We start from the raw sequence: 62,348 nt of genomic DNA on the forward strand, positions 1-62,348 counted from the left end.
TCTATAGGTAACAATATTTTATTATATAGAACTAGAGAGTAAAAGCCAAGCTATTTTTAGGTGTGTATGTGTGCGCGTTATATTTATAAAACCTATTTTTATATATGTGTTATTATATAGAACTAGAGAGTAAAAGCCAAGCTATTTATGTGTGCGCGTTATATTTATAAAACCTATTTATATATATATATATATATATTAATAAATATGTCTATATATAAATATATACAAGCGAGCTAATGATTTGAGCCAAACGAGCCGAGTCAAACTTATACAAGCTGAGCTCACAAGCATTATCTGAGTCGAGTTGAGTTTATACGAGTATGTCTCGTTTAATATTCAAGAATATTATTGTATTTATGAACGGCTCATTTATTATTCGACTCGAAACCAAATTGAGTTTAACTGAGCCAAGCTGAGTCGGGTTCATGGGCTCATCTAACACCCCTATATATGCATTGAGATCACTGATACTCAAGAATGTGACTTGTTGGATAATGATTTAATCCAGAAGATCGATCACGTACATTTCCATTTATCATTTCACCTAATATATTTTGCTTACCTGAAATTCTTCCGGAGTCTCAACTACAATTCTTGCACATATATATATGGTGCATGTCTTAGATATATGCCACTTTTTTGTTTTGTTTTGTTTTTGTTTTTGTTTTTTTTCAAGTTTTTGTCAAAAGCAAGAGCACTACTGGAAATGGAACCCTTTAATTGGTTGTTGCTGTCAATGATGAACATCCCGGCCAATTGATCAAGTGTACGTGCGTATCATGTGTCGACAGGTCATATTAGAGCATCATTGATCGATCTCATGAACATGGCGATTCCTTACCAGGGCTTGAAAGCTTGAAGGAGTATATATAAATGGAACCTCCCTGCCCCAAAATCACATATCTCCCACACACCACTTCCTTATGGAGAGAAGTATATCATCCCTACGCCCTCCAACTCATGGAAACTATATTACTATTCTTAGCATTGATGGAGGTGGAATAAGAGGGATTATTCCTGGAATCATACTTGGCTTTCTTGAGTCTGAGTTACAGGTTATATATAAACCCTCGCCAATGTCACATGCATGCTATATATATATATCGTAACCAATGGTTTTCAATCTGAATATTTTATTTGAAAGCGTAAAGTACGTAGTAATTAATCATTGACAGCATGCATTCTGATTTTTGCTTTAACCTAAAAATGACTTTGCTTTGAAATTTTCGTCCCAAAAAAAAAGGGTCACTGACGCCATGCAGGCCCGTAGATTAAACATAATTCCAATATATATATATATATGATATGATATTGATGATCGACTATCTTTGGCATATGCATGGTTCTTTGCAGAAACTTGATGGCGAGGAAGCTAGAATTGCAGACTATTTCGATGTGATCGCAGGGACGAGCACCGGGGGTCTCATAACTACCATGCTAACAGCACCAAATGAAAACAGTCGCCCTATCTATGCTGCAAAAGACATCAAGGAATTCTATTTTGAAAATGGCCCTAAAATATTTCCTCAAAAGCGGTAAAAAACCCTGAATATATTTATTACTTTTTAAACATTAATACGCATGCTTTTAGTACTATATATGTCTTATTCTATATTAATTAATTAACATAAATTAACCCAATCTGCTTAAGCAACAGTTGTCCATTTCCTGGTGCTGCAAAAATGTTCAAAACCATAGCAGGGCCAAAATACGATGGAAAGTATCTTCATAGCCTTCTCAAGGAAAAACTAGGGAGCACGAGATTACACCAGACACTTACCAAAGTTGTAATCCCAACTTTCGACATCAAGAACCTTCAGCCAACCGTTTTTTCCAGCTATGAGGTTTAATTTGAAATAAAATTAATCCAAGTTTTTCAATATACCTGAAATAAGTCCACAGTCTAATGAGAAGGATAATAACACTTTATATATTTGTATTCATGCTTTAATTAGGTAAAGAACCACCCGCACCTCAATGCCTTGCTTTCGGATATATGCATTGGAACTTCAGCTGCCCCAACATATTTCCCTGCTCATTATTTTCATACCAAAGACTCCGCTGGAAAAGTGAGAAAATTCAATCTTATTGATGGTGGTGTAGCTGCTAATAATCCGGTAAATGGGTTTGACATATATATATCAACATATATATATATAACCTTCAAAATCATATAAAGGTTTCTGATTAATTCTCGTATGATCATCCATGCTATAGACTTTAGTTGCAATTGGCGAAGTGTCAAAAGAGATCAACCGGGGAAGTTCTGATTTCCATAACATAAAGTCAGCAGATTATGGTCGATTTCTTGTTCTATCATTAGGAACAGGCTCGACAAAAGTTGAAGGGAAATACAGTGCCATGGAAGCCGCTCGGTGGGGTATATTCGGGTGGTTAACTAGTGACCATTCCACCCCACTTGTGGATGCGTTCACTCAAGCAAGTGCTGATATGGTAGACTTTCACATTTCTGTGATTTGTAAAGCTCTTAATTCTGAACAAAACTACCTCCGAATTCAGGTAATCTTCCATGTCCAATATGCAAAAGTTATATCCAGTTTAGAATTTCAGTACTGATCGAAGTTAAAATGATGTCTTAAATTAAAAGTCCAAAAATTAAGTGAGACAATTATATAACTTCATATATATTCAGGAGTACTGATCATGCATGTCAACACATTGGAATGAGAAATTGCAGGATGATACATTAAAAGGGGAAGTGTCTTCTGTTGATATTTCTACCAAGGAGAATTTGGAAAAGCTTACAAAAGTTGCAGAAGTCTTATTAAAGAAACCGGTTTCAAGGGTGAATTTAGACACGGGTAATTTTGAGCCTTCGAAACTTGAGAGTAATGAGCAGGCTCTCATAAGGTGTGAAATTATTCTAACCATTTTCGTTTTAAATTTCCCAGTGGGAATATATAAAGAAATATCTTTCAATAATATATAATGATAGCTTTCTCTAAATAATGCAGGTTTGCAAAGCTACTCTCGGAAGAGAAGCACCGTCGTCATGAAACCTCATCCTTGCAGAAATGAGCTCTTAAGTAGTACAGCACATATTAATCTGCTTTTTTCCTTTCCGTTTTCCGCCTAGCTTGTACTTGCTTAAAAAAAAAAAAATAACGGGCGAAGCACGAAATATTGGTTTGCCTGATTTTATTTAATTTGAGTCAATAGTATTATTGATAACTCAATAAATGGTTTTGCTAGCTAATTCAATAAATGGATTTTGCAGCAGATTAGGGTGTTAAGGTTTAGTCAGGTAGTCTATTTAAGTGTGATTTGTACTCTAATGGAAATAGATTAATGAATAAACACACTTCTTCCAAATTGTTTTGAGGTGACTCCTCTTTTCAGCTGTGAGATTTGACTACACCCCATTGTTAGCCAGTGAGACTTGGTTTAACTTGAGATTTCTTTACTGCTTCTTATTCTTTGTTCATTTTTTTATATCCAACCTACATCAAATTGGTATAAGAGCCAAACATGCACGATTGTTTCCATAACATTGTGCGATCAACGTCTCTGTTACACTAGTAGACACTACAATAAAAAAAAAAAAAAAAAGAAAAAGAAAGAAAGAAAGAGATTTGGCATCGTTTGTTAAATGACTCAAAATGTTCTAAAAACGACATGAATTTATTAGTGTCTTTTGATTGACGTCGTTTGAATGTGGTCGCGATACACTAGTAGAGAAATTAATTTCGCATCGTTTTTGTGCCAAGCGACGTCAACTGTTGTCTCTACGTGAGTAACAATGACATTAGTTTGATGTCGTTATTGTTCAAATGACGTTAATTTAAATAAATAAAAAAAATTATTTCTCTTGATATTTTCCTTCTTGGAGTGTCTCCACTACCAAACAGGAAATCCAAAAGATACACAAATTCTTTTAACCTCCCATGCTCTTCTTCATCCGCCGACTAACAAACGCACTAGATCGGCTTGACAACGTTAGATTGGCACCAGATCTGCATCAATCGATGCCCCTCTGTAGCAAATCTAAACCACTGAACATGAAGCATGAAAAAATATGGGGTTAAAAACCTTTTTGGTACCTGTGGTTTGAAAACTTTATTTTTTGGTACCTCAGTTTCAATTCGCATCACAGATGGTATCCGTGTTTTGAAAAAAGACGAATATGGTATTTACGTCAACTTTTCCGTCCAAAATTTAACGGATTGCCACATGTCTACTCTTAGGTGTTGACATGTGGCACAATGTAAAAGAAATTAAAAAAAGAAAATAGAAATCTTTAAAAATTAATAAAAATTAAAAATAATAAAAATTGAAGAAAAAGAAAAGAAAAGAAAAAGAAAAGGGTGGTTTGGCCACCCCCAATTTGGCCAAAGAAGAAAAGAAAAATTGAGAGGGTTTTGGCCATTGGGGGTGACTAAACCACCTCTAAGGGTCATAGGGGGTGGTTCGGCCACCTCTATGGCCAAAGAGAAAAAGAAGAAGCAGAAGGAAAAAAAATTAAAAAAAAAATTAGAGGATTTGGCCTTGGCCACCCCATGGCCAAACCCTCTAAAAAGTTAACAAAAAAATTAGATGATTGAGGGTAATTAATTGAAAGATTAGAACTCTACATTGTAAACTTTTAAAGTTTAGGGGGACATTAAAAAATACTTGGTAGTGTAGAGGAGTATTAAGTGAAGTTCCACCTCCCTCCCCCCTCCAAAAAAAAAGAAAAAAAAGAAAAAAATTTGAGCTGAACTTTAAGTTTTAATGTACTGTTATTATTATTAATTGGTTTTATTATCTGCATAATTAACTTGTTACTTCCATTGCTTCCGAGTCAGGATCTGCATGTAGCCATGGATGTAAATTTTATTGTCCTTGTTCTAGTTTATATTTTCATGCATAATAATGTCTAGCCACGCATATGGGTGCACTTACAAATTTACAATCAAGAAGAAGTTAATTATTCAGTTTGTGCAGTCGACTACTTTTCCTCAATATATAGGTTTACTGTATTGGCCGCCACTTCCGTTCATATGCATGCCTAACATGCATGAAGCAAACAAGCCTGAGTACTATAATTAGTATAATCATTTAATTACCACCGGCCATGAACTTTATTCCTTAATGTTGGTTTCCTCTAGCTTATTCAAATATATATCATCATCACACTTCTTCCTAATTAAAGATATAATTAAGGAAAAATATCATCTTTCATTCTTGATTGTTTCGATCCCTTCTCTCTGAACATAAATATATCTTCTTAATTCCTACCTTGCTGGTAAAGTGCCAAATATTGATTTATGAACTAAAAACTAAATTGGTAATATAAGTACGTATATACAAGCAAATTAAGACAGTTTGTTAATCACTATACCATAGAAATTTGTAAATAGGTGCTGCTAAATGTTCCTATCAAGAAAAGCCTCAACTGTTAAAACACAGAACACTCAACACTAACTACTGTTCATGATGCAGCTCTGTCGTTATTCTCTAGTACTTGGTTCCTTTTTCAATCAAAACTGTTAAGAATGACTAACCATGTTGCATTTGCAAATGTTAGATCCACTGCATCGATAGTTTAACATGATCTAAAGACCAAATCCATAAGACCAATAGAATGATTATTAGTTTTTTAAACGTTTTCTTGATGCAGCACATTCAAATTTCTATCATATATGTTGAAGCATATGCAGTGAAATTGAATGGTACACCTTTGTTGAATTCTTGATTTCTAACAAGTTATCCTTTGCGCATAGATTCTCCTTTTCAAGTTACCCTTCCCAATTGACTTTTTTCAATTGAATGGTGCCGCCTTTTTCGAATAAAAAAATAACGTGTTAAATGAAACTTTGATTCGAACTCTTGTTGTTCTTGAATGTGGCATCCATTGTATGTAGCCAGAGGAAAGAAAAACAGTTGAGGTTAGCCAATCCATGAGCAGCGCGCATGGGATAGGCCTAATGCCTAACTAGCCCCATTTTCGCCTCCGTGGTTTGATTTACTCGTTCTTACCTACAATTCTTCTGAAGTACCAGTCTCACCTACAATTCTTAGTCACTGTGGACTTAGCCTTTGCATGGCAGCATGGGGACCATTTTTGTGCCACGGCAAGAGGCTACTTTGGAACTTATCTGAACTTTTCAATTGTTAATTACCTTAAATGATAACCTCAAAGTAGTCCAACTTCAGCAAATAATCGAAGAAAGTACTAGTTTGGTCAAAATTGAAACACATTCATCCAATACTGAGTTTCTTCCCAGGTTTGATCCATTCAAACGACGCGCGCGGTTCATGAATTGCGTAGAAAGATCAGGACGGGGCCTATATATACCTATATACTTCTCTCAAAGAGGATATCAAGATCACAATTCACAAGTACTTCATTTTTTAGCCTCATAAGAAGTTCACATTTTCCCTCTAATTAAGGCACGTAAAACCTCTTCCCTCCCACTCAGTCATCTGCATCCCATTCCTTAATGGAAGCAACAAACATCCCCCTCCAGCCTCCAACTTATGGAAACTTCATTACCGTTCTCAGCATTGACGGCGGTGGAATAAGAGGGCTTATCCCAGGAACTATCCTAAGCTTCTTAGAATCTGAGCTTCAGGTATATCACGTTTCATATGCATGCACGTAAGCAAATTTTGTAAAAAGAAATTCAACATCGATCTTTCAAGTACTTAATTACTCGGGATTGTTTGTTTATGCATGCATGGTACAGAAGCTGGATGGTGAAGATGCAAGAATCGCAGATTATTTTGATGTTATTGCAGGAACAAGCACAGGAGGTCTTGTAACTGCCATGCTAACTGCCCCAAATGAGAAGAACCGACCCCTCTTTGCCGCTAAGGATATCAAGGACTTCTACCTAAACCACTGCCCTAGAATCTTCCCGCAAAACAGGTAAATTAAAAGTTCCGGCCACTACATCAGAACTTCATTAACATGACTGAAGCTTTCCTATTTGATCATTATTAGGTACTATAATATGTTTTTTTTACAGTTATTAAGATGTTAACATTTTTGCCAAATTGCAGTTGTCCATTATTTCCTCATGTTACAAAGATTGTCAAAGCTCTTTCCGGACCAAAGTATGATGGGAAGTATCTACATAACATTATTAGGGAAAAACTAGGAAGTCTAAAATTGCACCAGACGTTGACTAATGTTGTCATCCCAACATTTGACATCAAGCGACTCCAGCCAACCATCTTTTCTAGCTATGAGGTTGAATATTTGATTTTCTATCCCACTTTAATTATGAAGGGATTGCAAATGATGGAGTTGAATTATACTGAGAATCACTCTGATTTGCTTAATTTTCATGCACCAGGTAAAGAAAAATTCGAGCATAGATGCCTTACTCTCAGATGTATGCATCGCAACTTCAGCTGCTCCAACTTATCTTCCAACTTATTACTTTGAAACCAAAGATGCAGAAGGGAAAGTACTTAGAGAATTTAACCTTACAGATGGTGGGGTTGCTGCTAATAATCCGGTATATATCTTTCAAACTCCACAGCATACCTTATAATAATACAACATTATTGTTAGATAGAATATATATTTCCTATATATTTTTCATGTTAGCATGATTTACTTTCCTTTTAGGCTTATCATTGTGTTTTTCTTCCTTATTTAGTTAGGTTACCATATTCGCCTACCACATTTTCACTATAAATATAGGGGTGTGCAAAACCCGCAATCTCCGCCTCGCCCCGCAGCACCCGCCTCGCAGATGACCGGGTTTTCGAGTTTTTTTGCGGGTTAGAGTCTTAATTTGAGAAATATATGCGGGGCGGGTCGGGTTGCGGGTTTAGCCTTTCAAAAAATGCGGGTCTCTGCCCTGCCCCGCCCCGCACAGAGGAGAAGAAAGGGAAAAAAGAAAAAAAGAAATCATGTTTCTTAAAATTTTATCTTATAATTAATATGACTTTTAGTTTAGTTTACAAGGCTAATTCCATGAAAAATGTTCTTGTATGGAAATAGGAACGATTGAAAGATATGTGTCAACATGTTGAAGGACTAAATTTAAGGAGTTTTGAAATTATAATTTTTTTCTTTAATGAAACAGAGTGGATTCCCTAAAAATTTGACTTTGCATTTATAAGATTCTGTGCCAAATAATATGAATTTAATTTTTTTTTATTAAAAAAACCAGTATTTTTTCGAATTTTTATTTTTTACAAAATAAAATCAAAATTACGTAAATGCCACTCAAAATACCTGCCCCGCCCCGCGCGGGCTATCTTTATTAAGTGCAGTTTGCGGGTTGAAAATTTCCAACCCGCATAGGTGCGAGGCAGGGCCAATAAAGGCGGAAAACTGCCCTGCCCCGCCCTATGCACACCCCTATATAAATAGGGACATGCACCTTTGGTATTATGTAACATATATATATATATATATAGCCGGCCATAACAATTTCATGGTCTTTTCCTCTCTCTGTTTGCTTCCGCTCTCCTTTCTTTTTCTTGCAGGTATCCTATTATATATTTCTATAATTATCTTACTAAAATTGTGTGCACTATTCCAGGCCTTGGTTGCGATGGGTGAAGTGTCAAAGGAAATCATTAGAGGAAATTCTGACTTCTTTCCTATAAAACCAATGGACTATGGACGATTTTTGGTCATATCATTAGGAACTGGCTCACACAAAGCTGAAGAAAAATACAAGGCGACCGACGCAGCTAAGTGGGGCATACTGGATTGGTTAACTAAGGGTGGTTCCACCCCAATAATTAATGTATTTTCTGAAGCAAGTGCAGACATGGTTGATGTCCACCTCTCTGTAGTTTTTAAAGCCCTTCATTGTGAGAGAAGCTATCTGCGAATTCAGGTATTATTTCATACCCATATATACATCCATGACGAGTAGGAATTATACAAAGATCAAAAGTCAATGCTTTTGTTTATGAGTTTCTCCGTTCTTCCGTCGATTGATCGAGCCTTAACATAGACAACACGTTTGAATCAAAATAATGCAGGACGATACATTAAGCGGGGTAATATCTTCCGTGGATGTAGCCACGACAAAGAATTTGGATGATCTTGTGAAAGCTGGCGAAGCGCTGCTAAAGAAACCGGTCTCCAGGGTGAATCCGGAGACAGGCATCTTTGAGGCTGCAAACCATGAGACTAATGAAGAGGCTCTCAAAAGGTATCAAACTATTAAAATTCTACCATTCTTTTTCGCAAATTTTCATTTTGATTATCAAATTAATATAATGGAAATCATTACGCTCTTGCAGGTTTGCAAAACTACTTTCCCAAGAGAGGCAGCTTCGCCATGCTAAGTCCCCCGTTGGACATGCTGCCCATGCATCACAAACATATATAATTAATGACTTTAATAAGTGTTGTAATTAAGGTCAAGGTGGGCCGCGTAGAAAAATCCACCGGCCTCCTGATTCATTCATTATTCGTTTCATTATTCGTTTCAATTTGTTTGAATAAAATTCTGGTTGTGTAATTGAGAAATGTAATTAAGCGTTCGTTCAACTTAATTGGCAACTTGCAATAAAGTCACGTTAGCTTTGTCTTTTTTTCATGTTAATTCCTGCATGAAATATTGAAATTTGGTGGAGACGCTGTAACGAGAAGGTGAGGGGATCGAAGCTTCCAAATTTGTAAAATCAAGTCAAATTTCCGCATGCATGGCGTGACCAAGAAATTAACACAAATTAAGATCTAGTCATGTTGAGTACGTAGTACTCTAGCTAGTTCCCTGCCTCGATATCACTATCAGTGGCTGTCAGAACTATTCGCCAAAAACAAATCCGAGCAGAATTATTGATGTATTTGTTTAATAATCAACTATAAATTAAAGTCATTAACTTAACGTACGATCACTAGTACGTACATATATAGCTACGTTACAATTTCAATTTTGTATACTAACGGGGTAATTGTAAGTTTCATTTGAAAGAGTTTGCAGTTGATCGTGTTTTAATAGGTTTACGACTCTCTTCTCTATATAAGCCTTATAAGGACGGCTTAAGACGCAATTAATTATGTTGTATTTTCTTAACTTTTCAATAAGAAACTCCTTTAGGTTGAGTTTTCTTCTATTTTTCTTCAATTTGATCTATATATGATTCTTTTTTATTTGGGAAAAATTGTGAATCTTGCGTTTGTTTAATTTGCAATCCACTACACCCACTCTGCATCACTAGCCATGTTGAGTACGTAGTACTCTAGCTAGTTCCCTGCCTCGATATATATCACTATCAGTGGCTGTCAGAACTATTCGCGAAAAACAAATCCGAGCAGAATTATTGATCGCGCGATGTATTTGTTTAATAATCAACTATAAATTAAAGTCATTAACTTAACGATCACTAGTACATATATAGCTACGTTACAATTTCAATTTTGTATATATATATATATATATATATATATGTATATAGTGGAGTAAAGTATGGACCACAAAAACGACGGTTCAGCACATGCAAATTTAGAAATTGTAATACAAAATAATATATGATATGTAGTTATGTACTAGTTATCCAAGAATTTTATATATTAGAATATTTTATATTATATATTTTCTCTATATGTACGTACGTTAGGCTATTTTCGATTTCAAGCTAGCCTTGATGTAGTTTTCTTGTAGGGCTATCATAAATTTCTTACCTTAATTACCCCACCTCATAAACTTCTTTATAAATACTCATACATTGTAAAACAAGTTCATACAATTTTATACATATGCATGCAATAAAGATGTAGCCTTAAGGACACTTCACAGTGGTGTACGTAGGCCTCTAAGGTTAAACCACCTCAAAATTTCTTGTCTTTTTTCTCTTCCTCTGCTTAAGCTATTTCTCACTTATTTTAAATATTTTATTAAATATTTCTACACTATATATACCATTTATCTCCTTTTGAATGTATGTATGCATCTCATAGTACTCCTCAAGACTCTTTTATAGGCTTAGAATCATTATGAGGGGATAATCAAAACAACGTAATAATGTATGTCTAGCTGATGTATGTAGACCAAGCTGCACTTGATTTCATGAAGAAAACGATTGAGGGGGAGACATTCTCATTCGAACGAGGTCCAAGGCTCGTTCCCCTTCGACTAAGGTATTGCATCGCATCTCTCGTTCAAACGAGGTATTGCATCATATAAAAAACTGAGGTGTTCGGTCAATGTTAATGTTGAATCTCGTTTAACTAACAAGGTAATTGCAAGTTTCATTTGAACGAGATTGCAGTTGATCGTGTTTTAATAAGTTTACGACTCTTTTCTCTATATAAGCCTTACAAGGATGGCTTAAGACGTAATTTATGTTGTATTTTCTTAAGTTTTCAATAAGAAACTCCTTTAGGTTGAGTTTTCTTCTATTTTTCTTCAATTCAATCTATGATTCTTTTTTATTTGGGAAAAATTGTGAATCTTGCGTTTGTTTAATTGGCAATCCACTACACCCACTCTGCATCACTAGCCGTTGGTATGGGTGCACGTACTTACAATCTAGAAGTTAATTATTCAGTTTGTGCAGTGGAAATTTTGCTGTCGACTACTTTTCCTTAGTAGGTTTACTTAATTGGCCACCACTTCCGTTCATTTGCCTGATTATTACTATAATTAATCATTTAATTCTTCTTCTTAATTCTAGCTCCTTCTTAAAGTTATAATTAATTAAGGTCTCGCTATCAGGAAAAATATCATCTTTCGTGCTCTACTTTTTCCCTTCTCTGAACATAAATCTTCTCCCTACCTTGCTGGTAAAGTGCCAAAAATTGATTTATGAACTGTAGCAATACAGATCAGTGAATACTAGACTGAAAGCTAAAGTTGTAATAGCAATACAAAGGTCATCAAATAGATCAAAAGAAAAATATGAACTGTACGTAATATTCACATAAGGCAGTTTGCAAATCGATCACTAGCTACCATAAAAAATTGTAAACAGGTGACGCATGCTAATTAAATATAGGGATAATTGTACCGTTGGTCCCTGTGGTATACCATAATTATTTTTTACTCCCTATGGTTTAAAAAGTTTATGGGAGGTCCTCGTGATATGCAATAATTACAAATCGATCCCTGGCGTCAAATTCTGTTAAAATTTTTAACAGATTCCGTCAAATGCCACGTCAGCGACATGTGTCGCCAATAAGATGGCGACACGTGTTCACTGTAATAAAAAAATATAAATTTATTAAAAAATAAATAAAAATACTTATTCTTTTAAAAACAAAAAAAAAAAAAATTCAAAAAAAAAAAAGCTGAAGGGGCGGGTGGCCGGCCCCTTCAGCTTTTTTTTTTTTGTTTTTTTTTTTTGAATTTTTTTTTGAATTTTTTTTTATAAAAATAAGTATTTTTTATTTTTTTAATAAATTTATATTTTTTTTATTACAGTGGACACGTGTCGCCATCTTATTGGCGACACGTGTTGTTGACGTGACATTTGACGGAATCTGTTAAAAATTTTAACAGAATTTGACGCTAGGGATCGATTTGTAATTATTGCATATCACGAGGACCTCCCATGAACGTTTTAAACCATAAGGAGTGAAAAATAATTATGGTATATCACATGGACCAACGGTGCAATTATCCCTTAAATATATATGTTTCTAACAAGAAAAGCCTCAAGTAATGTTAAACACTCAACAGTACGAACTACGTACCGTTCATGCTGCAGCTCTGTCGTTATTCTCTACTTGGTTCCTATATAGATTCAATCAAAACTATTAAGCATGAGAACCATATTGCATTTGCAAATGTTGCAGATTCACTGTATCGAACATGATCTAAAGTCAAAATCCATACAACATATATGATTAATTTTTTCACATATTTTCTTGATGCAGCATATTGAAAAATATCTATCATATTTATGTGCAGGTGAAATTGAACGGTACACCTTTGTTGAATTCTTGATTTCTTACATGTAATTTGTACTTTGCGCATAGAATCCCCTTTGCAATATGCTTCCCTAATTGACTTTTCAATGTTATCATCATATCATCTTTTAGCCAAATGAGGTGCTGCCTTTTTCGAATCAAATACGTAACGACACATCTTCAATGACACAATATTGTCCGCTTTTGGCTCATTTGAACCAGACTTTTCATGAGGTCACCCATCCCGGTACGCTTAACTGCAGAGTTTTGATAGATTCTGGCCAACACGGCTTTAATACACGTTTTGTCAAGAATGATGCAAATATATATATAAGCACGTACACATTTCCATACCCAGGCGATGTGAGACATCACATTAAAGTTAACGTGTTAAATGGAAATTTGCTTCAATTATTATATTGTTCTTGAATGTGGCATCCAATATTGTATGGATCAGAGGGAAAAAAAAAAAGTTGAGAATAATATCATATGAAACATTAGCCAATTGAGATAGGGATAAGTTTAGGGTTAGGCCTAATTAATGCCTAGCTACATGGTTTGAGTTACTCGTTCTTACCTACAATTCTTCTGAATTCTCACCTACAATTCTCAGTTACCTTTAATTTGGGACCATTTTGTGCCAAGATATATAAGTGGCCCGGCATATGAACTTTTCAACAAATAATCCAAGAAATTAAAGTACAAGCTTGGTCAAAATTGAAACACATTCATCTAGTGCATGACATTTCTTCCGGGTCTGATCCAATCCAACGACGCGGTCCATGAATTGAATGTAGACATTGAGAAGAATGAGGAGCTTATATATATACCCCATACTTCTCTCAAAGGGAATATCAAGATATCACAAGTACTTCATTTTTGAGCTAGCCGGCCTCGATCTTAACAAATTCACAGTTTCTCTCTAATATATCTTCTGCCCTCCCACTCACTCATCTTCATCCCAATCCTTAATGGAAGCAACAAGCGTCCCCCTCCAGCCTCCAACTTATGGAAACTTCATCACCGTTCTCAGCATCGATGGTGGTGGAATAAGAGGGCTTATTCCAGGAACTATCCTTAGTTTCTTAGAATCTGAGCTTCAGGTATATATATCACGTTTCATTAATTACTTTGCTGCTGTACATTTTGTAAAAAGAAATTCAACATCTTTCATTCTTTCAAGTAGTTACTCTAGATTGTTTGTTTATGCATGGTACAGAAGCTGGATGGTGAAGATGCAAGAATCGCAGATTATTTTGATGTTATTGCAGGAACAAGCACTGGAGGTCTTGTAACTGCCATGCTAACTGCCCCAGATGAGAATAACCGACCCCTCTTTGCCGCCAAGGATATCAAGGACTTCTATTTAGACCACAGCCCTAAAATCTTCCCGCAAGACAGGTAAATTCAAAGTTCCACACTAGATCAGAATATCATCAAGCAAATTTTTTATTTTTTAATTTTTTCAGCTATTAACATGAAAACATTTTTGTCAAATTTGCAGTTCTGCATTGTTTCCTTTTGTTACAAAGATTTCCAAAGCTCTTTCCGGACCAAAGTATGATGGGGTGTATCTACATGACATTATTAGGGAAAAACTAGGAAGTTTAAAATTGCACCAGACGTTGACTAATGTTGTTATCCCAACATTCGACATCACGCGACTCCAGCCAACCATCTTTTCTAGCTATGAGGTTGAATATTTCGTCTCTTTAATTTTCTTTTCCCTCGTTAAGTACTGGGGTTAATTTATTGATCAACTTCGGGCTTTGAAGGGATTAATTGCAAGTGATACTATGAATCACTCTGATATTCTTTTGATGCACCAGGTAAAGAAAAACCCAAGCATAAATGCCTTACTCTCAGACATATGCATCGCCACCTCAGCTGCTCCAACTTATCTTCCAACTTATCACTTTGAAACCAAAGACGCCAAAGGAGAAGTAATTAGAGAATTTAACCTTACAGATGGTGGGGTTGCTGCTAATAATCCGGTATGTATCTTTCAAACTTCACATCATACCTAGCTAATTAGTAATAATACAAAATCATATGATAATATATATTACTAAAACTGTGCTCGCCTTTCCAGGCTTTAGTTGCGATGGGTGAAGTGTCAAAGGAGATGATTAAAGGAAATCCCGACTTCTTTCCTATAAAACCAATGGACTATGGGCGGTTTCTGGTAATATCATTAGGAACTGGCTCACACAAAGCTGAAGAAAAATACAAGGCGACCGACGCAGCTAAGTGGGGCATAATGGATTGGTTAACTAAGGATGGTTCCACCCCAATAATAGATGTATTTTCTGAAGCAAGTGCGGATATGGTCGATCTCCACCTCTCTGTTGTTTTCAAAGCCTTTCACAGTGAGAAAAGCTATCTGCGAATTCAGGTATTACTCACACCCATATATCCATGACGTCGAGTAAGAATGCAAAGATCAAAAGTCTGAGCTTTAATTAATATAGACATGTTTGAACCAAAATAATGCAGGATGATACATTAAAGGGAGAAATATCTTCTGTAGATGTAGCCACAACAAAAAATTTGGATGATCTTGTGAAAGCTGGCGAAGCACTGCTAAAGAAACCAGTCTCTAGGGTGAATTTGGAGACAGGCATATTTGAGGTTGCTAACCATGAAACCAATGAAGAAGCTCTTAAAAGGTATCAAACTATAAATTAATTCTAAAATTCTTTTTAAAAAGTTTCATTTTTGATTATTATCAAATTAATATAATGGAAATAATTTCGTTCTTGCAGGTTTGCAAAGCTACTTTCTCAAGAGAGGCATCTTCGCCATGCTAAGTCCCCCGTTGGACATGCTCTCCATCACAATAAAAAATGAAGATAACGTTACGAACGTTTGTTGATTTTGTATGTTAGTAAGTTTTGTAAGGTCGAGGTGATCAGACGTAGAAAAGTCCTCCTCCTTATTCATAAATTTTTCGTTTTAGGATTTTCTTTGAATAAATTCCGGGTAACAATAACATGCTTTTATTATTGTTTTTCTGGTTCTGTAATTAAGAAATGTAAGCCAAGTATATAGGCTTCCAAGTTCCATATATACAAGCAATATATTTCCTTTTTTAATTATGTCGTTTAATTTCTTTCTTTCAAATTGGAAAATTGCATGAAATATTGAAAATTGGGTAGAGACGCCAAAACGTGAAGGTGAGGAAATCTCCAATAATTAATGCCAAATGGTTAAGGTCAAATTTCCCCTGGCGTGAAAAAAGAAAACAATGATCTAGTGTTGACTGCTAGTTCCCTCGATATCACTATCACTATCAGACAATCAGTGGCTTTCAGAACTAGTCGCGGCGACAAAAAAAAAAATAAAAAAATCCAAGCAGAATTATTGATGTATATATTTGTTTAATAATCAACTATAATTAAATTAAACTGATCATTAACTTAAGAGAAATACTTGGTGTCCACCTTTCACCTCACTCTTATCTCTCTTTTGTTTATGTGAACTAATAATGTGAGAAATATTAGAGAGAATGTAGTAAGATCCTGATTTTTTAATAATATTATTGGTTCACGTAGACAAAAGTACTGAAATAAAAGTGAGATGGAAGTGGGACACCAAACATAAGAGATATGATATTGATGGAGCTAGTTGCCACATATATATAGTTCTTAAAATCAATAAGATAATGTAATTAAGCGTGCTGTCATGACCTTTAACCGATTAACTTCAATGTTGTATATCAAGTTGTTGAGAACATTAATGGACCAACAAAGAGGAATGGGTTTGTCTTCGACTTTTCTTTTTTTCTTTTTTCTTTTTTATTTATTATTATTATTATTATTATTATTATTATTTTTTTTTTAACGAAAGATTTGAGTATTTCATGTTGAGATTAGACGTGGGATTGTCCAAGTCTTTGGGTTATCCTAGTTTTTAGGATTGACAGAGTTTGTTTCTTGTTTACCTAGTTTATAGGAGTTTGGTTATCTAGTCAATAGGAGTTGGTTCCTTGAATGTTGGTAGTACCTATTTTCATGTTTTATCAGTTATGTAATTGCCTATATATAGGCTATTTGTTGATTAATAAAGATATGTAGAAAACAATATTAGACGGTTGTTGTTTCTGTAGTAGCAGAACCAACAGAAGATGCTGTGCAGACCAATGCGCAAAAGACGGAGTTTGAAGGGTTGAAGTTGAAGGATCTTAAAGCAAAGAATTATCTCTTCCAAGCTATTGATCGCTCAATCTTGGAAACCATTCTTTGCAAGGACACCGCCAAGCATATTTGGGATTCCATGAAGAAGAAGTACCAAGGTACAACAAGGGCTAAGAGGCAGCAACTTCAAGCACTTCGTTCTGAATTTGAAATGCTTTGAATGAAATCAGGAGAGTCAGTTACTGAATATTTTTCAAAAACAATGGCAATCGTTAACAAGATGCGGATCCATGGTGACAAGGCAGAGGACGTGACCATTATTGAGAAGATTCTTTGATCCTTGACACCAAAATTTAATTTTGTTGTCTGTTCTATAGAATAAGCTAATGATGTTGATGAACTTTCAATTGATGAATTACAAAGTTCTTTGTTGGTTAATGAGCAAAAAATTAATCGGAAAGAGACATAAGAACAAGTATTGAAGGCCTTCTCAAAAAATAACTCTACACCCAATGGAGCTTATAAAGGGCGAGGTAAAGGCAGAGGTCGAGGTAGAGGAGGCAAATACAACAATGATCTTGGGAATCAACAACAACATCATCAGCATCAAGAGAGTAAATTTCAAGGAAGAGGCAGAGGACGTGGCAGCCACCACTCAACAACTTATAGCCCAAAGTCAGCAGACAAGTCTAATGTTGAATGTTTCAGATGTCATAAGTATGGTCATTATAGGTCAGAATGTCAACTAATTTGAATAGACAAAGTGGAGAAAACACTAACTTTGCAGAAAAAGAAGAAGAGGAGTCTCTTTTGATGGTGTGTCACGTGAAGGAAGAAACTCAACAAAAGATGTGGTATTTAGACACTGGTTGCACAACCACATGTGGAGATAAGGAGGCATTCTCTGACTTGGATGAATCTTTTCGCAGCTCTGTTAAGTTTGGTGACAACTCCATGGTTTCTGTTATGGGAAAAGGAAAGGTAACAATACAAACCGAAGGAAATTCCACCCTCATTATCGCTAATGTTCTTTTTGTACCAGAATTAAAGACCAACTTGCTTAGTGTAGGTCAGTTGCAAAAAAAGGGATACGAGATTCCTATCAAAGATGGAGTATGTCAGATTCAAAATGCAAAGTTGGGCTTAATTGCTCAAGTTAACATGACGGCAAATCATATGTTCTCACTTTATCTCAACAACACCACTCATTCATGCCTCTCAGCGCAATTGAAGGATGGGGCATGGCTATGGCATTTCCGCTATGGGCATCTGAATTTCGGAGACTTTCGGTAATAGATTTAGGCCACCAACAAATTCTAAAACTCAACGGTGGCAGATTTTCACAAACGTGCCTACAATAATTAAGAGTTTAAATCTAAAAAATAATTTACGGTTTTTAAAACCATAAATCGTTTTCTAAAAATTAAATAAGCTTTTATGGTCAAATTAAAAATGATTTTTGTTAACCATCATTTTCGATTGCTCAAAATAATAAAAATTACAAAAATTATTTTACACCAAAAGAAGCATAAAAGAAATTAAAAAAATTGAAAAAAGCCTGTTCGCCGATTGAGGAGTCACACTGGTGACTGGACAGTGGACACTCACTTGAGTAGAGGTTAAACCTGGTTGAAGTCACCCTGCCCCACCTTGATCTTGCAACGAGAGCATATGGTCCCATCAATATTATCTCTATCAGGACGCGTCTGATTCAATATCTATCGGTCATTTCCTATGTCTGCAAATCTAAAAGTGGCTTCAATGGTGTACTTGCATGACCCTCCAAAACAACAATACCAGATGGGTTTGGCACCAACTCCCTTGGATTGATTGTCGATTATTTCCAACATTCCAGTCGATGGATAGGGATCCCAACATAAAGAAGGTTAAATGATCACCTCATAGAGAGCCCGAGGAAGGAATTTTTACATTTTAACTGTTTCAATTGTTAATAATTTGGACAAGTTTATAGAGTAGGGTTGCGGGGTCTAATTGTTTAAAGCCCTGCTTCAAGTAGGTGAGAGCTGCTCAAAACAAATAGGGTTCAGATTTAATTTTAAGTTTTTTTTTTAAAAAATAAAAATAAAAATAGAAAGAGAGCAAAATCAAATGTGGACAGTTGAAAAAATTACAATACATGTGCTGTAGTGTTTTTTTTACAGCATCTAAGCTAGATTCCTCTATAAAACTTTTCTAATTTCTAGCAATTTCGACACTACAAGCGTAGGGGATTTAGAACTGTGAAGCCTTCTTGTTTTTGACAGTTTAGGATGTGAAACCCATCATTCAGAATTGTGATGGGATGGTTTGTTGGGTAAGTAATGCCGCCGGGTAGTATTTAAGGGAATAATTCTAAAAGTCTCTCATATGTTTCTTAAAAAATGATGTGACTTTTAAAATTATTATTTGATCAAAATTCAATAGTGATTAAAAACACTACGACAGAAGAACATGGTGACGGGTCTACCTCAAATTACAGCTCCTTCTCAAGTCTGTGAAGAATGTGTTATTAGCAAACAACACCGCAATCAATTCCCACAAGGAAAATCTTGGAGATCGAAGAAGGCATTGGAGCTTGTTCATTCCGACATTTGTGGGCCAATAACACCACATTCTAATGGAGGTAAAAGCTATGTAATTACCTTCATTGATGATTATAGTCATAAAACATGGGTTTATTTTTTGCAAGAAAAATCTGAAGCCTTTGTGTCTTTTAAATGCTATAAAGCGCTTGTTGAGAAAGAGGTTGGCAACCCAATAAAAGTTCTTCCCCTAGATCGTGGTGGAGAATATAACTCACGTGAATTTGCAAATTTTTGTGAGAACCATGGAATCAAGAGACAACTTACAGCAACTTATACACCCCAACAGAATGGTGTATCCGAGAGGAAGAATCGCACTATTTTCAATATGGTGCGAAGCCTTTTGACAATGAGTGACATTCCAAAAGGTTTCTGGCCTTAAGCAGTTAATTGGAGCATTCATATATTGAATAGAAGTTCCACACTTGAGATTTCTTTACTACTTCTTGTTCTTTGTTCATTTTTTTATATCCAACCTACATCAAATTGGTATAAGAGCCAAACATGATTGCTTCCATAACATTGTGCGATCAACGTCTCTGTTACACTAGTAGACACTACAAAAATAATAAATTTTTTTTTTTAGAGATTTGGCGTTATTTGTTAAATGACTCAAAATGTTTTAAAAACGACATGAATTTATTAGTGTCTTTTGATTGACGTCGTTTGAATGTGGTCGCTATACACTAGTAGAGAAATTAATTTCACGTCGTTTTTGTGCCAAGCGACGTCAACTGTTGTTGCTATGTGAGTGACGATGACATTAGTTTGATGTCGTTATTGTTCAAATGATGTTAATTTAAATAATTTTTTTTTTAAAAAAATATTTCTTTTGATATTTTCCTTCTTGGAGTTTCTCCACTACCAAACAGGAAATCCAAAAGATACACAAATTCTAACCTCCCATGCTCTTCTTCATCCGCTGACTAACAAAACGCACCAGATCGGATTGACAATGTTAGATTGGCACCAGATCTGCATTGATCGGTGCCCCTCTGTAGCAGATCTAAACCACTGAACATGAAGCATGAAAAAATATGGGGTTAAAGACCTTTTTAGTATCTGCGGTTTGAAAACTTTATTTTTTGGTACCTCATTTTCAATTCGCATCGCAAATGGTACCTGAGTTTTGGACAAAGATGAATATGGTATTTCCATCCATTTTTCCGTCCAATATTTAACGGATTGCCACATATCTACTCTTAGGTGTTGACATGTGGCACAATGTAAAAGAAATTAAAAAAAGAAAATAGAAATCTTTAAAAATTAATAAAAATTAAAAATAATAAAACTTGAAAAAAAAAAAAGAAAAAAAAAGGGGTGGTTCGGCCACCCCCAATGGCCAAAGAGAAAAAAAAATGTGTTGGTTTTGGCCCTTGGGGATGGCTGAGCCACCTCTAAGGGCCACAAGAAGTGGTTCGGCCACCTCCATGGCCAAAGAGGAAAAGAAGAAGAAGGAAAAAAAAAAAGAAAAAAAAAAAAAGAAGAAAAAGAAAGAAAGAGGATTTGGCCTTGGCCACCCAATGGCCAAACCCTGTAAAAAGTTAACAAAAAAAAGTTAGATGATAAAGGGTAATTAATTGAAAGATTAGAACTCTAACTGTAAACTTTTAAAGTTTAGGGGAGGACATTAAAAAATACTTGGTAGTGTAGAGGAGTATTAATTAAGTGAAGTTCCACCTCCCTCCCCCCTCCAAAAAAAAAAAAAAGAAGAAAAAAACTTTGAGCTGAACTTTAAGTTTTAATGTACTGTTATTATTATTAATTGGTTTTATTATCTGCATAATTAACTTGTTACTTCCATTGCTTCCGAGTCAGGATCTGTAGCCATGGATGTAAATTTTATTGTCCTTGTTCTAGTTTATATTTTCATGCATAATAATGTCTAGCCACGCATATGGGTGCACTTACAAATTTACAATCAAGAAGAAGTTAATTATTCAGTTTGTGCAGTCGACTACTTTTCCTCAATATATAGGTTTACTTTATTGGCCGCCACTTCCGTTCATATGCATGCCTAACATGCATGAAGCAAACAAGCCTGAGTACTATAATTAGTATAATCATTTAATTACCACCGGCCATGAACTTCATTCCTTAGTGTTGGTTTCCTCTAGCTTATTCAAATATATATCATCATCACACTTCTTCCTAATTAAAGATATAATTAAGGAAAAATATCATCTTTCATTCTTGATTGTTTCGATCCCTTCTCTCTGAACATAAATATATCTTCTTAATTCCTACCTTGCTGGTAAAGTGCCAAATATTGATTTATGAACTAAAAACTAAATTGGTAATATAAGTACGTATATACAAGCAAATTAAGACAGTTTGTTAATCACTATACCATAGAAATTTGTAAATAGGTGCTGCTAAATGTTCCTATCAAGAAAAGCCTCAACTGTTAAAACACAGAACACTCAACACTAACTACTGTTCATGATGCAGCTCTGTCGTTATTCTCTAGTACTTGGTTCCTTTTTCAATCAAAACTGTTAAGAATGACTAACCATGTTGCATTTGCAAATGTTACATCCACTGCATCGATAGTTTAACATGATCTAAAGACCAAATCCATAAGACCAATAGAATGATTATTAGTTTTTTAAACGTTTTCTTGATTCAGCACATTCAAATTTCTATCATGTTGAAGCATATGCAGTGAAATTGAATGGTACGCCTTTGTTGAATTCTTGATTTCTAACAAGTTATCCTTTGCGCATAGATTCTCCTTTTCAAGTTACCCTTCCCAATTGACTTTTTTCAATTGAATGGTGCCGCCTTTTTCGAATAAAAAAATAACGTGTTAAATGAAACTTTGATTCGAACTCTTGTTGTTCTTGAATGTGGCATCCATTGTATGTAGCCAGAGGAATGAAAAACAGTTGAGGTTAGCCAATCCATGAGCAGCGCGCATGGGATAGGCCTAATGCCTAACTAGCCCCATTTTGGCCTCCGTGGTTTGATTTACTCGTTCTTACCTACAATTCTTCTGAAGTACCAGTCTCACCTACAATTCTTAGTCACTGTGGACTTAGCCTTTGCATGGCAGCATGGGGACCATTTTTGTGCCACGGGAAGAGGCTACTTTGGAACTTATCTGAACTTTTCAATTGTTAATTACCTTAAATGATAACCTCAAAGTAGTCCAACTTCAGCAAATAATCGAAGAAAGTACTAGTTTGGTCAAAATTGAAACACATTCATCCAATACTGAGTTTCTTCCCAGGTTTGATCCATTCAAACGACGCGCGCGGTTCATGAATTGCGTAGAAAGATCAGGACGGGGCCTATATATACCTATATACTTCTCTCAAAGAGGATATCAAGATCACAATTCACAAGTACTTCATTTTTTAGCCTCATAAGAAGTTCACATTTTCCCTCTAATTAAGGCACGTAAAACCTCTTCCCTCCCACTCAGTCATCTGCATCCCATTCCTTAATGGAAGCAACAAACATCCCCCTCCAGCCTCCAACTTATGGAAACTTCATCACCGTTCTCAGCATTGACGGCGGTGGAATAAGAGGGCTTATCCCAGGAACTATCCTAAGCTTCTTAGAATCTGAGCTTCAGGTATATCACGTTTCATATGCATGCACGTAAGCAAATTTTGTAAAAAGAAATTCAACATCGATCTTTCAAGTACTTAATTACTCGGGATTGTTTGTTTTTGCATGCATGGTACAGAAGCTGGATGGTGAAGATGCAAGAATCGCAGATTATTTTGATGTTATTGCAGGAACAAGCACAGGAGGTCTTGTAACTGCCATGCTAACTGCCCCAAATGAGAAGAACCGACCCCTCTTTGCCGCTAAGGATATCAAGGACTTCTACCTAAACAACTGCCCTAGAATCTTCCCGCAAAACAGGTAAATTAAAAGTTCCGGCCACTACATCAGAACTTCATTAATATGACTGAAGCTTTCCTATTTGATCATTATTAGGTACTATAATATGTTTTTTTTTACAGTTATTAAGATGTTAACATTTTTGCCAAATTGCAGTTGTCCATTATTTCCTCATGTTACAATGATTGTCAAAGCTCTTTCCGGACCAAAGTATGATGGGAAGTATCTACATAACATTATTAGGGAAAAACTAGGAAGTCTAAAATTGCACCAGACGTTGACTAATGTTGTCATCCCAACATTTGACATCAAGCGACTCCAGCCAACCATCTTTTCTAGCTATGAGGTTGAATATTTGATTTTCTATCCCACTTTAATTATGAAGGGATTGCAAATGATGGAGTTGAATTATACTGAGAATCACTTTGATTTGCTTAATTTTCATGCACCAGGTAAAGAAAAACCCGAGCATAGATGCCTTACTCTCAGATGTATGCATCGCAACTTCAGCTGCTCCAACTTATCTTCCAACTTATTACTTTGAAACCAAAGATGCAGAAGGGAAAGTACTTAGAGAATTTAACCTTACAGATGGTGGGGTTGCTGCTAATAATCCGGTATATATCTTTCAAACTCCACATCATACCTTATAATAATACGACATTATTGTTAGATAGAATATATATTTCCTATATATTTTTCATGTTAGCATGATTTACTTTCCTTTTAGGCTTATCATTGTGTTTTTCTTCCTTATTTAGTTAGGTTACCATATTCACCTACCACATTTTCGCTATAAATAGGGACATGCACCTTTGGTATTATGTAACATATATATATATATATATATATATGTTCAACATGTAGCCATAACAATTTCATGGTCTTTTCCTCTCTCTGTTTGCTTCCGCTCTCCTTTATTTTTCTTGCAGGTATCCTATTATATGTTTCTATAATTATCTTACTAAAATTGTGCGCACTATTCCAGGCCTTAGTTGCGATAGGCGAAGTGTCGAAGGAAATCATTAGAGGAAATTCTGACTTCTTTCCCATAAAACCAATGGACTATGAACGGTTTCTGGTCATATCATTAGGAACTGGCTCACACAAAGCTGAAGAAAAATACAAGGCGACCGACGCAGCTAAGTGGGGCATACTGGATTGGTTAACTAAGGGTGGTTCCACCCCAATAATTAATGTATTTTCTGAAGCAAGTGCAGACATGGTTGATGTCCACCTCTCTGTAGTTTTTAAAGCCCTTCATTGTGAGAGAAGCTATCTGCGAATTCAGGTATTATTTCATACCCATATATACATCCATGACGAGTAGGAATTATACAAAGATCAAAAGTCAAAGCTTTTGTTTATGAGTTTCTCCGTTCTTCCGTCGATTGATCGAGCCTTAACATAGACAACACGTTTGAATCAAAATAATGCAGGACGATACATTAAGCGGGGTAATATCTTCCGTGGATGTAGCCACGACAAAGAATTTGGATGATCTTGTGAAAGCTGGCGAAGCGCTGCTAAAGAAACCGGTCTCCAGGGTGAATCCGGAGACAGGCATCTTTGAGGCTGCAAACCATGAGACTAATGAAGAGGCTCTCAAAAGGTATCAAACTATTAAAATTCTACCATTCTTTTTCGCAAATTTTCATTTTGATTATCAAATTAATATAATGGAAATCATTACGCTCTTGCAGGTTTGCAAAACTACTTTCCCAAGAGAGGCAGCTTCGCCATGCTAAGTCCCCCGTTGGACATGCTGCCCATGCATCACAAACATATATAATTAATGACTTTAATAAGTGTTGTAATTAATTAAGGTCAAGGTGGGCCGCGTAGAAAAATCCACCGGCCTCCTGATTCATTCATTATTCGTTTCAATTTGTTTGAATAAAATTCTGGTTGTGTAATTGGGATTCTAAAAATGGGGAGTTTTCTAGTTCGGAGACTTGGGAGAAGCTTAGAGTAGCTCATTCGATTACTGATTGGCATAAGATTGTTTGGTTCCCTGCTAGCATCCCTAAACATTCTTTTGTGCTTTGGCTTGTTTTTCATGGTGCTTTGATCACAAAGGAAAAAATGTGTAGCTGGGGTTTTAATGGTAATATTTCATGCTTGTTCTGTCATGCCTGTGTAGAAAGTAGAGATCATCTCTTCTTCTCTTGTGGTTTCAGTAGGCGTATCTGGTATACTATCATGAGGGACTGTTCAATATCCTACCCCCCTGTTGAGTGGGACGATATTGAAGATTGGTGTGGTTCGGTAATGAAGGGGGATAGTTTCTATGCTAGTCGCAGGAAACTATATTTTGGGGCTGCTGTTTACCATCTATGGAGACAGAGGAATCTTCTTCTTCACGGCGAGACTCCTTTGACCGAAGAGAGGATTATCTCCAAGATTAGATGGGAGGTGAAGACTAGAATGATTTATAAATTCCCTTCGAAATCCCCTTGTAACCATAGATGATGGCCTGTTGATGGTGTTTTCTGTAGATTGCTTTTCTGTTTGTTGGTGTTTGCTGCTATGCAGATCTGGTTTTCTGTGGGAGGGGGTTGTGTGTGTATTTGGTTATTGTTTGTTGCATGTGATAGTGGTTTAGCAGGTTTTTTTTTCTGTTCAAGTAGTTTCCTTGCTTGGGGATTGTCCTATGCAGGATTTGTATCCAGTTTTAATTGGAGTGTAAGGATGTTGAGTTTTGAGCTTATGAAGGGTTTTTATTCATCTAAAAAAATTGAGAAATGTAATTAAGCGTTCGTTCAACTTAATTGGCAACTTGGAATAAAGTCACGTTAGCTTTGTCTTTTTTTCATGTTAATTCCTGCATGAAATATTGAAATTGGGTGGAGACGCTGTAACGAGAAGGTGAGGGGATCGAAGCTTCCAAATTTGTAAAATCACGTCAAATTTCCGCATGCATGGCGTGACCAAGAAATTAAAACAAATTAAGATCTAGTCATGTTGAGTACGTAGTACTCTAGCTAGTTCCCTGCCTCGATATCACTATCAGTGGCTGTCAGAACTATTCGCCAAAAACAAATCCGAGCAGAATTATTGATGTATTTGTTTAATAATCAACTATAAATTAAAGTTATTAACTTAACGATCACTAGTACGTACATATATAGCTACGTTACAATTTCAATTTTGTATATATATATATAGTGGAGTAAAGTATGGACCACGAAAACGACGGTTCAGCACATGCAAATTTAGAAATTGTAATACAAAATAATATATGATATATATGTAGTTATGTACTAGTTATCCAAGAATTTTATATATTAGAATACTTTATATTATATATTTTCTCTATATGTACGTACGTTAGGCTATTTTCCATTTCAAGCCTTGATGTAGTTTTCTTGCATGTAGGGCTATAATAAATTTCTTACCTTAATTACCCCACCTCATAAACTTCTTTATAAATACTCATACATTGTAAAACAAGTTCATACAGTTGAATACATGCAATAAAGATGTAGCTTTAAGGACACTTCACAGTTGTGGACGTAGGCCTTTAAGGCTAAACCACCTCAAAATTTCTTGTCTTTTTTCTCTTCCTCTGCTTAAGCTATTTCTCACTTATTTTATATATTTTATTAAATATTTCTACACTATATATACCATTTATCTCCTTTTGAATGTATGTATGCATCTCATAGTACTCCTCAAGGCTCTTTTATAGGCTTAGAATCATTATGAGGGGATAATCAAAACAACATAATAATGTATGTTTAGCTAACGTACGTAGACCAAGCTGCACTTGATTTCATGAAGAAAACGATTGAGGGGGAGACATTCTCATTCGAACGAGGTCCAAGGCTCGTTCCCCTTCGACCGAGGTGTTGCATTGCATCTCTTGTTCAAACGAGGTATTGCATCATATAAAAATCCGAGGTGTTCGGTCAATGTTAATGTTGAATCTCGTTTGACTAACAAGGTAATTGCAAGTTTCATTGAATGAGATTGCAGTTGATCGTGTTTTAAGAAGTTTACGACTCTTTTCTCTATATAAGCCTTATAAGGACGGCTTAAGACGTAATTTATGTTGTATTTTCTTAAGTTTTCAATAAGAAACTCCTTTAGGTTGAGTTTTCTTCTATTTTTCTTCAATTCGATCTATATATGATTCTTTTTTATTTGGGAAAAATTGTGAATCTTGCGTTTGTTTAATTGGCAATCCACTACACCCACTCTGCATCACTAGCCGTTGGTATGGGTGCACGTACTTACAATCTAGAAGTTAATTATTCAGTTTGTGCAGTGGAAATTTTGCTGTCGACTACTTTTCCTTAGTAGGTTTACTTAATTGGCCGTCACTTCCGTTCATTTGCCTGATTATTACTATAATTAATCATTTAATTCTTCTTCTTCTAGCTTCTTCTTAAAGTTATAATTAATTAAGGTCTCGCTATCAGGAAAAATATCATCTTTCGTGCTCTACTTTTTCCCTTCTCTGAACATAAATCTTCTCCCTACCTTGCTGGTAAAGTGCCAAAAATTGATTTATGAACTGTAGCAATACAGATCAGTGAATACTAGACTGAAAGCTAAAGTTGTAATAGCAATACAAAGGTCATCAAATAGATCAAAAGAAAAATATGAACTGTACGTAATATTCACATAAGGCAGTTTGCAAATCACTAGCTACCATAAAAAATTGTAAACAGGCGACGCATGCTAATTAAATATATATGTTTCTAACAAGAAAAGCCTCAAGTAATGTTAAACACTCAACAGTACGAACTACGTACGGTTCATGCTGCAGCTCTGTCGTTATTCTCTACTTGGTTCCTATATAGATTCAATCAAAACTATTAAGAATGAGAACCATATATATTGCATTTGCAAATGTTGCAGATTCACTGTATCGAACATGATCTAAAGTCAAAATCCATACAACATATATGATTAATTTTTTCACATATTTTCTTGATGCAGCATATTGAAAAATATCTATCATATTTATGTGTAGGTGAAATTGAACGGTACACCTTTGTTGAATTCTTGATTTCTTACATGTAATTTGTACTTTGCGCATAGAATCCCCTTTGCAATATGCTTCCCGGCCTAATCGACTTTATATCATCTTTTAGCCACATGAGGTGCTGCCTTTTTCGAATCAAATACGTAACGACACACCTTTAATGATACAATAATGTCCGCTTTTGGCTCATTTGAACCAGACTTTTCATGAGGTCATCCATCCCGGTACGCTTAACTGCAGAGTTTTGATAGATTCTGGCCAACACGACTTTAATACACGTTTTGTCAAAAATGGTGCGAATATATATATAAGCACATACACATTTCCATACCTAGGCGATGTGAAACATCACATCAAAGTTAACGTGTTAAATGGAAATTTGCTTCAATTATTATATTGTTCTTGAATGTGGCATCCAATATTGTATGGATCAGAGGGAAAAAAAAAAAAGTTGAGAATAATATTAGATGAAACATTAGCCAATTGAAAGATAGGGATAAGTTTAGGGTTAGGCCTATTTAATGCCTAGCTACATGGTTTGAGTTACTCGTTCTTACCTACAATTCTTCTGAATTCTCACCTACAATTCTCAGTTACCTTTTATTTGGGACCATTTTGTGCCAAGATATATAAGTGGCATATGAACTTTTCAACAAATAATCCAAGAAATTAAAGTACAAGCTTGGTCAAAATTGAAACACATTCATCTAGTGCATGACTTTTCTTCCGGGTCTGATCCAATCCAACGATGCGGTCCATGAATTGAATGTAGAAATTGAGAAGAATGAGGAGCCTATATATATACCCCATACTTCTCTCAAAGGGAATATCAAGATATCACAAGTACTTCATTTTTGAGCTAGCCGGCCTCGATCTTAACAAATTCACAGTTTCTATCTAATATATCTTCTGCCCTCCCACTCACTCATCTTCATCCCAATCCTTAATGGAAGCAACAAGCGTCCCCCTCCAGCCTCCAACTTATGGAAACTTCATCACCGTTCTCAGCATCGATGGTGGTGGAATAAGAGGGCTTATTCCAGGAACTATCCTTAGTTTCCTAGAATCTGAGCTTCAGGTATATATATCACGTTTAATTTCATTAATTACTTTGCTGCTGTACATTTTGTAAAAAGAAATTCAACATCTTTCATTCTTTCAAGCTAGTTACTCTAGATTGTTTGTTTATGCATGGTACAGAAGCTGGATGGGGAAGATGCAAGAATCGCAGATTATTTTGATGTTATTGCAGGAACAAGCACTGGAGGTCTTGTAACTGCCATGCTAACTGCCCCAGATGAGAATAACCGACCCCTCTTTGCTGCTAAGGATATCAAGGACTTCTATTTAGACCACTGCCCTAAAATCTTCCCGCAAGACAGGTAAATTCAAAGTTCCAGTACTAGATCAGAATATCATCAAGCAGAATTTTTATTTTTTTTCAGCTATTAACATGAAAACATTTTTGTCAAATTTGCAGTTCTACATTGTTTCCTTTTGTTACAAAGATTTCCAAAGCTCTTTCCGGACCAAAGTATGATGGGGTGTATCTACATGACATTATTAGGGAAAAACTAGGAAGTCTAAAATTGCACCAGACGTTGACTAATGTTGTGATCCCAACATTTGACATCACGCGACTCCAGCCAACCATCTTTTCTAGCTATGAGGTTGAATATTTCGTCTCTTTAATTTTCTTTTCCCACGTTAAGTACTGGGGTTAATTTATTGATCAACTTTGGGCTTTGAAGGGATTAATTGCAAATGATACTAAGAATCACTCTGATATTCTTTTGATGCACCAGGTAAAGAAAAACCCAAGCATAGATGCCTTACTCTCAGACATATGCATCGCCACCTCAGCTGCTCCAACTTATCTTCCAACTTATCACTTTGAAACCAAAGACGCCGAAGGAGAAGTAATTAGAGAATTTAACCTTACAGATGGTGGGGTTGCTGCTAATAATCCGGTATGTATCTTTCAAACTTCACATCATACCTAGCTAATTAGTAATAATACAAAATTATATATATAATATATATTACTAAAACTGTGTGCGCCTTTCCAGGCTTTAGTTGCGATGGGTGAAGTGTCAAAGGAGATGATTAAAGGAAATCCCGACTTCTTTCCTATAAAACCAATGGACTATGGGCGGTTTCTGGTAATATCATTAGGAACTGGCTCACACAAAGCTGAAGAAAAATACAAGGCGACCGACGCAGCTAAGTGGGGCATAATGGATTGGTTAACTAAGGGTGGTTCCACCCCAATAATAGATGTATATTCTGAAGCAAGTGCAGATATGGTCGATCTCCACCTCTCTGTTGTTTTCAAAGCCTTTCATGGTGAGAAAAACTATCTGCGAATTCAGGTATTATTCACACCCGTATATCCATGACGTCGAGTAAGAATACAAAGATCAAAATTCTAAACTTTAATTAATATAGACTTGTTTGAACCAAAATAATGCAGGATGATACATTAAACGGAGAAATATCTTCTGTGGATATAGCCACGACAAAGAATTTGGATGATCTTGTGAAAGCTGGCGAAGCACTACTGAAGAAACCAGTCTCCAGGGTGAATTTGGAGACAGGCATCTTTGAGGTTGCTAACCATGAAACCAATGAAAATGCTCTCAAAAGGTATCAAAATATTAATTAATTCTAAAATTATTTTTACAAAGTTTCATTTTGATTATTATCAAATTAATAAAATGGAAATAATTTCGTTCTTGCAGGTTTGCAAAACTACTTTCCCAAGAGAGGCATCTTCGCCATGCTAAGTCCCCCGTTGGACATGCTCTCCATCACAATAAAAAATGAAGATAACGTTACGAACGTTTGTTGATTTTGTATGTTAGTAAGTTTTGTAAGGTCGAGGTGATCAGACGTAGAAAAGTCCTCCTCCTTATTCATAAATTTTTCGTTTTAGGATTTTCTTTGAATAAATTCCGGGTAACAATAACATGCTTTTATTATTGTTTTTCTGGTTCTGTAATTAAGAAATGTAAGCCAAGTATATAGGCTTCCAAGTTCCATATATACAAGCAATATATTTCCTTTTTTAATTATGTCGTTTAATTTCTTTCTTTCAAATTGGAAAATTGCATGAAATATTGAAAATTGGGTAGAGACGCCAAAACGTGAAGGTGAGGAAATCTCCAATAATTAATGCCAAATGGTTAAGGTCAAATTTCCCCTGGCGTGAAAAAAGAAAACAATGATCTAATGTTGACTGCTAGTTCCCTCGATATCACTATCAGACAATCAGTGGCTTTCAGAACTAGTCGCGGCGACAAAAAAAAAATAAAAAAATCCAAGCAGAATTATTGATGTATATATTTGTTTAATAATCAACTATAATTAAATTAAACTGATCATTAACTTAAGAGAAATACTTGGTGTCCACCTTTCATCTCACTCTTATCTCTCCTTTATTTATGGGAACCAATAATGTGAAAAATATTAGAGAGAATGTAGTAAGATCCTGAGTTTTTAATAATATTATTGGTCCACGTAGACAAAGGTACTGAAATAAAAGTGAGATGGAAGTGGGACACCAAACATAAGATATATGATATTGATGGAGCTAGTTGCCACATATATATATATATATATATAGTTCTTAAAATCAATAAGATAATGTAATTAAGCGTGCTGTCATGACCTTTAACCGATTAACTTCAAAGTTGTATATCAAGTTGTTGAGAACATTAATGGACCAACGAAGAGGAATGGGTTTGTCTTCGACTTTTATTTTTTATTTTTTTTTATTATTATTATTATTCTTTTTTTAACTAAAGATTTGAGTATTTCATGTTGAGATTAGACGTGGGGTTGTCCAAGTCTTTGGGTTATCCTAGTTTTTAGAATTGACAGAGTTTGTTTCTTGTTTACCTAGTTTATAGGAGTTTGGTTATCTAGTCAATAGGAGTTGGTTCCTTGAACGTTGATAGTACCTATTTTCATGTTTTATCAATTATGTAATTGCCTATATATAGGCTGTTTGTTGATTAAGAAAGATATGTAGAAAACATCCATCCTCTGCTTTCACTAGATTTATTGTACAAGCTTCCATCTTTTGTTTTTCCAACAGTGGTATCAGAGCCTTCTTTGATGGCTTCTGAAAGTTTTGTACAGTCAGTCATTCCACGCTTTGATGGTCACTATGATCATTGGAGCATGCTCGTGGAAAACTTCTTGAGGTCCAAAGAATATTAGACGGTTGTTGTTTATGTAGTAGCAGAACCAACAGAAGATGCTGTGCAGACCAATGCGCAAAAGACGAAGTTTGAAGGGCTGAAGTTGAAGGATCTTAAAGCAAAAAATTATCTCTTCCAAGCTATTGATCGCTCAATCTTGGAAACCATTCTTTGCAAGGACACCGCCAAGCATATTTGGGATTCCATGAAGAAGAAGTACCAAGGTACAACAAGGGCTAAGAGGTAGTAGCTTCAAGCACTTCGTTCAGAGTTTGAAATGCTTCGAATGAAATCAGGAGAGTCAGTTACTGACTATTTTTCAAAAACGATGGCAATCGTTAACAAGATGCGGATCCATGGCGACAAGGCAGAGGACGTGACCATTGTTGAGAAGATTCTTTGATCCTTGACACCAAAATTTAATTTTGTTGTCTGCTCTATAGAATAAGCTAATGATGTTGATGAACTTTCAATTGATGAATTACAAAGTTCTTTGTTGGTTCATGAGCAAAAAATTAACCGGAAAGAGACAGAAGAACAAGCATTGAAGGCCTTCTCAAAAAATAACTCTACACCCAATGGAGCTTATAAAGGGCGAGGTAAAGGCAGAGGTCGAGGTAGAGGAGGCAAATACAACAATGATCTTGGGAATCAACAACAACATCATCAGCATCAAGAGAGTAAATTTCAAGGAAGAGGTAGAGGACGTGGCAGCCACCACTCAACAACTTATAGTCCAAAGTCAGCAGACAAGTCCAATGTTGAATGTTTCAGATGTCATAAGTATGGTCATTATAAGTCAGAATGTCAAACTAATTTGAATAGACAAAGTGGAGAAAACACTAACTTTGCAGAAAAAGAAGAAGAGGTGTCTCTTTTGATGGTGTGTCACGTGAAGGAAGAAACTCAACAAAACATGTGGTATTTAGACACTGGTTGCAGCAACCACATGTGGAGATAAGGAGGCATTCTCTGACTTGGATGAATCTTTTCGCAGCTCTGTTAAGTTTGGTGACAACTCCATGATTTCTGTTATGGGAAAAGGAAAGGTAACAGTACAAACCAAAGGAAATTCCACCCTCATTATCGCTAATGTTCTTTTTGTACTAGAATTAAAGACCAACTTGCTTAGTGTAGGTCAGTTGCAAGAAAAGGGATACGAGATTTCTATCAAAGATGGAGTATGTCAGATTCAAGATGCAAAGTTGGGCTTAATTGCTCAAGTTAACATGACGGCAAATCATATGTTCCCACTTTATCTCAACAACACCACTCCTTCATACCTCTCAGCGCAATTGAAGGATGGGGCATGGCTATGGCACTTCCGCTATGGGCATCTGAATTTTGGTGGATTAAAAACACTACGACAGAAGAACATGGAGACGGGTCTACCTCAAATTACAGCTCCTTCTCAAGTCTGTGAAGAATGTGTTGTTAGCAAACAACACCGCAATCAATTCCTACAAGGAAAATCTTGGAGAGCGAAGAAGGCATTGGAGCTTGTTCATTCCGACATTTGTGGGCGAATAACACCACATTCTAATGGAGGTAAAAGCTATGTAATTACCTTCATTGATGATTATAGTCATAAAACATGGGTTTATTTTTTGGAAGAAAAATCTGAAGCCTTTGTAGCTTTTAAATGCTATAAAGCGCTTGTTGAGAAAGAGGTTGGCAACCCAATAAAAGTTCTTCGCAAAGATCGTGGTGGAGAATATAACTCAAGTGAATTTGCAAATTTTTGTGAGAACCATGGAATCAAGAGACAACTTACAACAGCTTATACACCCCAACAGAATGGTGTATCCGAGCGGAAGAATCACACTATTTTCAATATGGTGCGAAGCCTCTTGACGATGAGTGACATTCCAAAAGGTTTCTGGCCTGAAGCAGTTAATTGGAGCATTCATATATTGAACAGAAGTCTCACACTTGTTGTTCAAAATATGACATCGGAGGAAGCATGGAGCGGAAGGAAACCTGCTGTAGATCATTTCCAAATTTTGGGGTGTATTGCCTATGCCCATATACCAAATAAGGAGAGGAGGAAGCTAGATCACAAGGGAGAAAAATGCATTTTTCTTGGTGTTAGTGATAAGTCAAAAGCTTATAAGTTATACAATCCTAGCACCATGAAAATAGTTATTAGCCGTGATGTGGTTTTTGATGAAGAAGGCACCTGGTCATGGAATGAAAATGATGTTAAACAAAATATTCCAGCAGATTTTGATGATGATGAGAATGGGCAGCATCCTATGGAAAATAAAATAGACTAGGACGTCACTCAAAATGTTCCAGTAGCTGATCTTAGCCCACTTGCAGCTGAATCACAAAGGCCTCAACGTGATCGAAGAAGACCAGCATGGATGACTGATTATTAAGTCACTAGAGTTGACCAAGGTGATGACCCACTTACTCATTTTGCTCTGTTTTCAGATTGTGATCCTACCATTTTCAAAGTGGTTGTCAAAGAATCAAAATGGAGAAAGGCTATTGTAACACCCCGTATTTTAAGATATTAAATAAAATATCTTAAAATATGATTTAAGACCTAATAATAAGGCAAATGAATAAATATGAATATTTATGAAAATAAATATTCATTTATTAAGAAGCATTTATAGTTTTAGTTTAATAAAAGTTCAAACGGACCTTAAACTTTGAAATTACGAAAATAGGGTCAAACAAACTCCGTTTTGGTCGATTCAAAAGTCAAAACACTCGTCTCGAAGTCCTCTAGCTACCCTCTAAATTTCATAATTTTTGGACTCCATTTAATACCCGAAAACATCTGCAAAATATTATACCTCTGAATTGGACGAAAATTCAAATTTATATAATTTGTGGGCCCATTTCTATTTCTATAAAAACCCAGCCAAGCCCTTGTTAGCCCAGCCTACCCTCCATATACGTTGATACTGCCCAGTTACTGCCCAGTTTAATTAGAAAGAGAATCAAAGCAATTAGTTAGGAGTAATGCTACACATCATCCTCTTCTCCACCTTTTATCCTCCCAAAATTGATGTGGCTCTTAAAATCACCATTGGATCGAAATTCAATAATGATCTATCATAAATTCAATGGTAATTTTAAGAGCCACATCAAATTTGGGAGGACAAAAGGAGGACAAGGGGATGATGTGTAGCATTACTCGTTAGTTAGAACTAAACCACTCGTCTCTTAGAGATAGAAACTAATCATAATATTCTGAGAATCTCGACGACTTTGAGACCCTCGGTTCATCTTGCTTAGCACGTCTACCACCTGTAGACTTTCCCAACCCTCGATCAAATGCAACTAAGAGAGATCCTAACCATTGAAGCTACTATAAAAGAGGTGCAGCCCCCATTCGGATTCATGCCCAACCTCTTCTTCTTCCTCTGTTCTACTCTTTATTTCTCTGTTTTTCTTCCATGGCAGAAGCAGGAACTCTCCTCTCATTTTTCTGTCTTAGCCTGAAACTCAAAGAAAGGTAGTAGCAAACTCAGAAAAAAAGAAGCAGTAGAAACTCTCCATCTTCTATGTTTCTCTTCCAACCCGCAGCAACTCTCTCATTCCTTCTTCTTTCTTCTCTGTTCTCCTTCTTTCCCGTTCTTCCCTTTACTCTCTCTTGCCAAGAGACACAGGGAGACTGGACGAGAGAGTGAGAGACCGTGAGATGGAGAGAAGAAACTGAGTACGAGACCTAGAAACCGACCTTCCCTTCTCTTTCGGTCACTGCTTAACCAAAACAAGAAAGAAAATCAGAACCCAGCACCCATCTCTTTAGAACTGCAGAAATCATCCCAAAGCTCTGCGTCTCTCTCACCGTGGGTACGCCCCTCTCTCTCTCTAACTTTCTCTTTTCTCTGTTGTGTGTATATTCGGTTAAGTTGGATGTAAGGTGATTAGTGAATAACAGGTGAAAATGGAAAGGAAAGGTACTGAATAATACTGTATTGATAGTTCTGAGCGATTCGAGAGGCTCAGTCTCTCCAAAGGAAAGCTTACAATAATTCTCAAGTCTGCCTTTTCCCTCTACTACATAGTTCTTATATAGGCTCGGCTAGGAATCTATCACACTCTCTCTCCTTAAACAACGACTAACAATAAGCAATAACAAACAAGGGTAAAATGGTAAAAGAACAATAAGAATAACAGATTCTGGAATACTTCTAGAATTCTCCTTCAACGGTATACACCTTCCTGCTACGTCATCCCTTCTTAGCTGCCTACTGGTAATGAGTCTAATGACCCATGGTAGATTGATACCCATGGGCTAGTCCCCTGATAGGCCCATGACATTGGAAAAAAAGTAAAGAAATAGGAAGAAGAAGGACGCTTGGCTGGCGTGAAAAGAAACAAAGAAAAAGGAAGATAATGAACAAAGAGACAAGAGAAAAACAAGAAAAAGAAAGAGAAAAGAATAGAAGAAAGGAGAAGTCTGTTGACTCTCTCGATTTGAACAAAAATTAACGAATAAAAGAACCACAAACAAAAACAAAGAACATGGAAGGACCCACGTACTTGTCTCTCTTTCTCACGGAGGTTCATCGTATTACCTTTTTGGTTTAGTTTTTATATATATATATATATATTAAAAAGGAAAGAGTGGATATTTTGGTAAGTTTAAGTTTTATGAATTTTATATAAAAGTGTTTTAATGTGCTTTATGTTGTGTTTTAAACGAGGCTTTTTAAGTGGCGCGAATAATTTATAAAACATGCAGTTGTGATGTCTGAGTAAAAGTTACTATTTTATAAAAAAGCGCCGTTGCGCTGCCTAAATACTTTTAAATATAAGTAGGCATTATTAATGATGTTACTCTGCTCAATTTTATATTATCTTATAAATATAACAATTAGTTATATTAATTGTTATGTTTATAATGATATATTTTATTACTATGGTTTAAAAATTAAAATGATCCTTAGTGAAATGATATTTTGGTTATTATTTATAAATGCTATTATAATGCCCATATGAAATATGTGGCATTATAATTAATCAATTTTATATGTCGTTATAATGTCCAAATGACATTATATTAATTAAAGATCAAAAATAGAAAAAGAAATATTATGCTTAAGGATCTTAAAAAAAATGCCGTAATAAATTCCGCATAAAAGATTAGTAATAAAATCTAATTAGACAAATTGTATTTATGGAGATAATATTTAAATAGGAAATTATATTAAGAATTAAAGGTTAGAAATTAGAATAGGATTAAAATGCATTTTTAATGAATTATAATAATTCACTGTTTGCTTGTATTATATATGTATATATTGCAGTGATTATATCTGTGAACATTTTTCTGAAGCCAGAAGAACTATTGTGAGTATTTCTTACTCACTGGCGATGATACGTGTGGTGGTTTTTTATTATGTGTTGAAGTCTGCTTTATTTAATTGTATGTATATAGTTTGGCATTTGATATGTTTAACATGCTTTGGTTGGAATTATGTATATAATGTTGTTTGCATAATCATATTATGAGTTATGAATGGGTTAATAAAAAGACTGGAGATTTAGGTACCAAGGCGTCAGTGAATTGAGGAGACTAACGGATGAACTGAGGTTTACGTACCAAGGCGTCAAGCAATTGACTAGACCAACGGGTAAACCGAAAGTTTAGGTACCAAGGCATCAATACACTGATAAGACCAACGGATAAACCAAAGGCTCAATGATTAATAACAAAGCTGGTGAGCATAAGTCACCAATGGAAGCATAGGCTTCCATTAATAAGCATTGAGCATAGGCTCATAATGAAAGAAGCATAGGCTTTAATTTAACGGAGCATAGGCTTATAATAAGTAAAGCATAGGCTTGAAATGAATGGAACATAGGTTCTTATTAAGGATAATGCAAGAAGTATATAAGGTTGTGCATGTATATTTTATATAACTGTCATCATTTGATTGCTTAGTGTACTTTTAAATAATGCAGTATTTCACTGTGGTCAAGAACTGTTGACTCACTTGACCACATCATGAGATTGTGGTGATAACTGCAATCTCATGCGAGTTTTTGCAGGGTGGATCAAAGGTCAAGGCTACTGGAATAATTATTTTAATATGTAATATTTGTAATGTTGGAGAAGACAGTAATTATGTATTTATTAAGTGCCACTTGTGAAACATATGTTATTATTTTTGATGTAATTATTATATCAGAACAAAATGTTATTATTTTTATATATTGAGGTTATTTAGTCAGCTCTGATGTGTCATTGTTAAAGAAAAATTATATTTCGCTGCTAATTTATAGCTCCGATGAGTTAGTAATGTCACGTGGAAATCGAAAAATTTTCACTTATACTTTTTGTAAAAGCGGGATGTTACAGCTATGGATGCTGAAATTATAGCCATTGAAAAAAATGATACTTGGGAGCTTGTAATCTTCCAAAACGGCAAAAAACAATTGGCGTAAAGTGGGTTTACAAGATAAAGCTGAAGGACAATGGTAAAGTTGACAAGCACAAGGCACACTTGGTGGCTAAGGGCTACAAGCAAGAGTTTGGTGTTGATTATAAAGAAGTCTTTGCTCCAGTTGCAAGACATGACACAATCAGATTGGTGATTGCATTGGCAGCTCAAAACTCATGGCTTATCTTCTAGGCGGATGTAAAATCAGCATTCCTCCATGGAGATTTGAAAGAAGGGGTATTTATCGATCAACCTCATGGTTATGTGAAACTTGGCAATGATCATAAAGTGTATAAGTTAAAGAAGGCTCTATATGGATTAAAACAAGCTCTACGGGCTTGGTATAATCATATAGAAACTTATTTTCTAAAGGGAGGATTTAAAAAATGTCCTTATGAACATACAGTTTTCATAAAGATTGAAGATGGAGGGAAAATGCTCATTGTTTGCTTATATGTAGATGATTTAATCTACACCGGAAATAATACAGCTATGTTTGAAAGTTTTAAGAAATCCAAGATGGCTGAATTTGAGATGACAGATCTTGGTATGATACATTACTTTCTTGGCATTGAAGTGTGCATGCCTCTACTGGAATTTTCATTTATCAAAAGAAGTATGTGCGAGAAATCTTGGAAAGGTTTCAGATGAAGGATTGTAATCTTGTAAATACACCATTTGAGTTTGGTTCAAAGCTAAACAAAGATAATGGAGGAAAGAAGGTTGACGACACTCTTTACAAACAGATAGTGGGGAGTTTAATGTATTTGACAGCAATAAGACCTGATATAATGCATGCTGTCAGTGTGATTAGTAGCTAGGTACATGGAGTGTCCTACAGAGATTCATCTCTTGGCAGCAAAAAGAATTTTTCGGTACTTGCAAGGTACTAAGAAGTGTGGGTTGTTCTATAAGAAGGGAGAAAAGTCAGATCTGTTTGGCTTTATGGATAGTGATTATGCAGGAGATTTAGATGATCAAAAAAGCACATCTGGGTATGTTTTCATAATGGGTACAAGAGCTTTTTCATAGTCATTAAAGAAGCAACCTATTGTCACATTATCAACCATTACAGCTGAATTTGTTGCTGCAACAGCTTGTGCTTGTCAAGCTATTTGGCTAAAGAAAATTCTTAACGAGCTGCATTTCAAGGAGAATGGGCCTACTTAGATTTATTGTGACAGCAGTTCAACAATAAAGCTTTCAAAAAATCCTGTTCTACATGGTCGAAGCAAACATATAGATGTAAAGTATCATTTCTTGGTTGATCTCACGAATGATGGAGTCATTAATCTTATTTACTGCAGAAGTGAAGACCAGATTGCTGACATTCTAACCAAGCCTCTCAAATTTCTTGCATTTCAGAAGCTCGGGAAGCTACTTGGTATTTGCACTTCAAAGGATTACATTTGAGGGATGGCTATTCAAAGTTTCACTCTTATTAATCTGAATGTTATATTTGGAACCTCAGTTTAAGGGAGGGATTGATGAGATTAGACGTGGGGTTGTCCTAGTCTTTGGGTTATCCTAGTTTTTAGGATTGACAGAGTTTGTTTCTTGTTTACCTAGTTTATAGGAGTTTGGTTATCTAGTCAATAGAAGTTGGTTATTTGAATGTTGGTAGTGCCTATTTTCATGTTTTATCAGTTATGTAATTGCCTATATATAGGCTGTTTGTTGATCAATAAAGATATGTAGAAAACATCCATCATCTGCTTTCACTAGATTTATTGTACAAGCTTCCATCTTTTGTTTTTCCAACATTTCATTGATCAAAGATCACGAGCATAAAGCTTTGATATCACAAAGCATAAACCTCTTACATTAATTGTGAATGATATGAGAAAACAATTTTATGACTAATGCTATATGGATGACCATATCCTTTTTGAATCCTTTCAAAATTGATGTGGTTTTTGTAGTAGTAAGAAGTAATTGATGTAATTGATATAAAGTAAAAATAATTTGTATGAAAAAGTGAAAAAAAATTTTGTATTGTAGTGAATTTTTTTATTTGAATAGTAATAAAAAATTATTGATGTGATATAAAAAGTGAAAAATGTTAGAATGTTTTGAAGTTGATTGTTTTTAGAAAAAATAAAAATAAAAATAAAGAAAAAGAATAAGCTGTTTGTTGCCAAACACCCTACTAATTTTTTATGGCACCTTCGATCCCTGTCATTGGGAATTTGGAGACCCATAAAGAAGAAGTCCAGACTAATTAATCACGTAGAATAATCGGTGACAGTCACAATCTAAGTTGACTAGTAGGAATCATGCATGCATTTTCAAGTCAAGTCTCGTGCATTCCAAAATCAAACGGCAGGTAATTGAAGTAGCCTCACGCACCCGGCCTCTTTCAAGTCAATGAAGTCATGCCTCGCTCGTGTGACGGCTCCAGATTTTTTCAATGAATCGAGTCGTTTATTTGTTCTATTTTTAATAATTTTAAGTTTTAATTTATAGCACTAATTTTTGGTTGCTTTGGAGATATTGTTTAGGTTGATGCAATCTCCCCTTTTTCTCCTTTCCCAATTTCAATAGGAAAAAAAGAAAAAAGAAAAAAAGAAGAAGTGAAGTATCGTGCCATTCCAAAATTAATCAAATGGTGGGAGGTTGAAGTAGCCGGCCTCATCGATCATCATGCGTGCAGCTAGCTCCGAGTTTCTTATTGCTTTTTGAATCGATTATTCACGTAATGGCCATTAGAGACTTATTCACGTTACAGCTTTTGAATCGATCTACTCCTGACTGCCAACTCGTGCGTGTATAACTCAACGCGACATCATTTTACGACCGTAGCCTGTCAATAAGCCATAATTTGAGCCACTTTCATTTGGTGATGGGTCGTAATTCGGCGTGTCCCAATGAGACGATCAATGAACACCCTGCATATATATATAAGGAAAGGGCAAACAATCATCTCAAGTGCACATGTTACTAACTTAAACGATCGACAAAGTCTCCGACCTTATTGAGAGGGAAATTATAATCAAATTGTATAGACTCTAGTATGTATATATCATGATAGAACCCTGATCAAATCTGATAAAAAACAATTAGATGAAGAAAAAATAATATATAAATTCATACCAAAGTACAAGGTTTGTTGGACATTCGTTACAAAACAAATAATTGGCAATTAACGTGAGATAATATTGATTGTAATGGTGTGATCAAGGGAATTTATATTATATAAAAAACGATATCAATTTGAGGTTGTCAAATTCGATGCTAAGTTGCTAAAGATTAGAATACGTAATGTGATAATGTGGGCATATATACCTTATCAGTTTTAGATTAATATTAATTAAAGAGAATAAATTTTATATGAACTTAGCACGTACAAATCAGGTTTTTTGTTACCTAGCCTTCAATAAGAGAATGACACATCAATGTGAACACAAAAATTGAAAAAGATGAAAACGTACGTACACTAAATTATTTGCTATTATCTTCTAAACTTCAAATTAAAAATCCCGTTCTTCCAATTCTAACGCTATATAAATAAAGATGGAGCACTACTTGAGAGAGACAGAAGGAAAACAAGCCCATGATCCCATTTTCCTGGAGAAGACTATATATTAAGCACTCATCATCACCATGGGAGTCCGTTGACGGGTAGATGATCGTGGGCGCAGGGCTTTTAATCAGGACTCGCTGCGGCCGCTTGTCTTAAATTAACCTAGAAAAGGGTATTTGATTTCTGTCGATCTGATTATACTGTTACCAAATTACCATATTCACAGGGATATGAAGTGAGAGAGAGAGAGAGAGAGAGAGAGAGAGAGATAAGACGACTGCGAAAGCTTTTTTTCCACGTATTATGGTTTGGTTGCCTTGATTTATGTGGTACGGTACGTGTTAGAATTGAGGAATGAAGGATTTTAGAGTTTAGAAGATAATTGTTGTAGAAGAGAAATGATATGATGTTTTCATCTTTAATTTTTCTGTTTTTGTGTTTTACACTTATGTGTTATTATTTTATTAGAGGGCATAATTAATAAACGAAGTCTGTATAGAAGCTATTTTCTTAATTAAAAATACAAAAATTTACTCACGATAAATAGCTGGAGAAATCCGTAACTTATATAATCCGGTCCGTAAGTACTATTGCGTTTATTTGATTAATTAGGAAACCCTATTAAAAAAAAAGTTATAAAATCAAGAAAAAATAAAATTAGAAAAGTTGTGAAAGTTTGATGTACATGCATGGCCAAAAAAATTCAAAACTAAATCGTTTTGTCTAACTTAAAGTTGCCAAAATTAAATTAAAGCACATAGATATGAAACCTTTTTTTTAAAAAAAATTAAAATTAAAATTAAAACTTATACATAGAGATGTGAAACTTTGCTAATTGATAATGATAACTTTAAATCAATAACATCCAAATGCTTGAATATTTGCACTCCGTAGTATTTTCATTGTTTTTCCATATTAACTATAAAAAAAAAAATTAAAAATTAAAAAATAATTAAAAAAAAAGATTAGAAATTAGTGACGAGTTTACTGTAATCTTTTTTTTTTTTCCTCGTCACTAATTAGTGACGTGTCTACGGTAATCAACTTTTTGCCTCGTCAGTAATTAGTGACGTGTCTAAAAGTGACACGTCAACAAAACATTTAGTAACGACGTGTCAAACAACCGACACTAATGTACTCAAGTAATTTTTCCACTACAAAAAAAAACACAAATTCTAGACGGTTTAAAACCGTCTAAAAATTGAAAAAAACCGTCTGGAAACAATTCCAGACGGTTTATTATGGACGATTTAAAACCGTCTAGGATAAGGTGTCGCGAAATGAATTTCCAGACGGTTTAGCCCAAACCGTCCAGATTCAAATCTGGACGGTTTGCCCCCCTTTTTTTTTATTTTTTTTTTTTCAGAAATGTATTTTTTTTTTTATTAATATATATTATTATCATTAATTAATTAATTTTTAATTATTTATTTCTTTTTCAGTAATGTTAGGTCTTTCCCCTTTCTGAGGCCTGATCGAGCAAACCCCCCATACCCCCATGCCGTCGTGGTTGCAACAGATTGGGCTTGGCCGGGTCGACGGCCGAGAGGACGACGGTGGGGGACAACAGGCTCACGGCTCAGTTCGATTTCAAGCTCGACCAAGGGGGACGACGGGCTTCGCTGCTCAGATTGGGCTTAATTCGCGGCTCAGTTCGGTTTCAAGCTCGACGGAGGGGGACGCGGGCTTCGCGGCTCAGATCGGGCTTTGCGGCTCAATTTGATTTCAAGCTCGGCGGAGGGGGAGGACGGGGAGTCATCGCAGGAGATGTCTATCCGACAGCGCGCGGTCTCGAATTGGAGGTGTGGAAGCGGTGGTGGTAGTGGACACACTCATCTTCGCCTCTCTTGGCTGATCGGACCTCCTCATCTTCGTCTCTCTTGGCCGGTGGTGTAGTGGACACGCTCTCGCTCAAGCTGTAGACCTCGGAGACGTCGCTGATCTAGCTACCTCCGGCCAAGCGATATTCCTTTTTATTTGTTTTGGTTTGGCTAGGAAAGTTTTATTCCTTAATTGTAAAAAAAAAAAACGGACGGTTGTGATTTTGGCTTGTAAAAAAATCAAATGGATGTGGTTCAATTTGGAGGCATTACGCGGACTGATGACATGGCATATGAAAAAATATTTCCAGACGGTTTGGTAAAAACCGTCTAGAAATGAAAATTTCCAGACGGTTTTTACTAAACCGTCTGAAATTTTATGGACGGTTTAGTAAAAACCGTCCATAAAATTCTTTGAGAATAGCATTTACAGACGGTTTTAAAAAAACCGTCTATAATTTTATAGACGGTTTTTATAAAACCGTCTAGAAATGAAAATTTCCAGACGGTTTAATAAAAACCGTCCATAATAAAATTTTTACAGACGGTTTTAAAAAAAACCGTCTTCAAATTTTGTTTTCTAGACGGTTTCTAAAACTGTCTAGAAAAAAACCGTCTATAAATACCCTTTTTTTTGTAGTGTTCTCATTCACATGACATTTCCATGTGATAATGTCGAAAAAAAAACATTAATGTACTCAACAACTACATTGCTTAGCTCGTCAAGTACGTACAGCTGTAGCTCCCATTGTTAAATTACACAACATGAAAAAGATAGAAAAGGCTTAATTACATCCGTGTAATTGTTCTATATACTTATATATATATCTTATCCGGAATTTAATCAAGCAAATTGAAACGAATATAGTTTGATACTTTTTGAGAGTCTGGCCTCTTCATTAGTTTCATTGGCAGCAAACTCACATATGCCGGCCTGTCTCCAAATTCATCCTGGAGACTGGTTTCTTTAGCAGTGTTTCGTCAGCTTTTACAAAATCATCCAAATTCTTTGTTGTGGCTACGTCCACAGAGGATACTATCCCGCTTAATTAATGTATCATCCTGCATTATTTTGATTCAAACTTGTCTATATTAAAGATCAGACGACCAAAAAACATGTATATATATATATATATTGGGAAAAATATATATTAGCCCCCCAAACTACCACCCTTTTTCCGGATACCCCCCAAAACTACCAATACTTAGATTTTGGCCCCCAAACTACCACTTTCTGATTTTTTGGTCCCATCCGTCTATTTATGCCGTTAATTCTAACAGAAATTGGCCAAAAACTCGAAAATACCCCTCCCTTAACCGTGAGAATTTCAAAGTGTAGGAGGGGTATTTTCAGAATTCTGTTTAAAATTAATGGCATAAATGGATGGATGGGGCCAAGAAATCAGAAAGTGGTAGTTTGGGGGGTCAGAATCTAAGCATTGGTAGTTTGGAGGGCCATCCGAAGAAAGGGTGGTAGTTTGGGACGCTAAAATATTTTTTTTTTCCATATATATATATATATGATAAACAAAAACTTGAACTTTTCTTTGTATTAATTATTCATACTCGTTGTGAATATATGGGTGCAGTGTGACAAATGCCTGAATCCGCAGATAGCTTTTCTCACTATGAAGTGCTTGAAAAACAACAGAGAGGTGGACATCGACCATATCTCCACTTGCTTGAGAAAATACATCAATTATTGGGGTGGAACCACCCTTAGTTAACCACCCCAAGATGCCCCACTTAGCTGCATCAGGTGCCTTGTATTTTTCTTTAGGTTTGAGTGACCCAGTTCCTAGTGATATTACCAGAAACCGTCCATAGTCCATCGGCTTTATAGGAAAGAAGTCAGGACTTCCTCTAATGATCTCCTTCGACACTTCACCCATCGCAACTAAGGCCTGGAACAGTGCGCACAATTTTAGTAAGATAATTATAGAAATATATAATAGAGGTTACTTGAAAAAGAAAAAAGAAAAAAGAGAGAGCGGAAGCAAGCAAAGAGAGGAAGAGCTAGACTAATGAAATTGTTAAGGCTACATATATTCATATATGTTACATAATACCAAAGGTGCACGTCCCGATTTATAGTGAAAATGTGGTAGGTAAATATGGTAACCTAGGGAAGAAAAACAATGATAAGCCTAAAAAGAAAGTAAATTGTAACGACACACTCCTAACGATACAATATTATCCGTTTTTGGCTCTCTCGAATTAGATTTTCTAGGAGGTCATCCATCCTGGTTCTACTCTCGTAGAAGTACGCTTAACTGCGGAGATTTGATAGGTTCATGTCCATTAGAACTTTAAAACACGGTGTCAAGAAGGGTGCGAATATACATATAAGCACGTCCACATTCCTATACTCAGGCGATGTGGGACGTCACAATCACCCCCTCTTGGGAACTAGACTTTCCATGAGGTCACCTATCTCGATACTATGTACTTTCGTAGAAGCACGCTTAATTGTAGAGTTCTGATAGGTTCTGGCCAACACGGCTATAAAATGCATTGTGTCAAGAATGATGCGAATATATATATATATAAGCACATACACATTCTCATACCCAGGCGATGTGGGACATCACATCAAAGTTAATGTGTTAAATGGAAATTTGATTCTCTTATTATATTGTTCTTGAATGTGGCATCCAATATTGAATGGATCAGAGGGAAAAAAAGAAAGAAAGTTGAGAATAATATTAGATGAAACATTAGCCAATTAATTGAGATAGGGATAAGTTTAGGGTTAGGCCTAGCTAATTAATGCCTAGCTACATGGTTTGAGTTACTCGTTCTTACCTACAATTCTTCTGAATTCTCACCTACAATTCTCAGTTACCTTTAATTTGGGACCATTTTGTGCCAAGATATATAAGTGGCATATGAACTTTGCAACAAATAATCCAAGAAATTACAAGCTTGGTCAAAATTGAAACACATTCATCTAGTGCATGACTTTTCTTCCGGGTCTGATCCAATCCAACGACGCGGTCCATTAATTGAATGTAGAAATTGAGAAGAATGAGGAGCCTATATATATACCCCATACTTCTCTCAAAGGGAATATCAAGATATCACAAGTACTTCATTTTTGAGCTAGCCGGCCTCGATCTTAACAAATTCACAGTTTCTCTCTAATATATCTTCTGCCCTCCCACTCACTCATCTTCATCCCAATCCTTAATGGAAGCAACAAGCGTCCCCCTCCAGCCTCCAACTTATGGAAACTTTATCACCGTTCTCAGCATCGACGGTGGTGGAATAAGAGGGCTTATTCCAGGAACTATCCTTAGTTTCTTAGAATCTGAGCTTCAGGTATATATATCACGTTTAATTTCATTAATTACTTTGCTGCTGTACATTTTGTAAAAAGAAATTCAACATCTTTCATTCTTTCAAGCTAGTTACTCTAGATTGTTTGTTTATGCATGGTACAGAAGCTGGATGGGGAAGATGCAAGAATCGCAGATTATTTTGATGTTATTGCAGGAACAAGCACTGGAGGTCTTGTAACTGCCATGCTAACTGCCCCAGATGAGAATAACCGACCCCTCTTTGCCGCTAAGGATATCAAGGAATTCTATTTAGACCACTGCCCTAAAATCTTCCCGCAAGACAGGTAAATTCAAAGTTCCAGTACTAGATCAGAATATCATCAAGCAGATTTTTTTTTTTTTTTTTTTTTCAGCTATTAACATGAAAACATTTTTGTCAAATTTGCAGTTCTACATTGTTTCCTTTTGTTACAAAGATTTCCAAAGCTCTTTCCGGACCAAAGTATGATGGGGTGTATCTACATGACATTATTAGGGAAAAACTAGGAAGTCTAAAATTGCACCAGACGTTGACTAATGTTGTCATCCCAACATTTGACATCACGCGACTCCAGCCAACCATCTTTTCTAGCTATGAGGTTGAATATTTCGTCTCTTTAATTTTCTTTTCCCACGTTAAGTACTGGGGTTAATTTATTGATCAACTTTGGGCATTGAAGGGATTAATTGCAAATGATACTAAGAATCACTCTGATATTCTTTTGATGCACCAGGTAAAGAAAAACCCAAGCATAGATGCCTTACTCTCAGACATATGCATCGCCACCTCAGCTGCTCCAACTTATCTTCCAACTTATCACTTTGAAACCAAAGACGCCGATGGAGAAGTAATTAGAGAATTTAACCTTACAGATGGTGGGGTTGCTGCTAATAATCCGGTATGTATCTTTCAAACTTCACATCATACCTAGCTAATTAGTAATAATACAAAATCATATGATAATATATATTACTAAAACTGTGCGCACCTTTCCAGGCTTTAGTTGCGATGGGTGAAGTGTCAAAGGAGATGATTAAAGGAAATCCCGACTTTTTTCCTATAAAACCAATGGACTATGGGCGGTTTCTGGTAATATCATTAGGAACTGGCTCACACAAAGCTGAAGAAAAATACAAGGCGACTGACGCAGCTAAGTGGGGCATAATGGATTGGTTAACTAAGGATGGTTCCACCCCAATAATAGATGTATTTTCTGAAGCAAGTGCGGATATGGTCGATCTCCACCTCTCTGTTGTTTTCAAAGCCTTTCACGGTGAAAAAAACTATCTGCGAATTCAGGTATTATTCACACCCATATATCCATGACGTTGAGTAAGAATGCAAAGATCAAAAGTCTGAGCTTTAATTAATATAGACATGTTTGAACCAAAATAATGCAGGATGATACATTAAAGGGAGAAATATCTTCTGTGGATGTAGCCACAACAAAAAATTTGGATGATCTTGTGAAAGCTGGCGAAGCACTGCTAAATAAACCAGTCTCTAGGGTGAATCTGGAGACAGGCATATTTGAGGTTGCTAACCATGAAACCAATGAAGAAGCTCTTAAAAGGTATCAAACTATTAATTAATTCTAAAATTCTTTTTAAAAAGTTTCATTTTTGATTATTATCAAATTAATATAATGGAAATAATTTCGTTCTTGCAGGTTTGCAAAACTACTTTCCCAAGAGAGGCATCTTCGCCATGCTAAGTCCCCCGTTGGACATGCTCTCCATCACAATAAAAAATGAAGATAACGTTACGAACGTTTGTTGATTTTGTATGTTAGTAAGTTTTGTAAGGTCGAGGTGATCAGACGTAGAAAAGTCCACCTCCTTATTCATAAATTTTTCGTTTTAGGATTTTCTTTGAATAAATTCCGGGTAACAATAAGTCAATAACACGCTTTTATTATTGTTTTTCTGGTTCTGTAATTGAGAAATGTAAGCCAAGTATATAGGCTTCCAAGTTCCATATATACAAGCAATATATTTTCTTTTTTAATTATGTCGTTTAATTTCTTTCTTTCAAATTGGAAAATTGCATGAAATATTGAAAATTGGGTAGAGACGCCAAAACGTGAAGGTGAGGTAATCTCCAATAATTAATGCAAAATGGTTAATGTCAAATTTCCACTGGCGTGAACCAAGAAACCAATGATCTAGCTAGTGTTGACTAGTTCCCTCCATATCACTATCAGACCATCGGTGGCTGTCAGAACTATTCGCCAAAACAAAACAAAATAAAACAAAAAAAAAAAAAAAAATTCAAGCAGAATTATTGATGTATTTGTTTAATATTATTCAACTATAAATTAAACTGATCATTATCTTGATTATGATATTGAATCATATTGATGGATCGGAGCTAGTTACCACATATATATATACACACATACATAGTTCTTAAAATCAATAAGATAATGTAATTAACCGTGCTATCACCTTTAAGTGATTAACTTCAATGCTGTATATCAAGTTGTTGAGAACATTAATGGACCAACGAATTAATTAAGAGGACGCACGGTTCATTATGAGACAAGTTGAGGAGGCCAGCAATCAGGTTGTTGAGAACATTAATGGGTTTGTTTTCGACTGTTCTTTTTTGTTTTTTTTTTTTTTTTGTTTTTTTTTTACCGAAAGATTTGAATATTTTATTGATCAAAGATTATGAGCATAAAGTTTTTACATCACAAAGCATAAAGCTCTTACATTAATTTTGAATGATATGAGAAAACAATTTTATAGCATTGTTTTTATGACTAATGCTATATGAATGTGGTTTTTGAATCATTTCAAAATTAATGTGGTTTTTGAAGTAGTAAAAAGTGATTGATATGATTGATATAAAATAAAAATAATTTGTATAAAAAAGTGAAAAGCTTTTGTATTGTAGTGGGTTTTTTTTTATTTGAATAGTAATAAAAAAATTATTGATGTGATATAAAAAAGTAAAAATTGTTAGAATGTTTTAAAGTCGATTGTTTTTAGAAAAAATAAAAATAGAGAAGAATAATAAGTTGTTTGTTGCCAAACACCCCCACTAAATTTTTTTGGCACCTTCGATCCCTGTCATTTGGAATTTGGAGACCTATAAAGAAGAAGTCGCTATATTAGGTGAAATAGTAAAAGGAAAAAAGAAACCCCCAGAAATAAAAGCATAGAAGTACAGACTAAAAAATCACGTAGAATAATCGGTGACAGTCACAATCTAAGTTGACTAGTAGGAATCATGCATGCATTTTCAAGTCAAGTCTCGTGGCATTCCAAAATCAAACGGCAGGTAATTGAAGTAGCCTCACGCAGCCGGCCTCTTTCAAGTCAATGAAGTCATGCCTCGTGTGACGGATCCAGATTTTTTCAATGAATCGAGTCGTTTATTTGTTATATTTTTAATAATTTTAAGTTTTATAGCACTAATTTTTGGTTGCTTTGGAGATAATATTGTTTATATAGGTTGATGCAATCTCCCCATTTTGTCCTTTCCCAATTTCAATAGGAAAAAGAAGAAGAAGTCAAGCATCGTGCCATTCCAAAATCAAATGGTGGGAGGTTGAAGTAGCCTCATCGATCATCATGCACGCAGCTAGGTTCGAGTTTCTTATCGCTTTTGAATCGATTATTCACGTAATGGCCATTAGAAACTTATTCACGTAACAGCTTTTGAATCGATCTATTCCTGACTGCCAACACGTACGTGTATAACTCAACGCGACATCATTTTACGACCGTAGCCTGTCAATAAGCCATAATTTGAGCCAGCTTCATTTGGTGATGGGTACGTTGTAATTCGGCGTGACCCAATGAGACGATGCCATATCCCGCGCCCATCAATGAACACCCTGCATAAGGAAAGGGCAAACAATCGTCTCAAGTGCACGTTTTACTAACTTAAACGATCGACAAAGTCTCCGACCTTATTAAGAAGGAAATTATAAATTGTATAGACTCTAGTATGTATCATTATAGAAACCTGATCAAATCTGATAAAAAAACAATTAGATGAAGAAAAAATAATATATAAATTCATACCAAAGTACAAGGTTTGTTGGACATTCATTACAAAACAAATAAGTAGCAATTAACGTGAGATATTGATTGTAATAGTGTACGTGATCAAGGGAATTTATATTATATAAAAAACGATATCAATTTGGGGTTGTCAAATCCGATGCTAATTAAGTTGCTAATTAAAGATTAGAATACGTACTGTGAGAATGTTAAGATGGAGCACTACTTGAGAGAGATAGAAGGAAAACAAGCCCATGATCCCATTTTCCTGGAGAAGACTATTAAGCACTCATCATCACGATGTGAGTACGTTGACAGGTACGTAGAAGATCGTGGGCGCAGGGCTTTAATTAGGACTCGCTGCGGCCGCTTGTCTTAAAGCTAGAAAAGGGTATTTGATTTCTATCGATCGATCTAATTATACTGTTACCAAATTACCATATTCACACGGATATGAAGTGAGAGAGAGAGAGAGAGAGAGAGAGAGAGAGAGAAGACGGCTGCAAAAGCTTTTTTTCCACGTATTATGGTTGCCTTGATTTATGTGGTACGGTACGTGTTAGAATTGGGGAATGGAGGATTTTAGAGTTTAGAAGATAATTGTTATAGAAGAGAAATGATATGATGTTTTCATCTTCGCCGGTTTTTTGTGTTTTACGCTTATATCTTATTATTTTATTAGAGGGTGACGTAGCGCAGGCGGATAGGAGTGAAGAGAATCTGTGTTCTCAAGTACAAACGTTCAACTCGCAAGTTGAAGAGGAAAAACAAACTTTTATTCAATAATAATCAATCGTCCCCTTTCTTCTTACAAAGCATTCCTATTTATAGTGAAACCCTAGTGACTTGTGAATGAATAAAATAATAGTAAAAGATATCATCAAATCCTCATTAATGAAATGAAATTTGATGGACAAGGTAATCCCCTGATTTAAGGAAAAATACTACAAGATAATTATCAAAAATAAAATATGGAAGTCCACAACTCTTCCATGATTTCCGCACAAAATCTCAGGAAATTTGCTCGGCTGATCCTTCCGCAGGAGTCTTCTGCTTTGATTTATCGAGCTGGGTCTCGGTTATTTTCCAAGATTGGATCTCGGCTTTTTATCGAGACCGCTCCCAACACACCGATCTCGATTATTTGCCGAATAAGACCGAGATGTGGCTCAGTCATTTACTAAGTGGATCCAAGATGGGTCTCGAATATTAACCGAGGCAATTTTTAACTCCTCTCGGCTATTTGCTAATCCAAGATCCCCCTCTTGGATATTTCCTCTTGATGGCAGTTGACAACTCAGAAGATCTTACGCAACGTCAATATAGGAATCTTTATTATTCGGCAGTCTTATTAATTAAGATATTCGGTATATTCTGCTCATCTCGCCCTCGACATATTATTTCCATTTCGGAGTATTCTAATCGTCTCGGCCTTGGGATCTTTTGGTCATCTCGGCCTCGAAAGGATATTTCCGTCTAGGCCCCGCCATACCTCGGCCTCAGAATCTTTGAGTCGACTTGAGAAATTTCATATTTGGACCTCAACAACTTTAAGTCGACTCGGCCTCGGAATGCTCTTTCGGTCTCGGTCTCGAAGTATCTCGGCTTCGGCATCTTTTTCCTTTTGTATTTCCAGTGTCGGCAAATAGCTTTTCTCATGTCCATTCGGTGCCAACAACACAATTGTCTATGAATAAGCCAGTTTGGCCATAATTCTAATGTCACGTCGGACCCTCTCAATAATAAGGGTGTCTCGGGAACAAGATGGAAATCTTGTCCTACATCAGAGGGCATAATAAACGAAGTCATGATAGAAGTTATTCTTTTAATTAAAAATACAAAAATTTAGTCACGATAAATAGGTGGTGAAATCCGTAACTTATATAATCCCGTAAGTACTATTGCGTTTATTTGATTAATTAGGAAATTAACGCTATGAAAAAAAGTTATAAAATGAAGAAAAAGTAAAATTAGAAAAGTTGTGAAAGTTTGATGTACATGCATGGCCAGAAAAATTCAAAACTAAGTCGTTTTGTCTAACTTAAAGTTGCCAAAATTAAATTAAAGCACATGGATCTGGATCCTTTATTTAAAAAAAAAAAAAAAAATTAAAACTTATACAAAGATGTGAAACTTTGCTAATTGATAATGATAACTTTAAATCAATATATAACATCCAAACGCTTGAATATTTGCTCTCTTTGGTATTTTCATTGTTTTTCCATATTGATTAAAAAAAATTAAAAAATAAATAAATAAATTAGCAATTAGTGACATGTCTACGTACAGTAATTAATTAATTTTTTTTTTTGTCTCGTTACTAATTAGTGGCGTGTCTATAGTAATTAACTATTTATCTCATCACTAATTAGTAACATGTCTAAAAGTGACACGCCAATGCAATAAAATATTTAGTAACGTGTCAAACGACTGCCGCTAATGTACTCAAGTAATTTTTCTCAACCACATGACATTTCCATTTGATAATTAATGTCGAAAAAAACCCACTAACGTACTCAACAACTTCATAGCTTAGCTCGTCAAGTACAGTTGTACGTAGCTCCTTGAATTACACAACATGAAAAAGAAAAGGCTTAATTACACTTGTGAAATCATCTTTATTGGTGACCCCGATTTTGTAGCATCCGTGCCTCGAGTCAAAGGGCCCGCATCTTCGGAAGCATTGCCCCCGCGTACTTACGTTCTTAGTTTAATATTTGGGTTGCCCATACCCTGTTGTATTTGTGTTTTTTATTTTTCCTTGTAATTGGTTACTGATGTACTTATAAAAAATAAAAAATAAATAAATAAATAAAAGAAAAGGCTTAATTACATCCGTGTAATTGTTCTATATACTTTTATATATATATATATATATATATATATATATATATATATATATATATATATATATATATATATATCTTATCTGGAATTTCTTCAAGCAAATTGAAACGAATAATAATATTGAATGAGTCAGGAGGTGGACTTTTCTGCGTCCCACCTCGACCTCACAACACTTCACGCGCGTACAGAAATCAAAAAAACGTTAAGTTTCTTCATTTGTAAGGTCCGTTTGGCAACCCTTCCCCTTTTCTCCCCCTCTCTTCCCATCTTTTTATTTCTTTCCAAAAAACATATACTTCAAAACATTCATAACTTCTTTTTTTTTTCACTTTTTATATTACATCAACTATTTTTTATTACTATTTAAATTAAAAAATTCACTACAATACAATTTTTTATTTTTATTTAATTTTTTTTACTTTTTCATATAAATTCTTTCTACTTAATATTACATCAATCACTTTTTACAACCACTCAAAAATTCTCCTCATACTTGAATGGAAGAGGTTACCAAACAAGGTCTTTGTGTTTGTGATGGGCAGCATGTCCGACGGGAGACTTAGCATGCCGAAGATGCCTCTCTTGAGAAAGTAGTTTTGCAAACCTGCAACAACGTAATTATTTCCATTATATTAATTTCATAATCAAAATGAAACTTTGCAAAAAATAATCTTAGAATTTAATATATAGTTTGATACCTTTTTAGAGCCTCTTCATTAGTTTCATTGTCAGCAAACTCACATATACCTGTCTCCAAATTTATTCTGGAGACTAGTTTCTTTAGAAGTGTTTCGCCAGCTTTTACAAGATCATCCAAATTTTTTGTTGTGGCTATGTCCACAGAGGATACTATCCCGCTTAATGTATCGTCCTGCATTATTTTGATTCAAACATGTCTATATTAAAGATCAGACGACCAAAAAACATGTATATATATATATATATATATATGATAAACAAAAACTTGGACTTTTCTTTGTATTAATTATTCCTATTCGTTGTGAATATATGGGTGCAGTGTGACAAATACCTGAATTCGCAGATAGCTTTTCTCACTATGAAGTGCTTGAAAAACAACGGAGAGGTGGACATCGACCATATCTCCACTTGCTTGAGAAAATACATCAATTATTGGGGTGGAACCACCCTTAGTTAACCACCCCAAGATGCCCCACTTAGCTGCATCTGCTGCCTTGTATTTTTCTTCAGGTTTGGGTGACCCAGTTCCTAGTGATATTACTAGAAACCGTCCATAGTCCATTGGCTTTATAGGAAAGAAGTCAGGACTTCCTCTAATGATCTCCTTCGACACTTCACCCATCGCAACTAAGGCCTGGAACAGTGCGCACAATTTTATTAAGATAATTATAGAAATATATAATATAGGTTACTTGAAAAAGAAAAAAAGAAAAAAGAGAGAGCGGAAGCAAGCAAAGAGAGGAAGAGCTAGACTAATAAAATTGTTAAGGCTACATATATTCATATATGTTACGTACATTATACCAAAGGTGCATGTCCCGATTTATAGCGAAAATGTGGTAGGTAAATATGGTAACGTAGACTAAACAAGGAAGAAAAACGATGATAAGCCAAAAAAAAAAGTCTATTATAACGACTCACCCCCAACGATATAATATTGTCCGCTTTTAGCTCTCTCGAACCAGACTTTCCAATAGGTCATCTATCATAGTTCTACTTTCGCAGAAGCACGCTTAACTGCGAAGATTTAATAGGTTCATATCCATTACAGCTTTAAAACGCGTTGTATTAAGAAGGGTGCGAATATACATATAAGCACATCCTCATTCTCATACTCAGGCAATATGGGACATCATAATCACTCCCTCTTGGGACCCAGCATCCCCGCTGGCAATCCTTACGGGATCACTCCATTCTTGGCGTCCCAGCGAATGTCTACTAGCGACCTCATAGGCTTGTACACGCTTCCCCCATCTCAGGTTAGTCAATAGCTCTGATACTATTTATAACGACCCACTCCTAACGATACAATATTGTCCGTTTTTGGCTACTCCGAACCAGACTTATCAGGATGTCATCCATCATGATACTACTTTCGCAGAAACACGCTTAACTGTGGAGTTCTAATAGGTTCAAGGTCATTATGACTTTAAAACGCGTTTTGTTAAGAATGGTGCAAATATACATATAAGTACATCCTCATTCTCATACCCAGACGATGTGGTATGTCACATAAATCATGCTAACATGAAAAAAAAAAAAAAAAAATATGGGATAATTGCATCATTGGTCCCTGTGGTATCCCATAATTATTTTTCACTCCCTATGGTTTAAAAAGTTCATGGGAGGTCTTTGTGGTTAGTAATAATTACAAATTGATTCTTGGAGTCAAATCCCGTTAAATATTTTAACAGATTCTGTCAAATGCCACGTCAGCGCAACGTGTTGCCAATAAGATGGCGACACATGTCAATCTTAATAAAAAAATATAAATTTATTAAAAAATAAATAAATAAACTTATTTTTTAAAAAAAGAAAAAAGAATAAAAAAAGAAGGCAAGGGGTGGCCTGCCCCAACCAATGGGGGTGGCGCGTGGCCACCCCTTGTTTTTTTGTTTTTTTTTTTTTTTGTTTTGAATTTGAATTTGAATTTTTTTAAAAAAAATAAGTATAAACACATTATTTTTTAATAAATTTTTTATTATTATTAAAATGGACACGTGTTACATTTTTATTGGTTTAACGTGACACTGACGTGACATTTAACAGAATTTGATGTCAGGAATCGATTTGTAATTATTGCTTACCATAAGGACTTTTCAAGAACTTTTTAAACCATATGGAGTGAAAAATAATTATGGCATACTACCGGGACCAATGGTGCAATTATCCTAAAAAATATATAGGAAATATATATTCTATATAACAATAATCTTGTATTATTATAAGGTATGATGTGGAGTTTGAAAGATATATACCGGATTATTAGCAGCAACCCCACCATCTGTAAGGTTAAATTCTCGAAGTACTTTTCCTTCTGCGTCTTTAGTTTCGAAGTAATAAGTTGGAAGATAAGTTGGAGCAGCTGAGGTTGCGATGCATACATCTGAGAGTAAGGCATCTATGCTCGGGTTTTTCTTTACCTGGTGCATGAAAATTAAGCAAATCAGAGTGATTCTCATTATAATTCAGCTCCATCATTTGCAATCCCTTCATAATTAAAGTGGGATAGAAAATCAAATATTCAACCTCATAGCTAGAAAAGATGGTTGGCTGGAGTCGCTTGATGTCAAATGTTGGGATGACAACATTAGTCAACGCCTGGTGCAATCTTAAACTTCCTAGTTTTTCCCTAATAATGTTATGTAGATACTTTCCATCATACTTTGGTCCGGAAAGAGCTTTGACAATCTTTGTAACATAAGGAAATAATGGACAACTGCAATTTGGCAAAAATGTTAACATCTTAATAACTGTAAAAAACATATTATAATACCTAATGATCAAATAGGAAAGCTTCGATCAGTCATATTAATGAAGTTTTGATCTAGTGGCCGGAACTTTTAATTTACCTGTTTTGCGGGAAGATTCTAGGGCAGTGGTTTAGGTAGAAGTCTTTGATATCCTTAGCAGCAAAAAGGGGTCGGTTCTTCTCATTTGGGGCAGTTAGCATAGCAGTTACAAGACCTCCTGTGCTTGTTCCTGCAATAACATCAAAATAATCTGCGATTCTTGCATCTTCACCATCCAGCTTCTGTACCATGCATGCATAAACAAACAATCTAGAGTAATTAAGTACTTGAAAGATCGATCTTGAATTTCTTTTTACAAAATTTTCTTCCATGCATGCATATGAAACGTGATATACCTGAAGCTCAGATTCTAAGAAGCTTAGGATAGTTCCTGGGATAAGCCCTCTTATTCCACCGCCGTCAATGCTGAGAACGGTGATGAAGTTTCCATAAGTTGGAGGCTGGAGGGGGACGATTGTTGCTTCCATTAGGGAATGGGATGCAGATGAGTGAGTGGGAGGGGAGAGGTTTCAGGTGCCTTAGCTAGAGAGAAACTTTTTAAGAGCCTTAAAAATGAATTAGTTGTGATCTTGATACTCCCGTTGAGAAAAGTATATATATATATAAGCATGCGTAATATATATGGGCTCCTGATTCTTCTCAATTTTCAGGAACCGCGTCGTTGGAATATTGGATCAAACCTGGAAATTAAAGATCGAAAGCCAATAGATCGATGAAGGTGTTTCAATTTTGACCCAACTTTTGTGTTTTCTGGCATTTTCCAACAAGCCTCTATTAATTATGGTCCCATAGGCAACTAGGCAAAGTCGTTGCAAAAGTTAATGTGCATGTGCAACGACAGGTAAGTCTGTGCAAATCAATTTGCCACGTGAAATGTTGGCTTTGCATTTATTGTCTTTCATAAATGATAATAAAAAATTATATTTATGTTAATCTGAATGATTTGGATGTAATTTTTTATTTTTTTTTATTATATTTTGATCCTTTTTAATGAATACTATAAGAACACTACAAGAAGTTATAGTATTTCTTAATGATAATTAAGAATCTCACGTGCTACCGTATGCATTTAATTTGTTTGTAATGGGAAATTCTGGTAAGATTAATATCATATAACTTTTTCCTTTTATATGAGAAAATTCAATTTAAGAATTTTCTCGTACGTGGAGAGTTTGGTGTTGTAATTTTTTTTGTCTGGCCGCCCTAGTTGCGTGGCTGGTTTTTTCTAGTGTATTGGTTGTCTATGCTAGTTGGAGTGTATAAAAGGAGTAATAGAGAGGCCTGATATTTGAGTAATGCTACATATCATCTCCTTGTCCTCCTTTTATCCTCCCAAAATTGAGGTGGCTCTTAAAATCACCATTAAATTTATGATAGATCATTATTAAATTTTGATTCAATGGTAATTTTAAGAGCCACATCAACTTTGGGATGATAAAAGGAGGACAAATGGATAGTATGTAGTATTACTCCTTTCTTTTTTTCTCTTCTTCTTCTCACCGAACAAACAGAGAGAGAGAGACGAGAGAGTGAGATCGAGAGATTGAGATCGAGAGATTGAGAGGGAGAGATCAGAGAGAGTGAGATCGAGAGATTGAGAGAGATGAGAGAGAGACAGAGACAGAGAAGAGCGGATCTGATGGATCCGTAAGCTGGAGTCCCGGGAGGAGGTACAGCACGTTTTCCGGCGGTCTGGAGGTCCGATTTTCCAGTGGGTGAATTGGGTCGCCGATGGCCGGAGCTGATGATGCCGGTGAAACCCGATGACCCGAGCAACCCGTAAACCAAGAGAGAACCCATGAGACCCGTGACCCACTGAACCCGAGAGGAAGACCTAGTCCTCCATGTGCGTATTCCGTCAAGTTTTCCGGCAAAATCAGAGGCGATTTCTGATGGGTTTTTGAGAAAAATCCCCAACGTATAAATCCTGTAATTTTGGTGGATTGATTTGCTTATTGCTGAATTAGGGTTTAATGATTTTTGAGGGTTCTCTATTGATTTGCTGAATGATCTTGTATTGATTAATTATTGGGTATTTTTGAGGTTGTCTATGTCCCTTGTTCTTGATTGCCCAATTGGGTTCCTGTTTGGTTTATTTACTGTGGATGGCCGTGTATGGGCTGATTTGTAGTTGTTGGAATTGTGTTGATGGCCGAATGATTTGGAGTCCCTGTTCTTGTTGGGCTGTGGTAGTGGTTCGGCCAATTACTATGATATCTAGGTATTGGGCGTATTGGATTTTTGGTGGCTAATATTAGATATTGTGATATGGGGATTTTAGGTGTGTTTACTGTGCTAGCCGGATTTGTGTATAACATGATGTTTCCTGTTTTGAGTGTATTGATGATTTTGAGTTTGGATTTCTATTACTTGTGTTTAGTAAGAATTTTCCCTGTTTTGGCTATAGTGTGTACTGATTTTGGATTTAATTGATTGTATGTTGGCTATGGGTATTTTGGACGGCTGTGTGTACTGTGATGAGGGTTTTGCTGACTGTTTTAGTGCTTCTATTTCAATTATGGTATCATTGAGAGTTAGGTGTTGGTATTTGGATTGTTCTAACCAAATCAATTGATGAGTTTTATTGTTGGTTGATTTAATGCTTAAATTGAGGATTAATGGCTTTTAAAGAGGCTGCTAGTTTGAGTTGGTTAATTTGGTATGTGGGTATAGTGTTTTGACCAATTATGAGTATGGCGATGTTTTGATTTGGGTGATTTGGTAAGTGTTCGGGTTGTGTCCAACTATTGAAAGCTGAGTGGTGTTTAAAGACTGGATATTGCAATAATTGTGGATTTACTAAGTTTTGGATCATGCTCTATGTTTTGAGAGTATTTCTATTTTTGTTGGAGTAGCCAAATACATGTATTTTAGAAATTGTCATATGTACCTCGATTATAACCCATATAGCCTATATATGGTTTTGATCGGTTATGTAAAAGATTATGTGAAAGCTAATAAATTGATATTGATGTTTTAAAAGGGAATTCTTTTAAAATGAAAAGAGTCGAATATTATGTAAATGAGTTTTATAATTTAAGGAAAATATATGATTATTATTGTTGAGTAGTTATATGGTTTGATATGAAATTAATTATGGAAATTGAGTATGCTGTTTTACTATGATTTCTAATATATGTTGGTTGAAATAATTGTTAAGAGTTAATATATTTTAAAACGGATGTTTTGTTAATTGATTTGGTGCTTAGATTGATATTTCCTAAAAATGATTAGGTTTTGTTGGAAGTGTTAGTATTTCTGCAGAAAATGAGTTTAGGTGTTATGATTGAAAAATAATATTGGAACTTAATCATGTCATGTTAAGTAATAATTAATTTAGATGATGTTCCAGAAATAATTGCTTCTATGTATGCATATAAGAATGATTAAGGTTCATGTTTAGGCATGAATTTCTAAAAGTAATGATATTAACCTTTTATATATATATATGTCGCAGATGATAAACTGAGGCTGCACAAAAGGTTTATAAGTATAAATTACTTACTGGATTTCAATAGTGTTGTGTTTATGTTTTATTTTATTTGAATCCGTGTGAATTTATTGCATACTGTTAATAATTAACCTATAAATATTGGGTTTTAACGTAGCCCAAAGGTTCAAGATGGGAGTAGTGCTTGAAACCGGAAATCACAATTATTAATATTGGGAGTCAACGTCTCCCAAAGTGCTAGGAGAGTGACGTGGAACGTACTCTGCTAGTGCGGAAATAAGCTAATCAAAACATAATGTAGAGGGAACAGCCTCGAGAAAGACGTTAATCGGATGACGGCTCTAAACGAGTGGAGTGCAATGACTATATTGAACTGTTAAAACTTTGCATAGAAAACCGTCACTACTTCATTATGTTATCTATGTTTCTTAAATAACGCATAAATCATGATGTTGTTGAATGACAGTTAGCTCACTTATGGAACTATGGGGTTATGGTAATAACCACCGTCTCATAGATGTTTGCACAGGTTTTGAAGATTATGGAATGGATTAACTGCTAGCTTCAGAGATTTAAAGCTGTTAGGATTTTATTGATTTGTATTCAACAATGTTTGTACTATTTTGAATGTAACGTGTTTAGGAATTTACTTGTATTTAGTTAGTTTTCATGTATGCTTTTGTGTCATTGGTGACACGTATTTTATTGTAATTAGTGTAAAGAACATTAAAGGACTATTAATGTATTTCTAGAGGAATTTCAGTCAAAACTCTGAATTTAATGTAAGGTAATTGTCCTTGATGTTTGGAAAAAAAAAAAGAAAAAAAAAAAAAAAGAAAAAAGAA

The 62,348-nt window shown here is 35.4% G+C and overlaps 8 protein-coding genes across 9 annotated transcripts; 6 read left to right on the forward strand and 2 right to left on the reverse strand.

The window, feature by feature from the left end:
• Positions 1 to 890: 890 nt before the first annotated feature.
• Positions 891 to 3,310, forward strand: LOC133866885 (patatin-like protein 2). The gene is made up of 7 exons (XM_062303541.1): positions 891 to 1,058; positions 1,357 to 1,538; positions 1,661 to 1,847; positions 1,959 to 2,120; positions 2,221 to 2,523; positions 2,702 to 2,874; positions 2,979 to 3,310. Exons 1-7 carry the CDS (start codon positions 927 to 929, stop codon positions 3,040 to 3,042), a joined length of 1,203 nt encoding a protein of 400 aa, XP_062159525.1. The 5' UTR covers positions 891 to 926; the 3' UTR covers positions 3,043 to 3,310.
• A 3,031-nt stretch (positions 3,311 to 6,341) lies between these two features.
• Positions 6,342 to 9,514, forward strand: LOC133866421 (patatin-like protein 2). The gene is made up of 7 exons (XM_062302940.1): positions 6,342 to 6,578; positions 6,693 to 6,874; positions 7,009 to 7,198; positions 7,305 to 7,469; positions 8,508 to 8,810; positions 8,959 to 9,131; positions 9,223 to 9,514. Exons 1-7 carry the CDS (start codon positions 6,447 to 6,449, stop codon positions 9,338 to 9,340), a joined length of 1,263 nt encoding a protein of 420 aa, XP_062158924.1. The 5' UTR covers positions 6,342 to 6,446; the 3' UTR covers positions 9,341 to 9,514.
• A 4,152-nt stretch (positions 9,515 to 13,666) lies between these two features.
• LOC133865263 (patatin-like protein 2) lies at positions 13,667 to 15,930 on the forward strand. Its single transcript, XM_062301638.1, has 7 exons — positions 13,667 to 13,938; positions 14,055 to 14,236; positions 14,340 to 14,529; positions 14,665 to 14,829; positions 14,928 to 15,230; positions 15,332 to 15,504; positions 15,601 to 15,930. Exons 1-7 carry the CDS (start codon positions 13,807 to 13,809, stop codon positions 15,683 to 15,685), a joined length of 1,230 nt encoding a protein of 409 aa, XP_062157622.1. The 5' UTR covers positions 13,667 to 13,806; the 3' UTR covers positions 15,686 to 15,930.
• Positions 15,931 to 22,896: 6,966 nt separating this feature from the next.
• On the forward strand, positions 22,897 to 26,122 carry LOC133865261 (patatin-like protein 2). 2 transcript variants are annotated; one of them, XM_062301634.1, is made up of 7 exons: positions 22,897 to 23,133; positions 23,248 to 23,429; positions 23,565 to 23,754; positions 23,861 to 24,025; positions 24,397 to 24,699; positions 24,848 to 25,020; positions 25,112 to 26,122. In XM_062301634.1, exons 1-7 carry the CDS (start codon positions 23,002 to 23,004, stop codon positions 25,227 to 25,229), a joined length of 1,263 nt encoding a protein of 420 aa, XP_062157618.1. In that variant the 5' UTR covers positions 22,897 to 23,001; the 3' UTR covers positions 25,230 to 26,122. The 2 variants fall into 2 exon arrangements, with proteins under 2 accessions (XP_062157618.1, XP_062157619.1); XM_062301635.1 differs by having other exon boundaries at positions 23,251 to 23,429.
• Positions 26,123 to 29,110: 2,988 nt separating this feature from the next.
• On the forward strand, positions 29,111 to 31,472 carry LOC133865262 (patatin-like protein 2). The gene is made up of 7 exons (XM_062301636.1): positions 29,111 to 29,479; positions 29,602 to 29,783; positions 29,882 to 30,071; positions 30,207 to 30,371; positions 30,471 to 30,773; positions 30,875 to 31,047; positions 31,143 to 31,472. Exons 1-7 carry the CDS (start codon positions 29,348 to 29,350, stop codon positions 31,225 to 31,227), a joined length of 1,230 nt encoding a protein of 409 aa, XP_062157620.1. The 5' UTR covers positions 29,111 to 29,347; the 3' UTR covers positions 31,228 to 31,472.
• A 14,443-nt stretch (positions 31,473 to 45,915) lies between these two features.
• On the reverse strand, positions 45,916 to 47,361 carry LOC133865648 (patatin-like protein 2). Its single transcript, XM_062302068.1, has 2 exons — positions 47,281 to 47,361; positions 45,916 to 46,263 (listed from the first exon to the last, which is right to left on the reverse strand). Exons 1-2 carry the CDS (start codon positions 47,359 to 47,361, stop codon positions 45,916 to 45,918), a joined length of 429 nt encoding a protein of 142 aa, XP_062158052.1.
• Positions 47,362 to 47,410: 49 nt separating this feature from the next.
• Positions 47,411 to 49,687, forward strand: LOC133866586 (patatin-like protein 2). The gene is made up of 7 exons (XM_062303154.1): positions 47,411 to 47,680; positions 47,803 to 47,984; positions 48,089 to 48,278; positions 48,414 to 48,578; positions 48,677 to 48,979; positions 49,081 to 49,253; positions 49,350 to 49,687. Exons 1-7 carry the CDS (start codon positions 47,549 to 47,551, stop codon positions 49,432 to 49,434), a joined length of 1,230 nt encoding a protein of 409 aa, XP_062159138.1. The 5' UTR covers positions 47,411 to 47,548; the 3' UTR covers positions 49,435 to 49,687.
• Positions 49,688 to 54,961: 5,274 nt separating this feature from the next.
• LOC133866500 (patatin-like protein 2) lies at positions 54,962 to 58,839 on the reverse strand. Its single transcript, XM_062303043.1, has 7 exons — positions 58,388 to 58,839; positions 58,092 to 58,273; positions 57,769 to 57,958; positions 57,498 to 57,662; positions 55,571 to 55,873; positions 55,239 to 55,411; positions 54,962 to 55,144 (listed from the first exon to the last, which is right to left on the reverse strand). Exons 1-7 carry the CDS (start codon positions 58,517 to 58,519, stop codon positions 55,048 to 55,050), a joined length of 1,242 nt encoding a protein of 413 aa, XP_062159027.1. The 5' UTR covers positions 58,520 to 58,839; the 3' UTR covers positions 54,962 to 55,047.
• Positions 58,840 to 62,348: the final 3,509 nt, after the last annotated feature.

The sequence above is a fragment of the Alnus glutinosa genome, chromosome 4, assembly GCF_958979055.1.
Source record: "Alnus glutinosa chromosome 4, dhAlnGlut1.1, whole genome shotgun sequence".
Taxonomy (NCBI): Eukaryota; Viridiplantae; Streptophyta; class Magnoliopsida; order Fagales; family Betulaceae; genus Alnus; species Alnus glutinosa.

What these genes read in the sequence shown, in the direction of transcription:
- LOC133865262 (XM_062301636.1), top strand. Translation starts at nt 29,348, where the DNA reads ATGGAAGCAACAAGCGTCCCCCTCCAGCCTCCAACTTATGGAAACTTC. An exon ending in TCCTAGAATCTGAGCTTCAG is followed by an intron (nt 29,480 to 29,601) that starts GTATATATATCA and finishes TGCATGGTACAG; the next exon opens with AAGCTGGATGGGGAAGATGC. An exon ending in AATGAAAATGCTCTCAAAAG is followed by an intron (nt 31,048 to 31,142) that starts GTATCAAAATAT and finishes TCGTTCTTGCAG; the next exon opens with GTTTGCAAAACTACTTTCCC.
- LOC133866500 (XM_062303043.1), bottom strand. Translation starts at nt 58,519, where the DNA reads ATGGAAGCAACAATCGTCCCCCTCCAGCCTCCAACTTATGGAAACTTC. An exon ending in GGGTTGCTGCTAATAATCCG is followed by an intron (nt 55,874 to 57,497) that starts GTATATATCTTT and finishes GCACTGTTCCAG; the next exon opens with GCCTTAGTTGCGATGGGTGA. An exon ending in AATGAAGAGGCTCTAAAAAG is followed by an intron (nt 55,145 to 55,238) that starts GTATCAAACTAT and finishes ACGTTGTTGCAG; the next exon opens with GTTTGCAAAACTACTTTCTC.
- LOC133865261 (XM_062301634.1), top strand. Translation starts at nt 23,002, where the DNA reads ATGGAAGCAACAAACATCCCCCTCCAGCCTCCAACTTATGGAAACTTC. An exon ending in GGGTTGCTGCTAATAATCCG is followed by an intron (nt 24,026 to 24,396) that starts GTATATATCTTT and finishes GCACTATTCCAG; the next exon opens with GCCTTAGTTGCGATAGGCGA. An exon ending in AATGAAGAGGCTCTCAAAAG is followed by an intron (nt 25,021 to 25,111) that starts GTATCAAACTAT and finishes ACGCTCTTGCAG; the next exon opens with GTTTGCAAAACTACTTTCCC.
- LOC133866421 (XM_062302940.1), top strand. Translation starts at nt 6,447, where the DNA reads ATGGAAGCAACAAACATCCCCCTCCAGCCTCCAACTTATGGAAACTTC. An exon ending in GGGTTGCTGCTAATAATCCG is followed by an intron (nt 7,470 to 8,507) that starts GTATATATCTTT and finishes GCACTATTCCAG; the next exon opens with GCCTTGGTTGCGATGGGTGA. An exon ending in GAAGCTATCTGCGAATTCAG is followed by an intron (nt 8,811 to 8,958) that starts GTATTATTTCAT and finishes AAAATAATGCAG; the next exon opens with GACGATACATTAAGCGGGGT.
- LOC133865263 (XM_062301638.1), top strand. Translation starts at nt 13,807, where the DNA reads ATGGAAGCAACAAGCGTCCCCCTCCAGCCTCCAACTTATGGAAACTTC. An exon ending in AAAATCTTCCCGCAAGACAG is followed by an intron (nt 14,237 to 14,339) that starts GTAAATTCAAAG and finishes TCAAATTTGCAG; the next exon opens with TTCTGCATTGTTTCCTTTTG. An exon ending in AATGAAGAAGCTCTTAAAAG is followed by an intron (nt 15,505 to 15,600) that starts GTATCAAACTAT and finishes TCGTTCTTGCAG; the next exon opens with GTTTGCAAAGCTACTTTCTC.
- LOC133865648 (XM_062302068.1), bottom strand. Translation starts at nt 47,361, where the DNA reads ATGGACCGCGTCGTTGGATTGGATCAGACCCGGAAGAAAAGTCATGCA. An exon ending in TTTCAATTTTGACCAAGCTT is followed by an intron (nt 46,264 to 47,280) that starts GTAATTTCTTGG and finishes GCACTGTTCCAG; the next exon opens with GCCTTAGTTGCGATGGGTGA.
- LOC133866885 (XM_062303541.1), top strand. Translation starts at nt 927, where the DNA reads ATGGAGAGAAGTATATCATCCCTACGCCCTCCAACTCATGGAAACTAT. An exon ending in TTCTTGAGTCTGAGTTACAG is followed by an intron (nt 1,059 to 1,356) that starts GTTATATATAAA and finishes GGTTCTTTGCAG; the next exon opens with AAACTTGATGGCGAGGAAGC. An exon ending in AAAATATTTCCTCAAAAGCG is followed by an intron (nt 1,539 to 1,660) that starts GTAAAAAACCCT and finishes CTTAAGCAACAG; the next exon opens with TTGTCCATTTCCTGGTGCTG.
- LOC133866586 (XM_062303154.1), top strand. Translation starts at nt 47,549, where the DNA reads ATGGAAGCAACAAGCGTCCCCCTCCAGCCTCCAACTTATGGAAACTTT. An exon ending in CCATCTTTTCTAGCTATGAG is followed by an intron (nt 48,279 to 48,413) that starts GTTGAATATTTC and finishes TTGATGCACCAG; the next exon opens with GTAAAGAAAAACCCAAGCAT. An exon ending in GGGTTGCTGCTAATAATCCG is followed by an intron (nt 48,579 to 48,676) that starts GTATGTATCTTT and finishes GCACCTTTCCAG; the next exon opens with GCTTTAGTTGCGATGGGTGA.